A 61,555-nucleotide genomic window follows, 5' to 3' on the forward strand; every position below is an offset into this window, starting at 1 on the left:
AAGATCTTCTCATGAATCTGCTTATCTAGCTTATCCCACGTGATCCACTTAACCAATCCGATTATTTATTTCCAGATAAGATCTGTTTGCTTATGTAGTCTAACATCCCTCCCCTCCCCCCCCCCACTCCCAATTCAAATTAAAGATATGTATTTTCGTTGTTTAATAGTAATGTAAAATCAAGCCGACATTAATTTAACAAAACAATATCTAAAGTCTTTCCTTATTCTTCTTTGTTCTTAAATGTATAAATGGAGGGGATAAACTCCTACATACCATATTTTATGTATGTGTTTATCTCGAGATAACCAACATAGTTCCTTCTATTTCTCTCTCTCACTCTCTCTCACACACACACACTCTCTCTCTCTCACTTTGCGTATTTTTCTGTGTGCATGTTTCTGTTTGCGCTTTTCTCTGATTCCGCATGCTTCTGTTTGCGCTTTCTTCTGATTGTGCATTTTTCTGTTTAAACATTGTTCTGTGTGCGCATTTTCTGTGTGCGTATTTTTCTGTTTTTTGCATTTTTCTCCTTGCACATTTTTGTTTCTGATCTAGATTGTGTGTAGCTTGTGGCCAAGATTATGAAATGTATGTGGTTAAGATTGTGTGATGTAATCGTCCAGATCTTCTAAAGTTCGTTCAGAGCCAGATTTTCACTTGCTAAGGCACTAACCAGATACAAGTCCAGATATTATACGTCAGTGCCAAATATTTGCTGTTTTTTAAAAAGAAGTTTGTTAACCAAAAACATGTTTATAACTGCCGTGGAATTTGGTCTCCACCGCGGTTTGAAAAAATAAAATAAAATTTTAATTTTTTTTTTTTTTTTAAATTTGGCGACAAAAAGGCCACCAGGGTCTAAAGAAAATACTTTTTGGGTGACCCCATGAAAGCGGAGACCCTAAGTTCGAGCTTATCCGTAAACCCGCGCTGTGTTTATTGAGGTGGGATCACACACTTCCCATCGGCAAGATATTTATATCCCAGGTTGCGAATGCGTGACGCGCAGTCTACGTCCGCTTGAATTTTTAATCTTCCCGTTTGTGTCCAACTTCGGATGTCTGTTTGCTGTTTGCCTTCCTGGTAGACTAAATAAATCGAATAATTCTACATGTAGATGTTTGTGTTTCAACGAAATAAAGGCGTTAGAATGGTTTGTTTTTTTTTTTTGGGGGGGGGGTGTCTAAAACCATGTGAACGGCTTCATATGGCGCATGAATATTTGACAGATATTCGTGCTTCGGTCCAAGCATACACGCATAATAGAAAAAAAATAACACCCAACCAATTTTACCTTTAAAAAACGAGGGTTTAAAATAAATCAGAAGTTTCGTTCTTTGCACTGCGCTATGCATACACGTAGTTTTATTTGCTGGGCGGTTCAGTGTAAATCCACTTCCTGTATCAGACGAAGGGTGCTAAAGTACCGGTTCAATAACTTTGATCATGTGATTCATCAAAATACATCACGTGATCTAAGGGGCGCTGTTTGATTGTGCTACGAAAATATTATTGACATACACTGCCATATTTTCCATTTCCTTTGAAAATAGGCTTTTGACACCTCTTTGTGTGTTTAGACAAACACAGAACCCCACAGTTACACCAACATTAAACCAGTTATTTTTTCTTGCAGGCACACGGATATCAATCGCTTTATATATAAAACAGGAGGAAAAATTGAATGTATGCGTATCTGCTTTGAATTCTGAGAGCTCAATATGCACATATCAGTTGTCACCATGCGCTTGTTTTTTTTTTTTTTTTTTTTTTTTTTTTTTTGTGATGACAAAGGGAACTTCGTGCACTGGTTTAAAGAGAGTTGTTCCACGATCTGTTTGAGACAATCGCATTTCGTTCAATAATTTAAGGACCAATAATTTATCGTAAATCCGTCAGTCTTCTATCTATCCATCCTTCCATCCTTCCATCCTTCCATCCATCCATCCATCCATCCATCCATCCATCCATCCATCCATCCATCCATCCATCCATCCATCCATCCATCCATCCATCCATCCATCCATCCATCCATCCATCCATCCATCCATCCATCCATCCATCCATCCATCCATCCATCCATCCATCCATCCATCCATCCATCCATCCATCCATCCATCCATCCATCCATCCATCCATCCATCCATCCATCCATCCATCCATCCATCCATCCATCCATCCATCCATCCATCCATCCATCCATCCATCCATCCATCCATCCATCCATCCATCCATCCATCCATCCATCCATCCATCCATGCATCCGTCCATCCATCCTCCCGTAAATACATCATTCCTTCCATCATCCTGTCCTTACATCCATGTCCTTGCATGGGTCCTCACTCCCGTTAGGACATCGGTCCTTCCGTTAGGATAATCCCCCCCCCCCCCCCCCCCTATTTGATCCACCCTTCCTTGTTGTTCCACGCTTGCCCTACTTTTATATTCTTGTGATATCGAGCCAACCGACTGGGTATCCATGGATCGCACTCAAGTCTTACGTTCATGCAGTCAAAAACCACTTGAAAAACTTAGGGCAGGAATGTCAAAGCTTGGTAAAAAGTTTAATTAATTTTAAGGTGGGTTAGGTGCGCAAGTGTGAATATATCACAGCAACGACAGGGATCACATATCGCGGTCGATGGTTGCAATGACACGGTCGTCTTAAGCCCTAAGTCAATAATAGCTAGACTAGTTCACTTGAGGACTGTTCTTTTTTTTACGTATATATATATATATATATATATATATATATATATATATATATATATATATATATATATATATATATATATATATATATATATATTACAATAAAAATGCAACAGAACATGGTGACCCCATTATAAAATTAAATAATTTCTTTAATTAATAAGGTTGATGTCTAGTTTTGGACAGGAAGCTAGAGATCATAACGAAAGACATGTGGTCGGGTTGGTAGCGTGCAGTGTGTCATAAGATAGCATGATTCTGTGTTCCTAACCTGGTTTTGATCTAGTTAGTGACAGGTATATCAGGCAGCAAATTATCAGTTTGTCGTTGCCTTAGATTTCAAGAGCGCCAACGTGTGTTACCTAAGCTATCAATAACACAAGACAAAATATCTAAAAGTAAACGAAAAAAAAATTATAGAACTCAGGACAGGCTTTTTTAAGAATAAAATATGTCAATCATTTTTTTTTAATTTAAAAATATACCCTTTACTTTTTTTTTCATACCTGTAGTTTTAACTTCCGAACTGTACACATTCAATGTTTGTTCTTCTTGTTCTTCTTATCTATCCAATCTTTGGGTGACCTACTGCCATAGTACTTACGTTCAAGGGTTCGTTTCATTCCCTCTGTACACCTGTCTTATCATGTCCTCACGAACTCCCCCCCCCCCCACCTCACAATGTTTCCCCTCCCACCTCACCATGACTCCATCCCCACCTCAACATGACTCTCTACTTCCCCTCTTCACTTTAAATTTAGAAACGAAATTCTGTCACCATTTTAAACACTGTTTAAATGTGTTTTAATTCATGTTCTATTTTAGAATTTAATTCGTTGTATCTGACTTCTTAAAATAAAACCTTATTCGATGTGTTTTAATTGAGGAGTTTTATTTTAGAACTTAATTCCTTGTTTCTTGTATCTTACTACTAATCTCTACCCAGTTAGTAAAATGCACTGTATATTATTATTATTTACATTCTTTGGATCCCGCCAGGGTAAAGCTGCTACTTTAAAAGACGAGTGTATTCGCACAAGAAGGGGTCAAAGGACCCGAAACATAGATCTACACAAGTTGTGTTCATTCGACTGAAACTTCAGGATCGACATTAAAAGCCGGCAACGACTTTCAAAGCGGACCGAATACAAAAGACACAGCAACCTATACAAAAGACACAGCAACCAATACAAAAGACACAGCAACCTATACATACGACTGGCCGATTGTGATAAGTAGCTCGATGAGGGTCATACTTCACATCTATACAGTTCACACTTCTTGTTTCGGTAAAAAAGTTAAACCTTAAATTTGAATCATGTTTTTTTTTTCTATACTTTGTCTACAAGATTATTTTCCCTATTTTCCCACGTTTTCTTTAACTTGCTTTCGCGTCTGTTTGTTTGGTTCTCCAATCAAATCTTGCGATCGATATTTCGGGCACTTCCCGGTTAGCTAGCGCGCTGACATTTTCAGGGAAGCTTTGTTTCCGATGACCATAGAATATTCAATTGTTATTATTACTAAATTGATCCATGGAAACATTTTATTGAGCATTTTAGACCGCTATATAATTGTAATTAAAAACGTGGGGGAAAAGGGGACATAACCCAGTAACTGTAATTTGATGAAAACAAGGTTCGGTACTTTCCCTCTTTTTACTGAGTAGTGTTCACGCTGTGGTAACAACTGGTGGCCAGTATGGGGGAGACGATATGGTCGAGTGGTTGGGCACACGATTGCGAGTTGTCTTCGTTTACCCAAAAAAAAAGTGAATGCGAAAAGATAAAATCGATAGCAAGATTTTAATGCAAACAAACAGACAAAGACTAAAAAGTAGAAAATAATTATCATTAATAAAATACTTAAAAAAAACTTTTTAAAAAACCACGTTTTTCTTGTGGACTAAAAGGTAGAAAATAAAATTTTCTTTTGTGCTTCCTCGAGCTGTGCAGGTTCTTGTGATGACTGACAAAAAACGTGGGTACGTTCACCATCAAATTTCCCGACCCATCTGCCCGACCCACGTTTTTTGTCAGTCATCACAAGAACCTGCACAGCTCGAGGAAGCACAAAAGAAAATTTTATTTTCTACCTTTTAGTCCACAAGAAAAACGTGGTTTTTTAAAAAGTTTTTTTTAAGTATTTTATTTTCTCCTTTTTAGTCCGTTGCTACACATGAAAAACGTGGTTTTTAAAAAAGTGTTTATAAATACACGGACTAAAAACTTGAGCGACCAGGATTCGAACCTGGGTTGTCGCGGCCACAACGCGAAGTACTAACCACTATACGATCACGGCCAGCGCGCTCACATCGATTGGGGCCGAAGTAACTGTGTGAATAAGCCTCCAGTCTTGTCGGTATCTTTAGAAATCATGTCCTCAATTTTATGGTCCTTGGGGCGTAATTAAATTAAGCTAATTACGGTCACTAATTGCTAGTTTTTATGATTGCATCTGAAATTGTTAGGCGAAAGTAGAATGCATGCCAAATTTCAGGTCTCTAGAGCAATCAGAAGTGGGCTAATTTTCGATGTCAATTTTAACAACAAACATCCAAACAAACAAACAAACGCGAAGCTGAGTTAAGAATAAAATACTTAAAAAAAACTTTTTAAAAAACCACGTTTTTCTTGTGGACTAAAAAGTAGAAAATAAATTTTTCTTTTGTGCTTCCTCGAGCTGTGCAGATTCTTGTGATGACTGACAAAAAACGTGGGTACGTTCACCATCAAATTTCCCGACCCATCTGCCCGACCCACGTTTTTTGTCAGTCATCACAAGAATCTGCACAGCTCGAGGAAGCACAAAAGAAAAATTTATTTTCTACTTTTTAGTCCACAAGAAAAACGTGGTTTTTTAAAAAGTTTTTTTTAAGTATTTTATTTTCTCCTTTTTAGTCCGTTGCTTCACATGAAAAACGTGGTTTTTAAAAAAGTTTTTTATATAGTTTATTTTCTACTTTATCTAATGACTTGATTAAGTATGACTTGACTAAGTGTTTATAAATACACGGACTAAAAATCTTGAGCGACCAGGATTCGAACCTGGGTTGTCGCGGCCACAACGCGAAGTACTAACCACTATACGATCACGGCCAGCGCGCTCACATCGATTGGGGCCGAAGTAACTGCGTCAATAGGCCTCCAGTCTTGTCGGTATCTTTAGAAATCATGTCCTCAATTTTATGGTCCTTGGGGCGTAATTAAATTAAGCTAATTACGGTCTCTAATTGCTAGTTTTTATGATTGCATCTGAAATTGTTAGGCGAAAGTAGCCTGCATGCCAAATTTCAGATCTATAGAGCAATCAGAAGTGGGCTAATTTTCGATGTCAATTTTAACAACAAACATCCAAACAAACAAACAAACGCGAAGCTGAGTTAAGAAAAACGTGTTAAAAACGTTTTAAAAACGTGTTAAAAAAGTTTTAAAAAACCCACGTTTTCTGATTGAACTAAAAAGTAGAAAATAAATACTATACATCACAATAATGCAAGCGATCACTCTACTATAAGCGATGAAAAACGTGGGGCGCCGTGATTTTCTTACAGTTTCTAATACTGTTGACTCTCTACAAGCTCCCTAATAAAAGTCAATAGTATTATCTAATCAATAGTAATATAACTTTTACATCTTATATTAACAATGACTGATAAAAAACTTTTACTTCGGCGCCCCACGCTTTTCATCGCTTATAGTAGAGTGATCGCTTGCATTATTGTGATGTATAGTATTTATTTTCTACTTTTTAGTTCAATCAGAAAACGTGGGTTTTTTAAAACTTTTTTAATGATAATTATTTCATATTTGTGTTTAATTTTCCAAGCGTGATCCAAGCTTTTCCCTAACAATCTAGATACCATATCCCAACATTATTTCTACAATTTTCCTAGGGTATGATTATACCGATGATACATTATCCGAGACTATTAACTTAAATATTTTCGTAAATTATTGCAATATTGCAACTACATTAATTGTACATTATTACTATTCCAATTATACAATACATTATCCCAAAACAAAAAATGCCTACATTTTCAATAGCCTATCCCTATATTATCAATAGTCTATCCCTACATTATAAATAGCTTGCCCTACTTCAACCAACTAAAAAATGTTTGGGGTTCGGGAGATTTAACCCTTAGAATAAAAATCCGGATCTTCAACACACTAGTAAAACCTGTTTTACTCTATGGAGCTGAGACATGGAGAATAACTGCTATAAATAAGAAGAAAATACAATCATTTATAAACGCATGTCTCAGAAAGATCCTGCGAATTCGCTGGCCTAAAACCATCAGAAATGATGTTCTATGGCAACGGACAAATCAACTGCCAGTGGAAGTAGAGATCCTCCAGAGAAAATGGAAATGGATTGGCCACACACTCAGGAAGCCTGTATCCAGCATAACAAGACAGGCCCTCACCTGGAATCCACAAGGCAGGAGGAAGAGAGGCAGACCAAGAAAGACCTGGAGACGTGACCTGGAAGAAGACACCAAGAAGATTGGATACACCTGGGGACAGTTGGAGAGACTAGCCCTGGACAGAGACGTCTGGAAAGCTCTTGTCAGCGGCCTATGTCCCAGTAGGGACGACAGGCAAACATGACATGACATGACATTATCCCAAATGAAAGTGACACACAATAATATATAACCGTTCTACTTTAAATTATAAACTTTTTTTAAAACAATTTTTACCTGACTCCACCGGATCAGGTTATCTTATTTGCTGCGAGGTGCCAGTATTTATTTAATCAGGCGACAATGCCACACTCAAACATAACAGACACACGAAAGGCTTTAAAAAAAGAATGCAAGGCCTGTCATGTTAGAATCAGAAATCTCGGATAGCGGTGTCGGAGTGCTGACCTTTGCTTCCCTTCTCCAGAGAAAGAGGGGGGGGGGGTGAGAGAGAGGGGGGGGGGTTGAGAGAGAGGGGGTAGAGTGAGAGAGGGAGAGAGAGAGGGGGTAGAGAGAGAGGGGGTATAGAGAGAGAGGTAGAGAGAGAGGGGGTAGAGAGAGAGAGGGGTAGAGAGAGAGGGGTAGAGAGAGAGATTGACAGTGAAGGTGTAGTGAGTTGATTTAACTCATATTCATTCCTTGATCAGTGGGTCTTAACTTGCTTTAGATCGAATCCCAAGGGTTAGTGAGACCGTCTAAGGGGTTCGGTGGAGGTCAAGACACACAAAAACCGACTAATATGATTCACGATCGGATTTTGTCAGTGAAAAAGATAGAACTATTAAGTGGGGTTCCGTGAAAGCAAAAATGAACTCGAAGGGTGGTGTACATTCTAAAATGTTAATAACCACTGATCTAGATGTTTGTTTTGTAAGGGGTGTGCTGTTAGGATTGAAGGGGAGTTAAGGGGAGGGTCGGGGGAGGGTTGAACTCAGATGCTATCTTGCCAGAACAATTGCAGCACGGGGTTAGGTGTCAATGTCGGTGATTGATGTCCCCGAATTCAAACAAATGTTTGGGGTTGTTTTTTGGTGCGTCGATGCAGCGCTGTATACGAGAACTATACTGCGATAAACATCGACGTTAGCGGTATCGTATTACAATGAAAGCAGTTTTAAAGACGTAATTTTAAACACACCTAAATTTAGAGAAATAAAACCTTCTTTCTTTAGATTATGATGATAACAAATTTGGTCGCTAAATGTGTTGGAGACATTTTTACTATCTAAAGGGTGAAACAAATTTTTTTTTAAATATTTTGGTACAGTAAAAAGTTTGTTACATTAGAGTGATAAAATGTGTTGTATGTATTACTTTATAAGTAAAGTACCCTTTTAAACCTTCCGATCCACGAGGCAGGTAAAGTCGAGCTCAACTGTTTCAGCGACCTCGGCATTTGAAGGAATGGTGTGGTCAGCATTATGCTAATCCGCCTACTAGTATCTAGAAATAATTTTTTAAAGTCTATAATTAAGATTTAAAAACTGAATTTGCTACCATCTCGATCGTTATTAACTAAATCAACAAATTTCACGATTAAAGATATTCGTACAAGATCGAGTATAGGCTTTTTAAAAGCTTGCAGTAATATATAAAGAGCAGACAATCAGCGTATGCATACGTATGTATTTTGTGTTTAACACAAATTTAATGAATAAATCAGATAATTGAGAATAATATTTATAAAGTATCACAACATGGTCAACAATTCACCCCTAGTATATTTCAGATCGTGAGTATTCAACAAAGTGTGGCCCCCTATTCAGAATATATATATATATATATATATATATATATATATATATATATATATATATATATATATATATATATATATATATATATATATATATATATATATATATATATAAGTGACCCAATGGTTGGTGTTTATTTTAACCAGTAGATCACCTATGATCTCCAACACTCCAATCCATACTAGATTCAGCTTTTAGCTGGAAGCTCGTTGAGTTCCTATGTAAGAAATTTCTTCGGGTCAAAAAGATCCGGGTATTATCCCCTTCCTCAATATAGCTGAACACAATATTAGCCTAGACACAAATGCTGAAAATATCAACGTTTAAACAAAAAACTGAAAAGATTAACCATTTGTTTTTACGAACACTAAAAATTCAACCTCTACACATAAGCTCAGAACATCCGCATTTTACACAAAGGGTGAAAATATCAACCTTATTACTTTATGAAAGCTTTCAAATTCAATAAAGCTGATACATTCTTCTTGCTTTTTGCAGTAAAGCTCAATATTATCCGCCCCCTCCCGGTGGGTGTGGGGGGGGGGGGGGGGTCTAGAAGACAGCCGACAAGTTGGCAAAAGCTGATTTGAGTCTGGGATAGACCTGGTGTGTGAACCTCAACGCCGACGTCTCATAGAGACCAGATTTAGCGATCTTGTTGTAGTGATGCACAAGGGCAAGGTCACTCTTGACCAGCGTGTACTCGGCCCCCGGCTTGTGGTAGAAAGTGCCGTGAATTCCGGCCTGGACGATCAGTTCCGGCCGGACGATGGTCTTCGTCCTTGACCTTAGTGTGAACGTTTTGTTCAGGCGTTGAACGTGAAGAAACGGAATCACGGAGTATTTCTTCAGAAAACCCTCCACTTCGTTTGTTATGCTGAAATTTTTCTTCACTTCCGCCCAAAAAGATGGCGGAGTAATATTATAGAAAAAAGTGCACTCGAATATAAACGAACCAATTTCTTTCTTCTCCGCTGCGGTTAAATTACCGTTGGAATTTTGACTTCGGCTGTGATTCGCTTCGATGGAACGTATGACGTCATTCCAGCTGTTGTGACGTTTGGGGATAATGAACTCGTCCGTGTCCTGAATAGCGACGTACCGCGACACGTTTCTGTTCCGGTACACGCAGTCGTTGACGGCCGCCATTTGAGCGTAGTACCAAATCTCCGTCGTCGGAAGCGGCCACTGTAGTACCGTCAACAACCCCAGATCCTGGTAGTGCCTCAACACGGCGTCCGTCGCCTTGGAGATGGTGTAATTGTAGACAAAAAAATGCTCGGCGCCCAGGATTCGGTTGAATTCGATGGCTTGGATAATCTGGCCGGGGTTTTTGAAGTTAAATAAAGCCGGGTGACACACGGTGAAGTTGCGCAGTATTGAGCCAGGGTAGACAACCCGGAGTCTGTTGTTTGGTTGCTGTGTTGTGTTGAACGTCACGGCGACGTAGTCGGGTTTTTTGTGTGGTTGTAGGTTACACTCGAAGTTCCCGGAATAAAATCTGGTAGAAAAGTAAAGAAAACATTGATTACATACTAGTAACAACAAGAAATAAAGGGGGAAAAATTAAAACCCAACACAAGTATTTTCATCTGAAAAAAAAATCACTTGTTTCGTTTTCCCCTAAATCATCTAGTCTAGTTGTGTTTGGTATTTTTTTGGATGTTTACATTTGGTCTTATCGACGGAATAACTTTACAAAGTATAATAAAGGATAGCATGGTATACAATCTGATGCGAGTACTTCCGAAAGGGAGTGAAAGGCTACTATTGCTCAAGTTCGGAGTTAGAAGCATACTCGGACTACTTTAAGTGTTGCTCGAATTCGGAGTCTGAAGCATACTCAGACTACTTTAAGTGTTGCTCGAATTCAGAGTCTGAAGCATACTCAGACTACTTTAAGTGTTGCTCGAATTCGGAGTCTGAAGCATACTCAGACTACTTTAAGTGTTGCTCGAATTCGGAGTCTGAAGCATACTCAGACTACTTTAAGTGTTGCTCGAATTCGGAGTCTGAAGCATACTCAGACTACTTTAAGTGTTGCTCGAATTCGGAGTCTGAAGCATACTCAGACTACTTTAAGTGTTGCTCGAATTCAGAGTCTGAAGCATACTCAGACTACTTTAAGTGTTGCTCAAATTCGGAGTCTGAAGCATACTCAGACTACTTTAAGTGCTGCTCGAATTCGGAGTCTGAAGCATACTCAGACTACTTTAAGTGCTGCTCGAATTCGGAGTCTGAAGCATACTCAGACTACTTTAAGTGCTGCTCGAATTCGGAGTCTGAAGCATACTCAGACTACTTTAAGTGTTGCTCGAATTCGGAGTCTGAAGCATACTCAGACTACTTTAAGTGTTGCTCGAATTCGGAGTCTGAAGCATACTCAGACTACTTTAAGTGTTGCTCGAATTCGGAGTCTGAAGCATACTCAGACTACTTCAGGTGTTATGTGAGTCTGCCAGGTATTTTAGGGAGTTAAGAGATTTTGTATGTGGTACGAACTGGATTCTATGTGCATGAACAAAAATTTTAATGTTTGTAAAAGAGTTTGCTCGCTGCTTTATTAATAGAACAAAACGCCACTTTTCTTTGTAGACTCAAACATTGTCTACTCTCTATAATCTACGTTGTTTATTGATATTTACCGAAACTACTCTCGCCCTTATACACAAGCCTAACCGGCTCTAGCAGTGCAAACACCAGCAACAAAATGACAAAACAAATAGATCTATTACCAATGCTGCCGGTGCTAGACCCAAAACATTTACTTCCTGCCCCCCCCCCCTCCACAGGGGTCGAGCCACTTTTTTTTTTACATATGGGAGGAACTCGATCTGGGGGACTAGACCAAGTGTTGTTTATTCTATCCTGCCTCCACCAAACTCTGCCACCAAACTCTGCCACCAAAATATGCCACCAAACTCTTCCACCAAACATACACATTTTTCTCTCTGACTTCCTTATATATATATATATATATATATATATATATATATATATATATATATATATATATATATATATATATATATATATGTAACGAGTCCCCGAGTCTATCCTGCCGACAACGCCAAATGTAACGAGTCTCTGGCTACCCTGCCGACAACGCCAAATGTGACCTTCCCGAGTCTAACCACTCATTCCACACAACATTGACCACAGCATAGATACTCGAAGATGCAGGTTCATTATTGATCCTTTTATTACATGAATCAAAGAATGCTTCACAATAATATAATGAATCAAGAGAGATGTTTCACAATAATAGTCTGAATCAACGGACCCCCAACAGTCCTCACTAGGCTTCATATAACTGAATACACATGTCTATATCCTTCTTAACACAATACGGCTAACCCGTTCAATAACCAACTTGATACTGCCACACAGACTGACTGATCGAGAGCGAGCGAGAGAGAGAGAGAGCTCAGCCGTCGCCTTCCTTATATCCCCTTCATAATCGTACTCATATTCGGTCCTATCATAATCGTAATCGTAATCGTTGTATCAGAATGTTAATTACGCCGCTTCTGTTGTACAGTCCGATTTAATAAGCCATCTGCATCCTGTCACATCAAAGTTGACAGACCGCCTTTCGTATCGCTTCCCGAGATACTACGCCTTGGCTTTCTGATCGTTATCAGCCACCACCTGTGTTATTACATCAGTCGTGTCAAAGTTGACAGCGCTGTACCGCGTTCTTATGTCTGGTAACTTCCCCTAGTTACATATATATATATATATATATATATATATATATATATATAGGTAGGTAGGTAGGTAGGTAGGTAGGTAGGTAGGTAGGTAGGTAGGTAGGTAGGTAGGTAGGTAGGTAGGTAGGTAGGTATGGATATAGATATAGATATGGTAAATAACAGGGTTTCAAAAGTTGTATTAGAACCTCACATCGTTATCTATGACCCCCATGGCCACATCAAACCCCTCTGTTCTACCAATACACGGCTGTAACAGGACAATGTCCTCTAATGTCCTCTAGACTTACCTCATAGAACGATGATCAAAAAGGGGGCGATACACGCCCTTGATGACGGTCACTCTCCCCCCTTCCTCCACCAGACAGTACGCCTGTTGTGTGAGGCTCAAGCTAATGATGGCGAATATCCGAATCAGGGAGATTTTAGCGTTGACCACGTCGATGTAGGCGGAATAAACCCAGGCTTGCTGTTGGTTGATTTGTTGGAAAGTCTCACCGGATGTTACGTCATCAGCGTGAGAACTAACAAGGGAAAAAAAGGAATATGAAAACTGACTTTGTTCTGCATTGAACGTAGCCAATTATTAAAAGAAAATATACTTTTATAATAAGTTTTTTTTGTGTGGGTTTTACTATTTTGATTTACAAATGTGTTTGTAAAGTTGATGTAAATAAATAAAATACACGCACTACATAAAATACCATATACGATACACCAGAGGCGTAGCGACCCTTCCCGGCGCCCGGGGACAAACTTTCAATTTGGCGCCGCCTCGGGAGCAAATGTTCAAATTGCACCCCCCCCCCTTGCTCAAACTGTTTATAATGCAAAAATGCAGCTAAAATTACATTTTAATTTGTTTTTACAACCCATTTTGGCGCCCCCTAAGGTCGGCGCCCGGGGACATATGTACCCCCCCCCCCCAATCGCTACGCCTCTGCGATACACCCACTACATAAATACCACATACAATACACTCAATAAATAAAATACCGTACACAACACTATCTCAATATAAATTACCATATACAATACACACAATACATAAAATATACAATACACAAACTACATAATATATCACATACAATACACCGACTACATTATATATAATATACAATACATCCACTACATAATATACCATATACAATACACTCAATACATAAAATATACAATACACAAACTACATAATATATCACATACAATACACCGACTACATAATATATCATATACAATACACCCACTACATAATATACCATATACAACACTTCTACAGCATCAAACACCATATACACCACACACTCCCATTACATAAAATACCATCACATCTGATTTCGTAGACAGCCCGCTAAGTCCTTGTTAGCATAACAAACTTGATATCCCTGTGTGGAACTCTTCTCACAAAATCAACATTTCCACATGTTTGAGAGTACACACTTTAGGGCTACAACTGCAGTTGGCATTTGTTTTTTAACTGTTTACTTAACATGGAGATTTGATTACACGATTAGGTTTTCATTTGGAGTGGGGGGGGGGATTTTTTAATTGGAGCAGTAGGATCCGGTGTTTGATTAGATTTTGACAAATATTTGACTTGAGAAAATAACGGGCTTTCTTAACCGATGACACTCAAGTTGAGACGATTTGTACCCTCTACCCATGTCGTCATAGTTCGTTGAAAAACAATACAAAAAAAAAAAAAAAAAAAAAAAAACAGACCAATCCTGTTCATCATATTACAACGCTATTCAGACTTTTTGTGTGGCTATGGAGAGTGGATGAGGTAAAAATATTGAACAAAAACATGATTTCGATTACTGATGACCCCTTAGCACTAAGATTTATTTTTAAAATGTCTCTTGTGGAGAGAAAAACCAACAGGGAGAGGGGAGGGGGAGGGTGGAACGGTTAGAGTAAGAGACATTTTTTAAAGGTAAAACATGTTAAAAAAACATGATGTTACGTTAAAGGTATGGTTGTTTTCATATTGGGGGAGACGGTCATTTTATATCGGGCGGGAGTGACTATCTTGTGTGACGATATTGTAGTGGAATAGAGGGGAGGGAGGAAATCGGTTAAAACGACATGGCGTCAATTACGGACGAACAACGCCTCTCTGCCTAGTTAAAAAAAATGTTCATTTTGAAAAAGTCCAATCACCAGGTTGATAAAAAAAAACAGGGTCTTGTTTGTTTACGTTTTTCTTTCTTTCATTAAACAGATTTTGTTTACTTTAAAATAAATGGCGAGGTAGCTCACTCTAAAATCAAACATGTCATGCTTAATTAGGTCTAATTAGAAAATCACGATATACTCAATGATTAAAGCATACGTCAAAAAAAAATAATAATAAAATAGTTATTTTAAGATTAATTAAGCAGTAACTTACCTCTTGGGCGACACATCATTATCCGCCTTGTTTTGTGACCTTTCCCGAATAAAGGGGCTGCGTTTGTGCAGTGTCGAATGGTCACCATCGCTCACTATTTTCCCTTGATTATCAGCAAAGTAAACACCACGCAGTTTATTACTAAGCGTGCCTGAGTAACTACTGATAAAAACGCAGAGAACTATAAACCCTAACCCGAATAAGAGTCGAAACAGAATTCGCAAATTTCGCGATCTGTTTCGACAAATTAACGTCCATTTTTGGCAATTAGAACCGGCCATCTTTATTATCGCATACTTTTAGAGAGTGTGTTTAACATAAACAGCTTTTAATCGATTGTATTGATTTTGAAAAAAACTAGTTAATCCACAGAATATAGTCCTTATATATTTTTTTAAATACAATAAAGGTAGATTATTAATTTGCACACAAAGAAAAATAAATGGTAATGAACATATTTTTTCAACAAATCGAAAAGCTGTGTAGACAATGTTGAAAAGTTTAGAGAGTATAATCTTTGCGTGGAAAGAAAAAAAACAAACCCGCAGTGTTTTAGTTTTGTTGGAATTCAGCACACAGATTTTCAGGCGACCAATGGCGCCTCAGATGTCACGTGATCAGGAAGTGGAGCTGAGGAGGCGGGGCTTGCGATTAAATTTGTTTTCATACAGATTTCAGATCTACTGGGAGTGCGGTGTTTGCGGGAGGGAGGACGGGGGGGGGGGGGCTTATAGAAGAGTTGGGGGGTAGCTTTATATTTTACATCTGATAGGGGCTGGAGGGACAAGTTTGGAGTGTGGAGAAACGTTCTTTTACTGATTTTGTAGCTTGTTTTTTTAAAGTGTCTAGCTTTGTAAAGCATGACGACTCTATAAAGCTACACTGTCTTTATACAACCGAGAAACCTGTGATTACAATACTGCTACTGAGTCTACCTGACACACCTGTTTTCTGAAGAGTTCTAGACCACCTCCATGATCGTGTAATAACTGCATGTTATTCACGCTAGGTGTAGTCTAACTGTACCGTGTCAGGCAGAGGCGTAGCGACCCTTCCCGGCGCCCGGGGACATACTTTCAATTTGGCGCCCCCTTGGGAGCAAACTTTCGATTTGCACCCCCCCCTCGAACTTTTCATTTGCACCCCCCCCCCCCCTCCCTCAAACTTTCGATTTGCACCCCCCCCCTCGAACTTTTCATTTGCACCCCCCCTCAAACTTTCAATTTGGCACACCCCTAAGGTCGGCGCCCGGGGACATATGTCCCCCCCCGCCGTCCCCCCCCCCCCCTCGCTACGCTACTGGTGTCAGGTGGGCAATCAACTTGCAGGTAGACGTCTTCACGCTCCGTCAATGAAAGAAAAACAAAAAAATGCGCGACAGCAACACAAATAGAATTTAACGCTGTTAACTTCTCGAATTCGTCTGTCTCGGGATAGAAGCGTAGTCGGTCGTAGGGAGAGGTGCTGAGGAGGGGGTACTGCTGGGGTGAAAGATTGATGGTTATTCCGTTTAATGCTGTTTTAAGCTTGAGGTTCTCGTAAAGTGGTGTGCACGCTAAGAGATGGTTATCAGTGGTGTGACAGACGACACCACAAGTCTGTGCGTGTGGTTGTTTAATGGTGCAGGCCAGGGTTAATGGATGGTTGCGCACACCTTCAGCGCAGAGGCGTAGCGACCCTTCCCGGCGCCCGGGGACAAACTTTTCGATTTATGCACCCCCCCCCTCAAGGTTTCGATTTGCACCCCTTCCTCAAACTTTCGATTTGCACCCCCCCCCCCCCCTCATGGTTTCGATTTGCACCTCTTCCTCAAACTTTCGATTTGCACCCCCCTCAACCTTTCAAATTATTTTTCCAACCCATTTTGGCGCCCCCTAAGGTCGGCGCCCGGGGACATATGCCCCCCCCCCCCCTCGCTACGCTACTGCTTCAGCGCATCATGCGACGAAGGAAAAAAATTTAATATAGCAATTATAAACATTTCAGTTGAGCGGAAAGGTGTTTTATGGTTTGAAACGAATAATATGGTAAAACGTGTAAAAATGATTAGACGGTTTGCTTTATTCAAATTTTATGGTAAATGTGTAAAATGATTAAATGGAGCCCCGTGTAAACATTCGATTCGAGTTAAAATAAAAATTTAACAAAGGGATATTTTTATTTAATATTAAAGGTGCATGATTTTCCACAAACAGATTATTTTCTAACAGAAGATTTGCAAAATATACGAAAATAGGTCAAGTGTGACCCGCCACTTTACATAACATACGTTACATACTATAACGTTTAATAACGTTTTGATAGACCCCTACCATGCATAATATATAATAATATATAATAGCTGGGGGGGGGGGGGTGATACATGGCATCAAGTTTAGTGTGGGGCGGGATTGATGGGGTAAGTTTGACGAAATGGATGGGTGTGGATTTAAATGATATAAAACGACGTGTTGATTTAAATGGACGTACAATGAATTTTTAAAAAACACCACCTTCTCTGTGCTATAGCTAACTCTAATCAATCACCTTATAATAGTAAAAATCATTTTGATGGGTTGTAAAAGGGAAGTAACCAAACATTGATTTTTTTCCCAAAATATTAGTTGGATTGTTTCCCTTTATACAGAAAATAGTGAAACAATATATAAAAAGTGTAAACTGTAAAGTGAAACTAACTTAGCAGCTTATGCTAAACATTTTGCAAATCAGTGTAAAATACAATAAATTTCTGATGGCCGGGATAAAAATGCTGCACTTATCCATTTTATTTACAATTCACAAAAAAAACCTTAACATATTTAAAGGTTACTCCAGAGTTTCCTTTAATCTTTTCCATTTAATTGTCACATGACACGATTTTATTTAATTGTTATCTCCCTTACATCTAACGCATTCAAAATAGTTATCAATGATTTATTTTTATTTCACAATTTTTACAAGTTGTTACTTAGATCTTGGGTGTGGTTGCGTTTGCTGAGATTGTGGTAGAATATTGCAAATTAATGTAAATACATTTCTAACGCGTTGTTTTTATTTTCAAAGAAGAAGAGACGTATACAAACATGTATGACCTCCACACACAAAAAAAAAAAAAAAAAAATAGTGTTACTAAACTGTCGAATTATTTTTCTTTTTTTTTTTTTAGATCAAAACGTTCATAACAAAATATTCAAAAATTTAGAGAGCTAAAACCTATACAACTCTTCTTTTATCTCCAATGTCCAAAATCATGTTTCACTGTGCCCAGTGTTTTCTTAATTCTACCCCCACTCCTTAAACTGTCTCCACTAGTCTCCCTTGCTTCCCTTTCTTCTAGGTCAAGTCTGCTTCTCTCCCCTGACGACGAGCCCATTTTTACCCTCGGGTAATTAATTTAATTACACACCACGAGTCATTTTAATTAAGATCTCGTGCTTATTAAATCTCAATTAATATTCCTACAATGTTCAATACACTTGTATGTTTGGTTTAAACAAAATTTAACCCGTTTATGTCCAGCTGGTAAAGTTTCACAATAAGCCCTCGAAGATACGTCTGTGAGAGGGTTTGTGCTAGTATGCTACACGTTAGGATCAGTACTCAGGTTTGTTAAATATTTTAGAATGAGCAATCTCGTTACTTACTTTAAAGTAAACAAAATCTGTTTCATGAAAGAAAGAAAAACGTAAACAAACTAGAACCATTTTTTTAAAATTATTAACCCCTACCCCCACCATCCTCTCCTGCACTAAATATTTCTGTCTTACTGTGATAGATAGAGTGTTTAGTATAATAGAGTGTATTAGAGCTGTTGTCATGACGTATAAACAAAGCCATGGGTTACGACACAACAGTTATAATGCCAGAAATGAAATATTGGTGACACCGTAATCGTGGCGACACTATCAGAGATATGACGTCACAATTGGTTTGACGACCACGCCATGTTTATGTTGACGTCACTCCTGGCAAAAAAATGTTCTAAAATAAAAGCAAAGCTCAACCAAGCTACAAAACTGACGCTGCAACTTTTGGAGACTACAGGCGGTGTAATCAAGGTATTTTCAGATAACCAAACCAATAATTTCTTAAGTTAATCCCGTGACTGTACTTCTTTGTTAAAATCAGTAAAGTTTCTGACAGCTATTAAAATGTTTTTCTGTTCTTTCGTCAGGTTTGTTTGAATAGTTGTGTGTGGGCAGAGTTTCTTTCAGGCATCTCTTACCTCCCATCCCCCCCTTCCCCCCCCCCCCCCCCGAGCGAAATAGAATTTATACAGAAAATATATACTTTTACCAGTGTCGCCCCCCCCCCCCACCGTAAATTTAGTCCACCCCACCCCTCTCCGTAAATTTCAAGTGCCCTCCCCCCCCCCCCCCCCGAAAAAAAGAAAGACTGAGAGTGAGAGTGTGAGTAGTGCATATTCTCTGGGTTGCTATCAGCACTTTTATTGTCCTGATGTATGTTGATATCACATTTTTAAATAAGGTGTACTATGGGTCATTTATAGATATCCAAATTATATAACTAAAGGTGTTCTATATGTTATCAACACATGGTGATTACATTTTCATATTAGCTTTTCTTTTTGTCATCTACACATGTCAAAATAAGATATCTGAAGATGTTGTTCTGTTTGTTTTCTACACATGTCTAAAATAGATGTCTAAAGGTGATGTTCTGTTGTTGTTTTTTTACTACACATGTCTAAATAGATATCTAAAGGTGATGTTCTTTTTGTCAACTAGTTTAAACTAAATCTTTAAATATGGTCTTGTATATTTCATCTACAGGTTTCTAAACTAGATATTTTAATGTAGTCTTCCAAACAGATCTTTAAATACATACAACTTATTGTATGTTCTCGGCGGATCTGAAAACTAGATCTTTAGATGTGATGTTTTATACGTCCACCCCAGATGTTGAAACTAGATCTTTACAGAGCGTGTTCTACATGTCATTCACAGATGCCAACATCGAACTGTAAACAAGGAGTTCTATATGCCACCTACAGATGTTGAAATTAGATCTTTAAATACCTTGTTCTAAATCTCAACTTGAAATGGATGCCAGATTTAAAATGAAAAAAAAAATGGCCCAGCCTGGGACCAAAGTGTGAGCGAACGACTTGATCACTTCTCCATCTCCCGCTTCAACAATACCGGGATCCGTGCTCACGCACAATGCCGCCCCGAGCCGTCGCGTGCCGTCGTGTACCCGCGCATACCTGCACGTGACTGCGACCCGGATTGAAAGCCGGCACAACCGTGCGCTAGTGGGGCGCGCCATTGTTGATGGGATCCGCGCCCCGAAGCCCCCTAGGCTACGACTGCTCACTTGGAGATTCGTTAGCGGCTTCTTGGCTTTCGGGATCTCCAGTCTACGCCTGCTGCCCGGGTGTGGTTCCCCCCCCCCCTCCCTCTAGTACCCACAGCCCTCATCGTATCTGTCAGTGTAGTTAACACCGTCAGAGTGACGTGTGAAAAACAAGGACACTCCATGCATCAACTTCACCCATATCGCGCCAGACGTGTATTTAAAATGGTTATAAATGCGACCATAATGTAAGTGGGACGATGAATTACTTTTTTTTTAAGTGCGTTCAATGGTACTAAATTACTGTGATTTATGTTAGTCTTGGGCGTGTTTCGGCGATATGTTTTGTTCGGGTACTTAGACAGGCGTTGAAGTTGATCAGATCTTGCAGTGAACTGACGCCAAACGTTTAGTAACATGACGTTAAGAGCGTCACATTGTTGAAGTGACTCTTGGCTTTGTTCTAGACATAAATAAACCGGTAGTGATCTCCCCTAAACTTTCTCGAATATTCTTATATAAAACAACAGGGGATGGTAACTGGGGATATAGTTATGATTTTTAATCCATTTTAAATACTGAAATTTTTAAAAATAGAATAGAATCTCAGTAAAAAACAATTGCGCACCAAGCGAACGCCTAATAAAGGTGTGTATAATAGTGCGCAATAGTATTAGTACTTAATAAATTTACATTAGTTTTTTGAGAAATCGGAAGTAGCGTAAATTACTACTTCCGGTCAACGGAAATTACTCAAAATTTAACAGAAGGTAGAGAATTAGATCTTTTACTTACATGTGAAATTTCATTTATCTATCTGAAATAGTACTCAAGTTATAGGCTTTTAAAAAATTCAAAGTAGAAAAAGTACCACTTCCGGTTGTCGGAAATCGCTCAAAAGTTGATACGGATCTACGATTTTGATATAATACTTATATATGAAATTTCATCAACCTAGCTGTAACGGTACTCAAGTTATCGTGTTTACACACGGACACACAGACACACACACAGACACACACACACACAGACATACGGACAAGATTGCAAAATTATGTTTTTCCGTATCAGTGAGGTGTAAAACGTCGAGATTTGTAAAAATCTCGATTTTTTTTTTGCACGATTACAATACTTTCTCTATACTACGTATATACGAGAAAGTAAAAAGGACCAAAAAAAACTGAGTATACCTGTGTGTGGTTTTAGTCAGCTTTAGGTTCTACTAATACATAGTTTGTCCAATAAACAAAACTCAATCTAAAAAAAAACTTTTTTAAAAACAAATAAAACTTAATCATAAGAGCCGGGATGGTAAGTTGAGATCAGAGACGGTGATCGGTGCATTATTCGAACGTCTAAAAGAATAGACATTAGTGTGTTCCATCTCTCTAAAGAGAGAAACAATACATTTTTAAAATGGCTGATTCGAGTCGAAACCCAGTCTCAGTAACGTTCCTTCTAAGCTGTTGCGCGTCCGCGCAGTAGTTTTGAACCTGCCGCGCAGTCATATTGTAAAATACATATATCGTTGTATACGACTTTTATAACACCACGCACACATTATAACGTTGAACACTAGTTGTTTTTCTCCTTAGAGAGAACTTTGCGTCCCAACCCCACTACGAATATACTAGAAGTAAAAAGAAAGAAACGCGTGCTAATGTGTGTGGGTTGAAGTGTATGTGTGGGATGCATATTGGAGATGGTGTATGCACGTGTATACTCGCGACCATTGTGTAAAGAGTGCGAGTGAGTAAAAGCATATGCTTCATATTTCATATATATATATATATATATATATATATATATATATATATATATATATATATATATATATATATATATATATATAATGTATAAGTATCCTTTACTATGCCTTAAACAACCTTCTGTTGCTGAAGCATACACACTGTTTATTCAAAACAAAAGGTAATGTCATCTCGGGGGTTAAAACGCGTTTTGGTTTTTGGGCTAATTTCATAATCCGCGGGTACAAATTGTGGAAACGCTCCGGGCTAGCGACAGAAGTCTGGTCGCGTCAGCCTAGCGTCTCTGACTCCAATCAGTGGGGTCAGGATTATAAATAAAAAGAAACTGATCCTCGAGAATAAGGGCCGACTCGACGCCACTCACCCCGGTCGGGATGCCAGGCCAAATCTCGTCCAATGGCAAGTCTCGTTATAGCACGTGAGTACCCACTGCACGCGACATTGATACTCACGGGGTGGGGGTGGGATAGGGGTCATGTGACCCGCAACTCACTCGCAGCGTCTAAAGGCACGTGGCTTTCCCCCGCGCACAAGCGCCGCGCACATGTTCCAACCGAGGCGGCTATCTGTTTCTTCTTTCAAAACCCCGGATGAAGATCCCACCCCTGTCCGTCGTGTGATTCACAACGAGGCTCCCCAAACATTGTTAGAAATATTTCGCCAAGACGGGGGTCGTTAGACCGTCTTTGATGAACCGACGCAGTTGTCTTGCCGGTTGTAAGACGCCCGTTTTATGTGTGAGCGATGGAGCGCGCAGTCTTTAAAAACCTGGCCAAATTTGCCGAGCGCCGGTGATGACAGCTATAAAGATTGACAAGGGATTATCTGGCAGGTCCCCAAACACATGCCAGGGCCATTTCAGGCTTTGGTCACATGACAATTAAACCGAATTAATCGCTTTCTAGAACTACTACTAGTGACTATATAGTCGAGTTAACTTCTGAGTGTGGTTCCAGTAAAAAAAATAACTGGTTGATAGAATGGTCATTTAATGCCAAGTATTTCTTAAGGCTGGGTTGGCTCACACACGGAAAATATCCTTTCATGGTCAATATTTTATTTAAGATTGTCTTTGCTATTGTTCAACTGTACCATGGCAGTAAAACGTTTATATATATATGTATATATATATATATATATATATATATATATATATATATATATATATATATATATATATATATAAAATTATATATATTTGACGAGTAGATTGCCCTTAGTATCTGAGTGCGGCTAACCCCCACTTGAGACTCACAAGATATAGATCTAGGGGGCGTTGTCCAAAGACGTAGTTACACATCTAGGTGGAACCAGTCGCGCGGTTTAAATTTTAATCAGTGGTGGCGTAAATAAATGCTGACCTATGAATCGGACACTAGCTTGTTACTTTCTTTTTCTCGTATACGATTATAACCGGCTCAGGTGTTTGCTAATCAACCAGACAGACTGGAGCTTCTTCTTCTTAGTTTTTAGTGTTGGAAGGGATCCCCTCCAACACAATTAAGTATACGTATCAACTGGTTATGCGCCATTGAGGCCTTTGATTCAGATTTCAGCCTGGTCTTCATTTTGGATTTCCTTCCATAGCCTTTGTCCAACCAATAACAAACTACAAGGCAGCAGTTGTTTGATTTCGGAGTTGTCTCTCCTGTCCCCAGCTAACGAGCCTCATCTGCCCGAGAGTTCGACCTCGAGCTTTACCAACTCGACCACACCGAGACTGGAACAAGGGTTAGAATTTAGCATTTCTCTAGCCCATATTACCAGCCGCTAGACACGTGAGTTTTTTGGCATGCTTTCGCTTCCTCCCCCATCGCATCGCCACCACCTGGTTCGGACATGAGGGTCAGTTCGTGTAGTGGACGCCTTACAGCTTCGAGCTCTTGTTCCCAAATTATGACTTGCGGACCCCCCAGACCACGCTGTATGTGATTGCTGACATAGTGAGGCAGGTAGACCACTATACAATAGGGCTGGTAAGTAGGTCACCAACCAGTTCTTCGTCTCATGCAGGTTTTATTGAGCCGTAGAACTGGTTGGTGACCTACTTACCAGCCCTATTGTATAGGGATTGGTTAAAGTCCAATTATTCCTCTTTGTGTTTTCGCTTTGAGTCTGTGTACACAGTAAAATCAGTGCTGCCTCTCTGCCACTAAAACCTGGGTTGTCAGTCTAGAGTTCATAACCGTATCCAGAAAGTCCAGCTCAAATTAAGATAAATTTAGCAAATAAATTATCTCTGTCATAATTGTCTTTAACCGACGCAGTGGCCTAGCGGTGCAGCACTAGACTGCTAACCCGAAAGTCTCGAATTTGAATCCGGGTTCAAGTCAGTAGAACGTCCCAGAGTCCACCCACCTATGCTTGGTACCTACTTCAGTTTCGGGAAAGTAAAGGCGGCTGGGCATATCGCTGACCACACTATTTCATCCGAGGTCATAGAAACAGGTGAACTCTGCTTCACTTACTCCATAGGGGAACTACGTTTTTTTAATAATTGCCTTTCCTTTTATTTTATTTTTTTCTCTTTGTCGTAAATTTTTTTTCATTTATTTTTTTACAAGCAGTATTATCTGATGGCCAGAGGTCGACAAAAGGGGCACAACAAAGTCTATATGACGTAAAGGGAAATAACAACGCTAAGACCGACGTAAAAGGGAGATAACAACCTCGAGATTACCTTTCACGCAATTAACAGGTATCGAACGCCGGCAGACGAAGAGAGTTTGAACCTGGCAATTAAGCAGGTGTGGCGCGTGATTAGAACAGACCCCGACTCGTGCCGTTAAATAACCGTTTCCCGTTCGTGAGTTTCTTGTTTATGTGTTCGGGTGTTTGTGTGACAATGGGGAGGGAATCGATTTTATCAGCCTAAGTAAGGTTAAAAAGTACCAAAAAAAAAAATCCTCTTATATAAAAGTGAAGAAATCCTCTTATAGACCTAGCAAACCATTGGACCAGGTGAAGTTCCTATTTTTCTTGACCTCCGCATATGAAGTGAAGGTGTGGTCAGCACTTTTCCCAGCCGCCTTTACTCTCCCTAACATGAGTTAGGTACCCATCACATTTGAGTGAGCTCGGACTCGAACTGGAGACTTTCGGGTTAGTAGTCTTGCGCTCTACCGCTTAGGCCACACCGTTCCATCCTCTTTTGTATATAAGACATCAAAACATAACCAAAGAGCACGCCTCAGTGAATATAATTTTAAAGTGAACTTAAACTTAAATGACTCTAAGATTGAGTAAAGTTGGCTTGACAATATTCTCTCCAAAATGCGCAATCGCGCGGCCGCGCAGTTATTTTAAACCTAACGCGCAGTCTTTTTTTAAAAGTACATAGATCTATATCCTCGCGTATTTCTTTGAGTGAACTGCGTGCCTAATAGTACACAAAGTATACCTTATACAATGTTTGCTACTCAGAGGGAATAAAACTCTCTGATACTACTGACGTTATGGCCTGCGCGACTGATAACACGAATGTCTCGAGTTCGGATCCCGGTGTCGAACCGGCTGGACGTCCCTGAGTTTACTCAGCTCAGATAAGTGCCTGGCTCGAGTTGGTAAAAGTAAAGCCGTCCGGAAATAGTGCAGACATCATAACTTAAAACAGATCAACTCTACTTTTTCTATTACTGGGAACGTCAGGTGTAATGGGTTTTTTTTTAAATAATACACCAACAAAGTAGTTTTGGTCTAATATAATACGAACTTTCATTAATTTTATTTTTGTGTGCATCATATACCTAATAATATACTAATTCATCCCTATTGATAAGCCCTATAATTAAAGTTGACGTGTACTAAAACGAACAACAGACGATTTATTTTTGTTCTGTACCTTCCCTCGGCTAAAACTAAACATATCAACTCACCTTTCAAACATCTAAAAAAAAAACCTATAATATATTCCCTCTCTGATTGACACTTAAATTATTGTGTCATCTCTATCTGTGTCTCAATCTACAACCTCAGCACAAAGGTAAGCCACAAAAAGCCTGAAATTTGTTACCCTGCTTCTCTCCCCTCACAAAAAAAAACATAATCACTTAGTAATTTCGTTCTTGTAGCGAGTCGCTATTTTTATGGTGAATTATCCCCCTTCTTCCCTCTCTGATCCCACCCTTTTAGATTTCCTAGCCTTCTAGATCATAAGATTGGCTCTAATCCCATGTATTATCTTCTTCACATTCGTTTATTTTTTTTATTTTTTTTTGTTGCAGAAAAAATTCTGTAATATATTTTTAAAAAATTTAAAAAAATAAATAAATAAAAAAAATAAAAACTCTAGATGCTGAGGTGGATATCGCTAAAAAAAATTATTTTTGAATTTTTGTTGTTCTTTTAAAATAAATTGGAGGGTATTAAATGTCAGGCGACTTAAGACAAGAACAAAGCCGTGTGTCGTTGGCTGGCTGGTCCAAAACATACATCCACCGTGACGTAGATAAAGATGGCTGCGCCTCCTGTGTAATTTGTGTCACCTGCGCGTGGTAGGGAGCTCACTGCTACGTCATCGAATCATGCTGGTCACGTGCGTGGCATTGACATAACCCGATGCGGTGCGCGCATGCGGGTCATTTCCCGAGATTCCCCGCGCGACCCGGTTATCCAAGGGAAGACAACTTGACAGAGACATCAAGGGGAGTGTATTTATCTCAATTATTTCATTAGATAACATTATCTCCGTTATTATCATTTTTTTTAAATATGTGGCTTACAATGAAAACATTTTTTTTATGTGGGATGTTACTTGGGGAAGATTGGATACAAAAATTGGGAAAATTAGTAAATTAGATAATTTTTTAAACTGTACTTAAAAATTTGAAAATTTGACGTGTAATTGCTTTTCAGTAGTTTGGTCATTAGCCTAGTTCTGAATGCTACTATTGGATAACCAAAACAATGACTTCAATAACAAGACCTTTAGCTGTGATTTTAAGGTATTTAGCTCTGAATAATAGGTAGTTTAAACAAGTATTTTTATATTTAAAACGTAGAGCTGTTATCAGCTAAGAAAATGATGAAAACAAACATTCATTTAACCACAAGTCATTTTAAAAAGAAATAATTCTATGCACTAATTACTTATGCCTCAAGTCAATTGTAACAAACAATGTACAATGAAGAAGTTTTTTTTCTTCTGGTTTATAAAGGAAGTAAATGCAAAACTTGTAAAGTTCGTCTATCTTTTTTCGCTTTAGCCTCTTACATTTTAACTCTTTGGCTAATAATTGAATACCATGGACTCACTGGGATTTGAACTCACGCCGCGAGCAATACTCATGTTGATAACTAGCTGAATAATATCCAGGAAATTAATAGCTCAAATGTCTTATGTTGAGCTCGTGTGTTTTCTTTTTTATTGAGCTTATGTTATTCATCAAAAGTTGACATCATATTAGTTTAAGCTCAGCTCAACCAAGTTTATTTTACACTAGACACACATATGTCCACTCCACGCTAGCTCCACTCCCAAAAATCCCAACCCCCCACATCTACTACTCACACAAACCACCCCACATTCGTGAAAATCTCACACGAAATGTGGCCAAGTGTATCAATTCTGAGTTAGGCTGGGAAATCTTCTAATTTAATTGCTAGTTAACGCTAATGTTTATCTATTGACCGACTACCAATCTGTGCTGTGTGCTCAGATATTATCTGCGGGCTTTATCTTGACCCCCCCCCCCTCGCTCTCCCACTTATGGTGTGGACCGGGCTCTTTGTCCTTGACCTCGTGACGTCATCAGATCCATTATCATTATCTCCACGAGTTGGTACTATCCACTTCCAATGGATAAGACCCCCACTAATACATGATAAGAATTACTCACACCAGTGTGTAAGAACTATCCACTTCCAATGGATAAGAACTACTACTATTAGGTAAGAACTATCCGCTAACAATAGATTAGAACAGTGGTTCTTAACCTGGATTCGAACAAACCCCAGGTGTCAGTCTCAGCGGTTCAATGGAGGTCAAGACACAAACGACTCATATGATTCACGATCAGATTTTGTTAATGCGGACTTCAGAAGGGTTCGATGAATGCGCATTGGAAACTGTTGGGTTTCGGTATTTCCACAAAGGTTAAGAACCCCCTCAATTAGAACTATCCACCACTATTCGATAAGAACAATTCATTACCCATAGATATGAACTTTCCACTACCAAATACGATTAAGAACTATTCATTAGCGGTGAATAAAACTATCCGCTGCCAAATGCCGGTAGAAAAGGTTTAGTATATATTTTGTATTTATTTTCAAATCACTACTGGTAATTGTAATTTGTCAAAGGTTTCATTTCTCTTGACTCATAAAATAATCACCAAAATGAATTAACTCTGTACGTAATGCATTGTATTTTTTGTGTATTATGTGTTATCCTAGACAAGCGAATCGGTGAAATGAGACACAAGCAATTTTCACAAAGACATCTTTAACAAACTAAGACCAACAACTAAGACAAAATGTTGATTTACAAATAAACAAACAAACAATGAGAAAAAATATGAGCAAAAACAAAACAAGAAAGGCTGGGGTTCGAATCCAGATTATCTTTCTGCACGCCGACATTGGGACATTAGGCCATCCGACTCCACTGTGTAACCAATGTTGTAGAGCAGGGCCCATCAGGTTCTTAAAAAAACGTAGGTAGGACAATAAAGGTACATATAAAGGAGTTTCTCCACCATTTTTTGGTTTAACGATGAGGGCTTGGATTAGGATTAGGATCAAATTTATAGAGTACGGGTTTACGTGTAATTTTATACGTGTAATTTCGAGAAGTTAGGATTACGCTTAGGCTTGTGCTTAGGATTAGCAATTCAGTAATTGAGCTCGGTTTTAAGACTATATCACATGTTTCGTAAGTTACTTGAAAAGTGTCGCTTCATGAAACCTAAAGACCATTTCACGCACATTCCTCCATTTCTTTCAGCAGTAAAAGATCATGTTTTAGAGCAGAGTGAAACAGTGATTATATGAGGTGGTCGGATTGGTGAAGCTCATGGCTATTAAATCGATGTCCCGAGTTCGAACCTTCGGGCAGATGGGGCTCGATGGCAAGGGGAAACTTCACATCTAGAAGAAGAAACTCACAAAAAAGCAATCGTGAAGAAAGACAATGATAAAAACGCTGCCTTGCAGTTTGTTCTTCGATGGATTTCGCAGTCAACGACCTATATGGTCCATATAAGTGGATGGCTATGGTCCGATGTCCCATCTAGCAGTATAGTCTTATTTCCACACCAACTGTTCTTGTACGATAGTCTTGTTAGAACGAAAAAAAATATACGGCGTCCAGAATGCGTTATATGGCTAAACCACGCCTAGGCGAATTTAGTCGTTTTAGTCACTGCGTCAATTAGCCATCAGGTTTTAGGTGAACCAAGAGATAGGCCTACTTTATGAACTTGATCCAGATCTCAAAACTTTCGGTTAAGCAATCGCACGCTCTGGTGCGCATCCACACCTCCCCTGTCGGGGAGCTGACATTTTCATCAGAGGTCTCCATTTTGTGTTTTAAAAACTAAAAGCTCAGTTCTACTTCATCTTGTCTCTATAGGTTGTCTCCCCCTTCTTTGATCTGTAGCGGAAGTTGATTCAGAATGCATTAACTGTGCCATCTAATCAATCCAGTGACTCGCCTTTCAAAGACAGAGGCGTAGCTAGGGGAGGGCGGGGAGGGCGGCCGCCCCGGGCGCCGACCCTAAGGGGGCGCCAAAAGGGGTAGAAAAAAATTATTAAAGTTCATTTTAAGCTGCAGTTTTGATATATAAACAGTCAAAGTAAAGAAATGTAACGGCTGAGAGCATACTGATTTAACTGTTTTCTACCTTGTTTGTGTAAATGTAAAACATATATCCTTAAGAAATATAGTCCGGAAAAACCGCTTTCCAGTTTCCTAGATGGGGGGGGGGGGGGCTTTTTCGAAGACTAAAATCGGAAAAACTCACAACGGATTAAGGAATAAATAACCGATATCACTCAGAAAAGAAACACATTGAACTAAAGCGTATTTTACGATTGTGTAACATAAAACAAGTTAATAAAAAGTCTAGTGACAATTTAAGCGCAATTTCCTTATGTTATCCATAACAATTTTTAATTTTTTGTGACCGAACGAAAGGATATTTTTTTTGCCCTAAAAAAAGACAACTATATTAACCTATATCAACGAAAATAGTTTTATTTTAACGAGTAGGCCTACACGATGCTCAGTTTTAAAAAAAGTAGTAAATATCATCCTAGGCCTACACGATGCTCAGTTTAAAAAAGTAGTAAATATTTTGTTGTGACCGAACGAAAGGATATTTTTGAAAACTTTCTTCGGCAATATTGTTCTAAATTATGACAGGAATCGATTGGCAAATGTTTCAAGTCGCTAAGTGGTCTGGTTGCCGAGATATGGGCCAAAAACTGCATATTTTCGAGGTTTTTTGGCTTTTCCGGGAAATCCAGTAAGGAATTCCGGAAATTTTTTTGGCCCACAATCATCCTCGGAACTTGCTTAACATATTTGCTTTTGAAACTAGTCCTCGATATTGTTCGTTGAGGAGGAGATACCACTTAAAGCTGCGGACACACATCCATCCATTGCGGGGACACATCCATCCATCCATCCAGAAATGACGAGTAATAATCGCAATTCCTGTAAGGAAATTGCGCTAAAAAGAGTTAGTGACGTTTAAAATCCACTCTACAATTTTTGGGCAAGATGGTGGGGCACTTTTTCACCAACAAAAACCGAAGGATTTGTACTGGATCGCTTACTAGATAACTCTTTTAACACTTAATGTACGATTTCACTACCCAGTTTTGATAAGTAATAACGCGACTAGTTCTTTGTACAATTCTTACGATTCTCTCAGCTTGATCGTGATAGATCAGATACTTTTATTTGATTGCATTACATCTTCCCTGGATCACTGCATTAAAGAGAAATAAATATCACGGATTCTTGTATCGCTATCCGATCAGTAAAATAGCAGACTGTCGGAGCGAGTGGGTGGGAAGCGACACTCTCTCTGCCAAAACGAATTGGCTCCGCTACAATTTTATTTTTTTTCTGACATAACTAATCATTATTTTTAAAGGATAATACATCTTAACGGGAATTTTATTGGCGTCGAGTGAAGTTTACTACAATCAGCGTAATTGTTATTTTTTTCCAGACTGTCGCACACACATACACACACACGTATATATATATATATATATATATATATATATATATATATATATATATATATATATATATATATATATATATATATATATATATATATATATATATATGGAGGGGCGCCAAACTGAAAGTTCGCCCCGGGCGCCGGGAGGGGTCGCTACGCCTCTGTTCAAAGAATCAAATCCCAATTAACCTGGCCAGGTAACAATGCCCTGTTTCATCTGGCCCGTTTGTCTCTCTCTGTCCCCTGTCTACGTCCCGCCTTGCTACCCCCCACCCTGCCCCGCCCCAACAATGGCCCCCGGCAGCTAATCTAAACGATAAGACGGACATTTTGACGTAGCGAAGTAGGTTAAAACAGCCGGACCGAAATGGGGGGAAAATACATTTGCGGGAATTACCGCGGCGCAGTCGCACAAAAATCTCCGGCATTGGGGGGGGGGGGGGGGGGATAATTGCTTTCTGTTTTTATTCGCGGTCGGCTCCCAAATTTAAACAATCAACACAGGGCAATATTGCGAGGCTCCCTCCCACCTCCCTCCTCCCCCAGCCTTGCCTTGACTAACCGTCCAATTACTTTTAATTGGAATATCGCCGGGACGAAATATTAGGTGAGTCATGATGCCCGTTGATTGATTCATCAATAAGACTGGATGACGATGGGAGGGTGAGGGAGGAGGAATAAGGGGGGGGGGGGAGAGAGAAAGAGAAGAAAGACGATGGAAAATGCGAAATTTTAATAAAACGGGGGTTTCGGAAACGGAAGCGGGGAGGAGGGGGTGAGGACGGAAAAGCGCCATCTAGGTTGAAGTAGTCGACCAATGGACGGATTTTAAAAAACCATGTCTTCGGCCGGAAACGGGCGAAGCAGAGCATCCTGGGTAAATGAGCCCCCGCGCGCTTTAGTGTAATTATTCCTACGCCGCTCCAAGATTCGAGCCAAGTCCAGTCCGCACGTGGCGTCCATTGTGGCTGCGCGCACGTGTTCTAGCGGCCGGAAGAATGGAAAATACACACGCATGCGCGCGCGCGTGGCACTAAAATAGGGGACGGTATTTTTTTACTAGCCAGATACGCGAACACAGCGAATCATTTTAAGTGCTTTTCTTTATTAAAGGAAAAAAAAAGAGTTCCACATTTCATTGTTCCTTGGGATGGTTTGAGTAAATGACGACGGTGAAGAATAGTGAAGATGTTGGGGAAATAAAAACAATCAGGCACTATGGGTAGAGAATGATCTCACCATTATTCCAATCAAGCTTCGTTGATGTTTTCTGTCAAGCTGGAAGAAAAATGTCTTGACTTTTGACGTGTACTTTCTGACATATGACGTGGTGATTTATAACCGATTATAAAAGAAATAAATTCTAACGGTATAGGTCTATATATAACCAATATTTGTCTATCCGTAGCTTATATTTAATTATCTCTGTATACTAAAATTAACTACAATATGTTTATAGTTTATGCTCATTTGGAATTTTTTTCAAAAATTGGTGAAGGCGGGGGGGGGGTGGGTTTAATGTTTTATAAGCGGAATTTTTTCCCGATATTTTTAACACGAAATGAATTGAATCGTATAGTCTGTTTATCGCGAGAAAATTTAATTTTAATTTTTTAATTTTATTAACGAGACTCGAGTTACGATGGCATCTTTTCTGAAGACGAGTTAATTTTAGTCGAGTGTGCTAGGTAATCAGGTAGCAGAGCGCTCAATTGCTAGCTAACCCAAGGTCCTGAAACATATGGACTCTACTTCATCTGCCTTAAGGATCATTACGTTTGAAAGGGGAACCTTACTTATATAAGTTAGCTCATTACTAGACTGCCCTTTCATACTTAACAGTCGGGCTTTGTAGATGAAGTAGAGTACATAATCATATAACCTCGGCTTATGACGGAAGTTTCAGCACGATGCCCTGTCACTTTTAGTTAACCCAACATCAGCCAGGTACACATCAAAGCTGAGCGGACTCAGGTAGGCAATTTAACCGAAAGAGACTTGATTTTCTCTACCCATTGATCAAGCATTTTATGAATTAAAATTACTTTAATTTTACTTTGAAAATAAATTGAGTAGACTATCAACCGAAACATCAATTTACAAATTTTAATACGAATCTCATAGTAATTAAGCGACGCAGTCTGAAATGTTAATTTCACCAGCAACAAAAAAGTTGTTAACTTTCCATACACTGTTTTCGACTCTTAGTGTCTCTTTTACTGGAAATGTACGAATAATTACGGGGGCAAAATATTTGCAATGGAAATAAATTATTTAAAATATTATTAAATTTAATTACTAAATTAGTTTAATATTAATCCCATCCTCCTACTTTTCCATTATCGGTTCCTTCAATTCCCCCCCCCCCCCCCCATCCCATCGTTTCCATTACCCAGCGTTATCTTTCAACGCTACTCATCATTTATTTATCCACAAACTCGGGTAACAGCTTTTATCTCCCTTCGCAAACAAGGACAGGTGTTGCCTCCCTTCTTTATACCACTATCTTTCTACTCAATAACTTCACCCGCCAACTTCAACAAACCTTTACTAAATAAAAAAGGATAAAAATAGATTTCACTATTCTGTTTACCTCCCCTCGGCATACTTTCCTCCCTTTACTATATTCCCCCCCAGTGGGCGTAGCCAGGATCGTCTCAAGGGGGGGGGGTTCCAATTTTTACCCGGGGACAAACTTTCGATTTGCACCCCCCCCCCTCAAACTTTCGATTTGCACCCCCCCCCTCAAACTTTCGATTTGCAACCCCCCCTCAAACTTTCGATTTGCACCCCCCCCCTCAAACTTTCGATTTGCACCCCCCCTCATACTTTTTATATATACCGAGGGGTCTATGGGGGGGGTTATGACCCCCCCTAACCCCCCCTGCCTACGCCACTGTTCCCCCCCCCCCCCCTTACAAGGACTTACAAACATCTTCCCTCTATTCACTGACTCCCCATGGGTGCAGTATAAAATGTCAGCATTCAGTACTCCACGCTGTACGCTCGTGTGGCACCCGGGTCTCGTAAAGTCTCGCCGTGTCTCGCGTTACGCCTATTTAGTTGCTATCTGTGACAGTATCGCATTACCCGGGGTACCTAGCAGATTGCGGGGTCGGGACAAGGGCTGACGTAGGCTAGGGGACACAACTCCTACTGCATTAGTACCTCGACCTGGCCGCTGAGAGTTATTGTTCCTCGACTAAGGGGGAAATTTTTTATTAGACTAAATAGGAATAATTAGAATTTTTTTTCTTCTAAAGCTGATGTATGTGTCCTATATCTTCGCCCCTCCACAAAGCCAGTTGTTAAAAAAAGAAAATTGAAAAAGAAAAAACAATTACGGGTTTAATCAAAGGTTTCTGTGGAGTACAAATTGAATTAATCAAACTAATTACTCATTAGTAAAATAATAATAGAATTCTACAGAAATACATTTTCAACTTTAAAATAATAAAATTGAAACTGTAATCAATAAAGGTGTATATGATTTTTTTAAAGCTAATGAGTAATTAATTATTATTGCTAACTTTAAATTAAGGCAGTTTCTAATGATTAATCTATATATATAATTCTCCTCTTCGAGCCGTTAGAAAACAAGCTGCAAACGCTCTCCCTATCTCCCCACCCCTACATGGTTTTAGTGAGCTGTGTTCACTCTAAACGTTTACAAGCAGAGCCAACGATTTTAAACGTAGGGGGTGGGGGGGGGGGGGGGGGAGGGGGGGGGGGGGTAAAGGAAGGAAGGGGGGGGGGTTATGGTCCTTAACGAGCTACTTATAGTGTTTTAAAGAAATATTTTCAGTGTCAGCGTTGGTACTGTCGAATTCACAAATTATGAATCTATATATATAATTCTCCTCTTCGAGCCGTAGAAAACAAGCTGCAAACGCTGTCCCCTCCTCCCCACCCCTACAATGGTTTTAGTGAGCTGTGTTCACTCTAAATGTTTACAAGCAGAGCCAACGATTTTAAAACGTAGGGGTGGAGGGGTGGGGGGGGGGAGGGGGGAGGGGAGGGGGGAAGGAAGGGGGGGGGGGGTTATGGTCCTTAAGGAGCTACTTATAGTGTTTTAAAGAAATATTTTCAGTGTCAGCGTTGGTACTGTCGAATTCACAAATTATGAATTATTGAAAATTAGAAACAACTAAATAGCGGCGTATGTTATGCCGCGGGCCGGCTCGTTAATTATAATTGCTAACTTTAAATTAAGGCAGATATTTCTATTGTGTTAATGACTACATTCATAACTATATAACTATACGGTTCTATAACGGAAACGTAGGCCTGTTTTCTTAAGGTTACCGACGTGTATTTCACAAATTAAAACAGCTTATGTTTATATCGATATATCTTGTAGTTTGAACAATGCCACAGCCTGTATATTTAAATGTCTAAATCAGGGGTCTCCAAACTACGGCCCGCGGGTCGGATGCGGCCCGCGATGTCCTCTCACCCGGCCCGCGGAGATCTTTTTGTCCACGGAAAAAAAAAAATTGGTTGGTGATGGCCGAGGAACTTTGCCAAGAAAAATCAAAGACATACCTGGAAGAAACTGGCCCCCGAATTGAAATTTAATGGTTAATGTGGCCCTCGGACTGAAAAGTTTGGAGACCCCTGGTCTAAATCAATGTTGAGTGCATGATTGGGTAATTAGAGTTAACGTTTTCTGTGACACGGCATTTGAAGGGTCAGTGTGGTCAGTACTAGGCTACACCCCCATGTTTTCCCTAACCTGAATCATGTCTACACTCCGACTTGCCATCCCCCGTAGTGTTATGTAAGTGTTTTCGTGATAGTTTACGGGAGATAACTCCCGCTTTATTACATAAGCGGGAGTTCCATCTGCCGACCGACCACACCACAAATAGTAAGAGTATAATTGACATTATTTTTAAACATACGGTATTTATGTTAATCTTTGCAAATACCTAACTCTTTACTCCGAAAAAAAAAATAAATATAAAAGTAAATTTGTGCAGCTACTAATTGTCTTCCGTTGCTTCTTTTTTAATTGAATTCATAGCAGTTTTTTTTTTTTAAATACATTCCTGGTGTTAAGCGAGGGTTAGGCCGCCGATTCCCCCCCCCCCCCCACCCCCACCCCCACCTTCTCATCCGAAACCTTAAACATTTTTAACAGACTCATTTTGTTTGATAAGGGAGTTATTAATTCCCCCTACTCCCCCCCCCCCCCCCCCCCCACAAACCACTCACCTTAGCCTGCCCTCTTGACCAGGTACACGAACATTTTACAACAGCTTTTAATAATTTCAACGTGCTTGACCAATAGTTCCCCCCCCCCCATTTTTCAAACCTCCCCTCTTCCCTCCCCCCCCCCCCCGCCCCACCCCCTCTTGTCCAGGTACACGGCAAAAACAGACAAGCCGAACTTGGTGACAGACGGTAACCGGCGAGTGAATGAAAGAGAAAACATCTTAGCCGCCAATGGCTTCTTTATGGGGTCGAGATGGGGGCTTCATCTCCTTCAATGGCCGGCCTTGTGGGCCCAGACTGCGTGGATGACGGTGTCGCGACCTACGGCCGTCGGTGGAGTTGGGAGTCGGCTTGTTCGTTTGACCTCTTATTTCGACGGAGAGGTTATGTCGTTATAGGGACAAGGGTCTGGAATACAATACGTCGTGTTTAAGAGCTTGAAAAACTAATGTTAAAAAAAAAAATTAAAAAAAATAAAATCAGGAAGAGAAGGGAGAGAAGTGGTGTGGTTTAAATGATGGGAGGTAATAATCCACTGAATACTGGAAAATGAATTCGGTGGTATCGAAATTACACAAGCCTTTTAAGAAAATGATATTATAACTACATTTAAAACATAATTTAATGCATGAAAGAAAATAAACATTAATTGTTTTTTTTTAACTAATAGCACTAGCTATAGAATAAAAACATATTCCCTGAAACCAAGCAAATTAACAACAAAAGGTCATATAAAAAATACAAAACTTCTATTAATTGTCGCTCAGAGATAACAACGTTGAGGATTAATCACCAATATTTTAAACGTCATTATAAAATTGTTTGGAAAACAAAACTAATTGAGGACTGTATAGATATAGATGTTTGAAAGGGAAGAGTGTTTGCTTTTACGTATCTCATTGTAATAACATAACTTTTCCGATTGCTTAAAATTTGTATCATTTTAATTCTCTGTAATCCCAAATTCATTTCAGCTCTACTTTAAAAAAAAAACAAATTCCCCCCTCTCCCCCCCCCCCTCGTCCCCTCAGCCCACCGGGCCGAGAAAAAAAAATCCCTTGAATCATCATTTAATTTTAATTATACATTTGCATTTTCAGTTTCAGGTTGGTTTTTAATTTTTAATTTTTCTTTATATTTAGACGTTTTGTATTACATCTATGTAAATGTAAACCATCTTAAATGAATGAAAGCAGGCTACAAGTAAGAAAGAAATATTACTATTGTAATATATTGTAATATATTGTATTACTATTTCGTTTTCATTTGATGTTCGAAATTATGTAAGAATTTGATGTTGATGTACTTGTTTTAAATTGCAAATAAAAGTATTTAAAAAAAAAATTAAAAAAAAAAAAAATAAAATAAAAATAAAATAAAATAAAATTGTTTGTACATACTTATTATTAGTACGTTCATCTGTTTCATTAGATAAAATTTATTTAAAAGTATGATGATGTTAAAAAAATTTAATAAAAAGAAATTTGATGTTAAAAAAAATATATATAAAATTGTTTAATGTGATTGTTTAAATACCAGACACCTCCCCTTATTTAAATATATATATACTTACGAACATCTAGTACAACATGTTCGTCTTTTTATATATCTCGTACATCACAGCATATTGATTGGTCCCCATAGCAAATTCTTTTGCTCGGATTCCACGGATCTTCACTACCGTTCAATTATTTTAATTTAACCCCTTATAATTGTTCCCCTTTTCATTTTTGTACATATTAAATTTAGCTCCATCACGTATTTGCCATTATGTATATAATTATTACCTTATCACTAGTATGTAAATTTTGTTGCTGTAAAATTCCTGATTGCTTCTACATTCTAAGACATTCACAAACACGTTGTAATTTGTTTTATTGAAAATAAAAAATGTTTAAAAAAATACATACAGAGCTACAGGAAAAAAAAATTTAAACGTCAAGATAATATTTTATTTAATCATTAAAACATTTCTCTCTTATTCGCTCAAGTGACTTATTAAACCGGTAGGATAGCGTGGTCTAAAGAGAGAGGTGTGGTGGTTAGGGCGAACGCCTGCTGTCCCAAAGGTCTACAGTTTAGATCCAAGTCTGTAGGGTGTCCCTGAGTCCACCCAACCCATGGTGACAGACCCTATCACACTCTACCCCAATATGCCAAGGTGAAGGTTACAGAAACAGATAAACTAAACTTCACCTGCTCGTTAATTTAAATATCTCATTACTGATTAAAATTGATTAATTAAATGATACATTATTGCAAACTTATAAAATAACCTCGAATGAAATTTCTACATTGCCTAATCAAAGGAGGCGTAGCGACGGGGGGGGGGGGATACATATGTCCCCGGGCGCCGACCATAGGGGTGCCAAAAAAGCTCAGTTTAGCTGTAGTTTTGAATTATAAATATAAAAAAATATATGGGGGGGGGGGGGGCAAATTGAAAGTTTGTCCCCGTGCGCCGGGAGGGGTCGCTGCGACTCTGCTACTCAATCTTTGCCCATATGATTAAGCATGGTCATTTTGATTGATTATATTGTATTTTTATTTTTTATTTTATTTAGTTAATTTTTCTAAAAATGCATCAGACATGTAATCTACATCGTCAGTTGCCTGCTTACTAGCTCTAACATTACAGTCTTCGCCATCGGCATGTGAAGACTGATACAGATTTAATTTAGTTAAGTTAAACCTGAGATTTTCAATGATTAATATTATAAATTGGTGATAAAATACTGTGTGGGTTACTTAAGTTTATTGAGTTTATTGAAGCAAATTATTACTTATTAAACGCAATGCAATTTGAACTACAGAGGCTCCCTTAATAGTTTAACTCAAATAATTGTATTACATTAAATTTTGAAGTTAATTACATTTTTAAAAAATATTTGAATGCGCACTTTAATGTATAATAAAATTTTTACTCAAACGAAAAAAAAAAAAAGAAATAGAAAGAAACTTTCTCGTGGAAAAAGCTATGAGAAAATGTAGTTCACAATTAAGACATAAAGATACTAGACGAATTCCAGGTTATCATACGATGAGGAAAAAGATAGTTCTTTCTATTATTTAATACAGATATTTTCTACATTTTTTCCCAGAACTTTAAAAACACCAAATGTGAAGTAAAAAAAAAAACAGAAAATTTTCATTTTTTTAATATAAAGAAACATTTTACTAGTGGTTGTGGAGGGGGCGGATTAGTAGACCGTCTGAGTGGGACATAATAGTTGACCAGATGAGTGGGACAGAATATTTGACCAGATGAGTGGGACAGAATAGTTGACCAGATGAGTGGGACAGAATATTTGACCAGATGAGTGGGACAGAATATTTGACCAGATGAGTGGGATAGTTGACCAGATGAGTGGGACAGAATAGTTGACCAGATGAGTGGGACAGAATAGTTGACCAGATGAGTGGGACAGAATAGTTGACCAGATGAGTGGGACAGAATATTTGACCAGATGAGTGGGACAGAATAGTTGACCAGATGAGTGGGACAGAATAGTTGACCAGATGAGTGGGACAGAATAGTTGACCAGATGAGTGGGACAGAATAGTTGACCAGATGAGTGGGACAGAATAGTTGACCAGATGAGTGGGACAGATTAGTTGACCAGATGAGTGGGACAGAATATTTGACCAGATGAGTGGGACAGAATAGTTGACCAGATGAGTGGGATAGAATAGTTGACCAGATGAGTGGGACAGAATAGTTGACCAGATGAGTGGGACAGAATAGTTGACCAGATGAGTGGGACAGAATAGTTAACCAGATGAGTGGGACAGATTAGTTGACCAGATGAGTGGGACAGATTAGTTGACCAGATGAGTGGGACAGAATATTTGACCAGATGAGTGGGACAGAATAGTTGACCAGATGAGTGGGACAGAATAGTTGACCAGATGAGTGGGACAGAATAGTTGACCAGATGAGTGGGACAGAATAATTGACCAGATGAGTGGGACAGAATAGTTAACCAGATGAGTGGGACAGATTAGTTGACCAGATGAGTGGGACAGAATAGTTGACCAGATGAGTGGGACAGATTAGTTGACCAGATGAGTGGGACCGAATAGTTGACCAGATGAGTGGGACAGAATAGTTGACCAGATGAGTGGGACAGAATAGTTGACCAGATGAGTGGGACAGATTAGTTGACCGGCTGAGTGAATAGTTGACCGGCTGAGTGGGACAGATTAGTTGACCAGATGAGTGGGACAGAATAGTTGACCAGATGAGTGGGGCAGATTAATTGACCGGCTGAGTGATTAGTTGACCGGCTGAGTGGGACAGAATAGTTGACCAGATGAGTGGGACAGATTAGTTGACCGGCTGAGTGATTAGTTGACCGGCTGAGTGGGACAGAATAGTTGACCAGATGAGTGGGACAGAATAGTTGACCAGATGAGTGGGACAGAATATTTGACCAGATGAGTGGGACAGAATAGTTGACCAGATGAGTGGGACAGAATAGTTGACCAGATGAGTGGGACAGAATAGTTGACCAGATGAGTGGGACAGAATAGTTGACCAGATGAGTGGGACAGAATAGTTGACCAGATGAGTGGGACAGAATAGTTGACCAGATGAGTGGGACAGAATATTTGACCAGATGAGTGGGACAGAATATTTGACCAGATGAGTGGGACAGATTAGTTGACCAGATGAGTGGGACAGAATAGTTGACCAGATGAGTGGGACAGATTAGTTGACCAGATGAGTGGGACAGAATAGTTGACCAGATGAGTGGGACAGAATAGTTGACCAGATGAGTGGGACAGAATAGTTGACCAGATGAGTGGGACAGAATAGTTGACCAGATGAGTGGGACAGAATAGTAGACCAGATGAGTGGGACAGAATAGTTGACCAGATGAGTGGGACAGATTAGTTGACCAGATGAGTGGGACAGAATATTTGACCAGATGAGTGAGACAGAATAGTTGACCAGATGAGTGGGATAGAATAGTTGACCAGATGAGTGGGACAGAATAGTTGACCAGATGAGTGGGACAGAATAGTTAACCAGATGAGTGGGACAGATTAGTTGACCAGATGAATGGGACAGATTATTTGACCAGATGAGTGGGACAGAATAGTTGACCACATGAGTGGGATAGAATAGTTGACCAGATGAGTGGGACAGAATAGTTGACCAGATGAGTGGGACAGAATAGTTGACCAGATGAGTGGGACAGAATAGTTGACCAGATGAGTGGGACAGAATAGTTGACCAGATGAGTGGGACAGAATAGTTGACCAGATGAGTGGGACAGAATAATTGACCAGATGAGTGGGACAGAATAGTTGACCAGATGAGTGGGACAGAATAGTTGACCAGATGAGTGGGACAGAATAGTTGACCAGATGAGTGGGACAGATTAGTTGACCGGCTGAGTGAATAGTTGACCGGCTGAGTGGGACAGATTAGTTGACCAGATGAGTGGGACAGAATAGTTGACCAGATGAGTGGGGCAGATTAATTGACCGGCTGAGTGATTAGTTGACCGGCTGAGTGGGACAGAATAGTTGACCAGATGAGTGGGACAGATTAGTTGACCGGCTGAGTGATTAGTTGACCGGCTGAGTGGGACAGAATAGTTGACCAGATGAGTGGGACAGAATAGTTGACCAGATGAGTGGGACAGAATATTTGACCAGATGAGTGGGACAGAATAGTTGACCAGATGAGTGGGACAGAATAGTTGACCAGATGAGTGGGACAGAATAGTTGACCAGATGAGTGGGACAGAATAGTTGACCAGATGAGTGGGACAGAATAGTTGACCAGATGAGTGGGACAGAATAGTTGACCAGATGAGTGGGACAGAATATTTGACCAGATGAGTGGGACAGAATATTTGACCAGATGAGTGGGACAGAATAGTTGACCAGATGAGTGGGACAGAATAGTTGACCAGATGAGTGGGACAGATTAGTTGACCAGATGAGTGGGACAGAATAGTTGACCAGATGAGTGGGACAGAATAGTTGACCAGATGAGTGGGACAGAATAGTTGACCAGATGAGTGGGACAGAATAGTTGACCAGATGAGTGGGACAGAATAGTTGACCAGATGAGTGGGACAGAATAGTTGACCAGATGAGTGGGACAGATTAGTTGACCAGATGAGTGGGACAGAATATTTGACCAGATGAGTGGGACAGAATAGTTGACCAGATGAGTGGGATAGAATAGTTGACCAGATGAGTGGGACAGAATAGTTGACCAGATGAGTGGGACAGAATAGTTAACCAGATGAGTGGGACAGATTAGTTGACCAGATGAGTGGGACAGATTATTTGACCAGATGAGTGGGACAGAATAGTTGACCAGATGAGTGGGATAGAATAGTTGACCAGATGAGTGGGACAGAATAGTTGACCAGATGAGTGGGACAGAATAGTTAACCAGATGAGTGGGACAGATTAGTTGACCAGATGAGTGGGACAGATTAGTTGACCAGATGAGTGGGACAGAATATTTGACCAGATGAGTGGGAAAGAATAGTTGACCAGATGAGTGGGACAGAATAGTTGACCAGATGAGTGGGACAGAATAGTTGACCAGATGAGTGGGACAGAATAGTTGACCAGATGAGTGGGACAGAATAGTTGACCAGATGAGTGGGACAGATTAGTTGACCGGCTGAGTGATTAGTTGACCGGCTGAGTGCGACAGATTAGTTGACCAGATGAGTGGGACAGAATAGTTGACCAGATGAGTGGGGCAGATTAATTGACCGGCTGAGTGATTAGTTGACCGGCTGAGTGGGACAGAATAGTTGACCAGATGAGTGGGACAGATTAGTTGACCGGCTGAGTGATTAGTTGACCGGCTGAGTGGGACAGAATAGGTGACCAGATGAGTGGGACAGAATAGTTGACCAGATGAGTGGGACAGAATAGTTGACCAGATGAGTGGGACAGAATAGTTGACCAGATGAGTGGGATAGAATAGTTGACCGGCTGAGTGGGACAGATTAGTTGACCGGCTGAGTGATTAGTTGACCGGCTGAGTGGGACAGAATAGTTGACCAGATGAGTGGGACAGAATAGTTGACCAGATGAGTGGGACAGATTAGTTGACCGGCTGAGTGATTAGTTGACCGGCTGAGTGGGACAGAATAGTTGACCAGATGAGTGGGACAGAATAGTTGACCAGATGAAGTCGGGTGATTTAAATTTCGCCATACCGTCAATAGACCTCTATAAGCATTAGATGTGTTCCTTAGTTCATCATGGATGGTACGACACCTCAGATTAGATTTTAGAATGGTTTTGTCAAGCCTCTTCTCCACAACCAGTGTATCATGGTCCCCGTCCTCTTCCCAATACGGTAATCACGTTGTATAGCTGTCACTGAGTGGAATACTGGCTACTGCCAATGTGGTTGTCGCACAACGATTATCGCTGTGATTGAAAAGTTTAGCCTTAAGTTAAGAGGTACAACACTTCATAAGTTAAGCATCGGGTTTAACAATTATTTCTTGATTAAAGGGCTTAACATTCACCTATTTAACGTCAGCCGCTGTAACTTTCTCTAACTTGATTCAGGTACCCATAAAAGCTTTGTTGACTCAGGGACTCAATACCAGGATTCGAACACGAGATTTGCGGGTTAAAAGACGTGATGTCTATCACCCGGCCCCGTTGTTCCAAAGTAAAGCAGGCCACGTTATCCCTACGCTACGCAGCTGTTCCAAGAGTCTAGGGTTCGAATCCGGGTCTAAGTCAGTAGAACGTCCCTGAGTCGAACAAGCTCTGATGGGTAGCTAACTAAGCAAAGTCATGTTAGGGAAAGTAAAAGCGGTTGAGCAAAATGCTGACCACACCATCCCTTATTATACCGAGGTCAAAAGCATGTAAACTCTACTTCATCTACCCAATGGATCTCTAGGTCTAAAGAGGTTAATTTACTACGTTATCCTTTCGTGTGTCTAGTCATGGAAGTAGGTGAACTCTATATCCTCTGCCCTATTATATCTCAACTTTGGGCTGTTAAACGTCGAGTCTAACAATCGTTTTGGTTTAGCAATCATCGTATATCAGCAGCACATTTAACATTCGTTACGCGTTTAACCGCGAGAGTTAGAACATAAGGTGCGTGTCACTGCGATCAAAAGCTCGCCTTTGATGAGGTCTGGCCACGCTTAGAATTTCAACCAACACGACCCGTCCGCTTTTGGGTAAATAGAATGACATTTGGACTAACAACCGAATAACAAGGGAAGTTACACGGCCCGAGCCATTGTGTCCGACATGATCGCTTCATTCAGAGCAGCGAATCTTCGGTTGAAAGGAATGCTGGGATTGTATCCAGCCGTCTGCGGCGAAGGGCGATCCTCTTCCGGTCAGACTACCGCCATATGACGTCAGTTTTAAACGAGAAAGTCTTAGCCTTAGTTTAAAGTGTCGTGAGGCATTGCGACAAGCGACAGATGAAGCGCTATAGACAACAGTCATTCAAACAATTTAATAGGCTTGAAAAGTCTATGTAATCATACTAAGTTTAAAAAAAAAAAAGAATAATATCTAGAAAAAAAAAGTTAAGCGATTAAATTATAGGTACATTTTTAAAACTTAAAGCCGTTTGGGAACCATCGATTACACTCATTTTCATATTTTTGTATTGAATGTAAGCCTATGAAAATAATGTAGTAGTAGTAGTTCATTTATATTAAATAATATAACACCCCCTAACACCACAATACATTGACTCTACCAGTGGCGTAGGCAGGGGGGGAGGTTAGGGGGGTCATAACCCCCCCCCCATAGACCCCTCGGTATATATATATAAAGTATAAGGGGGGTGCAAATCGAAAGTTTGAGGGGGGGGTGTGCAAATCGAAAGTTTGTCCCCGGGTAAAAATTGGAACCCCTCCCTTGAGACAATCCTGGCTACGCCACTGAACTCTTCTAATCCAAATTAAAATTTAAAGTGTTAGCTTAATTACTTTTATATTTCTAGTAATTATTTGTTTAACTGTTTCTAGACTTAATGAAACCGGAAGTAATTTTGTACTTATTTCACAAATGCTATGAAATATTAAAGTTTGGTTTCAAAAATTTGTTTTCTGGAAAAAACCATTTGGAACCATTAGGAACCAACTTTTCAAGCCTATTGTATTGTTTGAAGGGATTTCCTCCAATACAATTAAGTAATAGTGTCAACTTGTCATGCGCCATTTAGGCCGTTGACTCCGATTTCAGACAGCTTTTCTTTTGGATTAGCTTCCATAGCTTGACCCAACCACAGAGGCGTAGCGAGGGGGGGGGGTACATATGTCCCCGGGCGCCGACCTTAGGGGGGGGCGCCAAATTGAAAGTTTGAGGGGGGGGGTGCAAATGAAAAGTTCGAGGGGGGGTGCAAATCGAAAGTTTGATGGGGGGGTGCAAATCGAAAGTTTGAGGGGGGGGGGGTGCAAATGAAACAGTTCGAGTGGGGGTGCAAATCGAAAGTTTGAGGGGGGGTGCAAATGAAAAGTTCGAGGGGGGGGTGCAAATCGAAAACTTGCTCCCGAGGGGGGCGCCAAATTGAAAGTATGTCCCCGGGCGCCGGGAAGGGTCGCTACGCCTCTGCCCAACCAAGAACAAACTTCAAGGCGGCAATTGTTTTATTTTTTTAGTTTTGATGGGTTGCTGTCCCCGGCTATGGAGCTCCATCTACCCAGGGTTCGAACTCGGAACTTTTCGGTTTAGCAACCATGATTTGCACCAACCCTACCACGCCGACCCAAATTGCCCAGTAAATTTTGTCCAGTTTAAATTTAAAAATCAAACAACAGCACTTAAACGCCTTTTCTGTATTGAAAATCCTACGAAAGATCTTCGTAATATATCATTTTAACTGGACATTTATAGCTTCTATACGCATTTTGATCGGTCGGTCAAGCGCAGGCCACTCCCAGGTCAAAAATTACAATGTCCACTAGGGTCCGGTTTAACTGAATCCAAACGACTTTCATTTGCCTGCGCCAGTCGTAACCTTCCCAAATGTTTGCGCAGGCGCGACCAAACGCCGGGTAATGAAACGATTGAATTCTGTCCCCCTGTCGAAGGAGATGTCCTGGTCCTTTACACCAGGACCCGATGATGGGAGGACTCGAGGAGAAGACAAACACGATAAAAAGAAACTCAGGTTGAGGGGGAAAACGAACGAGGGTCGGCTTGCAATACTTCGCTCTTTAAAAGTCTCTAAAAAAAAAAATAATTCCCGGACAAGGGAGGCAAATACCAATAAAACGATGACCAAGGGAGGCAAATAGGGATAAAAGGATGTAAAGATTGCTCCTTGGTTGTTAGCCGGACAAAAACCTGAGCTGTGATGAAAGGTTTCCGGGAAAAGCTGAACACAGGGACCAAATGGTCACCTGGACCGACATCCTGTTGGTCGGTACGGGACAAACCGCTGGACATATGGCAGCCATGTTCCTGGCCAAAAGTCGGCTTCTGTCCATAATGACCGATGCCCAGATTGTCACATGACCAGGCGCATATTGTTACTCCGGTCCCCCCGGTCTCATTGTGGGGGGGAAGAATGGAACCCGGCTAGTGGGAGCTGATCAGTTTTGATGGCTGACAATCGGCCACTGACTCGGCAAATTCCATCTTCGTTCTAAATCTTCCCCCTCGTGCATTCCATCTTTTTAAACCTGACCGCGGCACAATCTCAAGATCAAATCCCAAAGTCAAACAGCGTGCAGGTGTCAAACAGCTGAAATTTAAAAAAAAAAAAAAATTTGAAAATACTAAGATCTTTTATCGCGACTGCTAACCCGAAAGTCTCGGGTTCGGATCTCAGGCTCGCTGTATGACGTCACTGGGTCCAGTTGTTTGTTATAAATACTGGAAAGTAAAGGAGGATGAGAACGGCACTGGTCACACTGTTACTGCATTAGCTGCGGTCATAGAAATAGATAAACTCTTCTTCATTTGTCTTATTGACCGTCAAAATCGAAAGTTAAGCTTAAATTTTTACTTTACTTATAAATTTTTTTTTGGTGATTTTTATTTATTTATTTTTTTGTTCTGCCAATAGGTTTATTGATATTTTCATTTAAATACAATAAATGTGAAATAAACAACATTAAACATAATAACTTGAGAATAACTGTAAGCAAAACGTAATAGGTACATTGCTACCAAGAAAACATAACTTGCAAAACGTCGTTGTTTTTTTTTCCGTTTGTACCCAAGACACAAGGGCAGATAAAGTAGAATTGATCTGTTTCAATGACCTCGGAATTCTAATAGATAGTTTTGTCAACCGCCACTGTTTTCCTAACTTCATATATGGGTGGCCTCGGGTAATTACTTAAAGACCCCTGCCTGGGATCTGAACTTGAGACTTTCGAGTTAGCAGTCGCATGCTCTACCACCCGGCCGCGACGGTCTATGGGGCAAGTGAAGTAGAGTTCACTTGTTTCTGTGACCTCGGCATATGCAGAGATTGTGTGGTCCTTTACTTTGGGTGGACTCAGGGACGGTCTACTGACTTGAACCCGGATTCGAACTCGAGACTTGCGGGTTAGCAGTTCAACTCTCTACCGCTAGACCACGCCGTCCCTTTACTTTACATTTGTAACTAAGTGGCATTGAAACATTATTTTAAACTAACAAAACCTATATTGTAATAAGTAGCATGTGTGTAAAATATACCCGGATATAAATAAACGTTCTGTGTAAATCAAAGTATTATTCAATATATAAAACACAATAATTATTAAATCAATGAGAATTATACAAAGAATAACAGACCAAAGTTAAATAAATCTTTTGATTTCTTTATCAGCAATATATAAAAAGTTATATCTTTACCATGATTCGAACTCAGACACTTACGTGTTTTACTACAACATAACCCGTCCTTCGTACCTGCAGGCTAGTCGTGACATAATTGTGTGCTATTTGTTTTTATGTATAAAAACATCTTTTCAATTCCACTATTTATATAAAGTCAAATACCTAAGCAAAATAATTAATCTTTATCCCCTATGCTGGGCTCATTAGAAAGACAATGGACGTTTTATTCAAATGAAGTCGATAACTGTTTAATCAGAATGCTGTGGATTTTAAATTAATTAATTAGGGCCCTACACATCACCAAGATTTCAAAACAAAAAAAAGGGAAGACACTCCACGCATGTAATAATTATCTCCCTTTCTCTTCACTACGAGACAGACCGGTCACCTGACCGTCACAAAGAAATTAATTCCACTCCACGTGAAACCGAACAGATTGATATTTCATCTGGAACACCCAATAACCGATGGTTTAAACCCCGACAAGATGGCGACTTCAAAAGAAATCCGCGCCGCGCCCCTTTATTCCAACGACTCGCGCATGTGCATATGTGCCTTGATTAATTCTCAAGTGTCGCGTTTCCAATGTTTCGTCATCTGCACTAACCGCTCATCAGGAGTTTCTAATGACCAACACATGGGTGAGACTCGTCTGCCGCGGTTAATTGAGCTGGTTACGGAGATGATGACGGCCTAAAGCCAAGGGCTGGAGATTACAACTGCTACGGTGGTCGGCGTAATGTTGTCTTGAATAGAGCTGACTCCCATTCTGTGTCTGTCTGTTTGTCTGTCTGTTTTCTGTGGCAACAGGAAAACTTCCCTTGTAGGTTTATATATAAATAAATAAATATATATATATATATATATATATATATATATATATATACTAGCCGTCCCGGCCAGGCCCTGCTCTGGCTTCTGTGAAAAACCTTTCTGTTAAAGACCATTACCTGTGTGTTTAGTAATCATCATAAACCCGGCAATTCCCACCCAAACCACAACCAACCAAAACCAAAACAACAAAACGCAAACATAACGCTAACACAATTACAAATACAAACGAAAACAAAAACCTAACAACAAACCCAACCACAACCACAAACACCAATACAAACACAAAGAAAAAACAAACAAAAAAGCAAACGAAAACAAAAACCTAACAACAAACCCAACCACAAACACCAATACCAACAAAAAAAAACAACGAAAAAGCAAACGAAAACAAACCAAATCCAAACGCAAAACCAACCAAAAACACAAATACAAACCCAAACAAAAAAACACAAACAAAAACGAAAAAAGAAAGAACAAAAACGAACCAAATCAAAACGCAACCACTAACGCAAACCCACCTAAACACAAAGAAAACACTAACGCGAACATAAACGCCCGGGGTGGAATCACCTGTTTTAGCTTAATGAACGACTATAGTACCCCAACTTATTCAAAGTCTTTTGCGCTCACTTAAACGAACGCGCCTGTTTCAATTTGATGAACAATTTTAATACTCCAAGCTTATCCGTAAAATACCTACAACATTTGCACTTGATCAATCCCCGCTAATTATGTAATTATTTTTTTTTCCCAACACCAAAACAAAGTAATTAAAAAGTAAATTATTTTCGACTAATGCAATAGTTTTATAAAGGGAAGTAATTTTGTTTTCCTAATTTATCAAAGGGAAGTAAGTGCTATAGGACTAAATAAAGACATAATTAGAATTTTTGTAAAAGATGATATTTTTTTAAAACTTGTGTTTAATGAACATGCCGACAATTATTACTGTAATTCGAAAAATGAAAATGATTTCCCAACACTTTCAATGGTAATTTTTTAGCTCATAAATTTAGACAAATGCGCACGATAATTTTCTAACACTTAAATTCGTACAATTCCAACGACATACAAATGCATTACATACAGAACTGAGCTTTATATATTAGATATATATATATATATATATATATATATATATATATATATATATATATATATATATATATAATATATAAAGCTCAATTCTGTATGTAAAAATAAATATGTTTGTCGTGGATACTTCTTTGGATTTAAGTGTTAGATTATTATCGTGCTCATAGTCTACATTTATTAGTTTAAAAATTACTATTGAAAGTCTTTAAAAACAATTTTCATTTTATGTACTTAGAAAAATAATTTTCAATTATGAACATTACATAAATTTTTTAAAAAGTGTATCAACGTTTATAAAATTTCTTAAATTGTGTCTGAAATGTATTGACTGCACAGTAACTTCCCTTTAAAAAAATTATTAAATCGGGGGGAAGAAAGAATTTACTTTTTATTACTTTGTTTTGGCGTTAAGAAAAAAAATATTTACATAATTAGCGGGGATTGGGTTAAGTGCAATGTCGTTGGTATTTTTATTACTGCCTTTTATTTATTCTATACACTGAACATCATCATCATCACTCCTTTGTGGCCCCTGGGGAGCAAAGAGCTGCAACCTGAACATACTGTTCAATAATTATTTTTTTTTAAATCAATAACATTTAATAAGCCAGGTCCTGCAAGTCCCATATGTTTATTTCTTTCCATTTACCGATAAGCTTGGAGTATTATCATTTTGTTCACTAAATTGAAATAGGCGCGTCCGCCGGCGCCCCTGCACGGTTCGATTTGGCACCCTGGGCTATCATGTGAGCGTTATGCTGCATAATTTTGTTTTACTTTTTTTGTTTTGTTTTACAGTGCGATAGACTATGGATAGGAAAGGTTACGTGAATCAAATCCGGGCGTCCTCCGGCACCCCTACAGGGTGCTATTTTGGCGCCCCGGGCCTTCCCGTGTACGCTATGGTACCTACGTTCGCGTGAGTTCAAAAGACTATGAATAAGTTATGTACTAAAGTCGTTCACTAAGTTGAATCAGGCGGTTACGTCATGGTGCGTCCTCTGGCGCCCAGACAGGGTGCTATTTGGGGCCCCGGGCCTCCCGTGTTCGGTTTGGCGCCTACGTTCGTTAAAGTGAGTGCAAAAGACTATGAATAAGTTGGGGTACTATAGTCGTTTATTAAGCTGAAACATGCGATTCCGCCCCTGGCTAGATTTTATTGCTCACATTTTTTTCTCCTGTAGTACACCTGTATGCATGTGCGTTTATGTTGCATATATGTTTTCGTATCATTATCCCAGTGTGTGTGTGTGTATGTGTGTGTGTGTGTGTGTGTATTTTGGTGTTTGAATATATAATGAATATAATGTATATATGCATGCATGTCTATCGTTGTAACCAAATTAACTAAATTAGGTTCCATAGATGTCTGACTAATTAAGCTCCAAAAGGAATCAGATACATTAAGTTCCAACAGATATTAGACAAATTAAGTTGAACAAATATAAGACAAATTAAGCTGCAATATTTTTAGATATATTAAGCTTCAACAGATATCAGAAAAAGTATTCTCCTAAAGATAAATCAGAATTTTAGAAAACGTCTGTCATAATCTGCAGATACCGTACACACAATACCCCAGATACATTTAAAAAACTAAACCCTTACTCCCTAAACATTTTAGTTCGCATTTTTTTTTTTCAAAAAAACATAAACACATCATGAACCTATTTCTAACAATCATCAAAAATTAAATTGAAACGGAATGACAAGAAACATTTGTGTGACAAAAAAAAAAGTCTAACAAAGCACTGCTATTGTGACAAAGTTAAAAATTTAAGACCATAATTGACGTCGGGTCCTGGTTCTATTGTTGCGGAAACCCCAGAGGATACCCAGATAGATTAGATTTCCCTGTGTGTCCTGTCCCCCCACCCCACCCCACCCCTGTTCACTGATGGTCTCACACGGGGTCTCACACAGAGTCTCACATGGGTCTCCGTGATAAAAAAAAATTCCCAAGGTAAAGGTTCGGTTTTTGTTACCCTGGTCTGCTTGATGCGCTGTGCGTCTTCTTGACCGTTCGCGTTTTTTTTTTTTTTTTCACAGGGACTTGTGTTTTCCGTCACGACGCAGCGGGGAGCGAATGAAACGGACGGTTGGCTTCTTTCTGCTTGGATTAAATTTCTTGGCTAAGGGAACCGACGGACGGCACGATGGGCCGGCTAATTGCCATATTTGGCGTTGATAGAGTGCCGGTCAGTACCGGTGGTCAAGCCTGGTCACTCATAGTGGACATCACCTGCCGACTGTTTGAATAACGAGGGAGGGGGGTGTTGCTGTAACGCGGGCCGGATTAAGTATCGCGGGGATGTGGGCCGTTGTAGGGGGGCGCTGTTTGCAAAGTCGCCGTTTGATGTCTGAAGTACCAGGTAAAAGTGGTACTCGGGGTTCAGGGGTACGTTCTTAAAACAAAGTCGTTAATCAGACATTCGGGGTTACAACAAAGTTGTATGCAGACATTCGGGGTTACAACAAAGTTGTATGCAGACATTCGGGGTTACAACAAAGTTGTATGCAGACATTCGGGGTTACAACAAAGTTGTATAAAGACATTCGGGGTTAAGTTGTATGTTCTTAAAACAAAGTCGTATACAGACATTCGGGGTTACAACAAAGTTGTATGCAGACATTCGGGGTTACAACAAAGTTGTATGCAGACATTCGGGGTTAAGTTGTATGTTCTTAAAACAAAGTCGTATACAGACATTCGGGGTTACAACAAAGTCGTATACAGACATTCGGGGTGAACGTGTATGTTCTTAAAACAAAGTCGTATACTGACATTCTGGGTTAAGTTGTATGTTCTTAAAACAAAGTCGTATGTAGACATTCGGGGTTAAGTTGTATGTTCTTGAAACAAAGTCGTATGTAGACATTCGGGGTTAAGTCGTATGTTCTTGAAACAAAGTCGTATTAAGATTTTCTGCTACTTATTACACTTTAGGTTTCGTTAGTTTAAAATAATGTTTCAATGCCTCAGACATGTTATTTACAGCGTCAGTTCGCCTAGCATGTTCGCTTTAGTATTACAGTTTTCATCATCGGCTTGTAAGGACTGATACAGATTTACAATAGTAATATTTCTTTCTTACTTGTAGCCTGCTTTCATTCATTTAAGATGGTTTACTTATACATAGATCTAATACAAAACGTCTAATTACAATTTATTTATTTTTTAAAACCTGAAACTGCAAATGTGTAATTAAATGATGATTCAATGGATTTTTTTCCCCATCGGCTTTGTGCTGAGGGTGTTTGAGCTTTTAAGTAAAGCTGAAATAAATTTGGGATTTAAGAAAAACAAAATTATAAAAAATGTTAAGCAACCGGAATGTTGTCAAATCAAACATACGTCCCTTTCAACCATCTGTCTATAACAGTCCTCCCATAGGCTTTTTTTTTTAAATTCTATTATTTATTTTAAACATTTAAAATAGTAATAATAATGTATTTGATGGTTTTACATAGCTTCAAAGACATGAATATCAATTGTATAAATTGTAATTAAATGGAGAAAGTAAAACGTTCTCTACGTTAAAAGATTTTTTTTAACTTTTATTCTTAAATAAACCAAATACTTCTTCATCTGTAGTGTTTGTGTAGTCTTTTTATATTTTATGCAATTACAAAACTGTAGAAGTATAAGAAAAAGTTAATTTACTTCTTTTCTCTACATTAAATTTTTTTTTTTTTTTTTTTTTTTTTTCTACATTAAAAGATTATAATTGTAGCGACTACATACGGTAAATAAGACACCATTTATAGGGGCAATTCTTACTTATATTAATTAAATGTGTTTCTCTTTAACGGTTTTGTATATTAATTAGAGCCAAAAAATTATTCTATACCATCAGATGTTGAATAGATAGACTAATTTAAAAAATAATTTTAAATATTTCTTGTGTTATATAATGGAAAAAATCAAAATGTTCATTACTTTTATAGCTAGTGAATTTTTTATATATATTTCAATAAAATTTTGTAAACTAACCATTGGTGGTTTCCCTTAGGTAATTCAAATTTGGAAATGAGAAATAAACAGATTGTAGTATTCAAAGAAGAACTATTTTAATATTCATTTCTTTGTAAGATTTTAGTATGTTAATACATTAATATACATGGGTGTGTGCAGTCGATTTTCAATTGAAATATGACATAGGTGTAGTAAGTAACGGCAAATGTAATTAAAGCACATTTTACAATCATAACATTAAAATTTCTTTTTTTTAAAAGTCAGTTAACATTTTTATTTAATGGCAGAGGCGTAGCGAACCCTCCCGGTGCCCGGAGACAAACTTTCAATTTGCCCCCCCCCCCCCCCATATATTTTTATGTTTATAATTCAAAACTGCAGCTAAAATGAGCTATTAATTGTTTTTTTAACCCATTTTTGGCGACCCTAGAGTCGGCGCCTGGGAACATATTATGATATGTACCCCTCCCTTTTCTCAACGCTCTGTTTAGTGGTGCCATCGTCGTTTATGCTGTGTCGCTCATCTAGGTGTACGTCAAGGCCAAGCGTCTAGTTATGAGTTATGCGTGAATGTCTAGAGTCAATCCGCGTGCACGGTATAGATCTGCCAGTAAACTCTACAACTATGTTCGGTATATAATATTAACTACATTTAACAGAAATGGGGGGGGGGGGTTTAAGATGTCGGTTTTTAAGAGATCTTTTTTAGCTCACCCCTTGGTTAATGTTTCGTCCGTCAAGATTTGATACCGGACAAAATTTCACCCATTTATACGTTCTACTGAACCGATTTTTTTTTCACACTCGACAAGTAGGACACGACCCAATGTCGATGCAATGTGACATAAATTTTCAGATAATTAAATGTTTATTACTTTTAAAAAAATTACTTAACGATTGCTATATCAAATACTAATTTTGACGCACTTGTACATTCGAATCGGGTGCATTCAGTGGTTTCATGAGTTGTCCTGAGATTTTCTTAACAAACCTGCTTGAAAGTAAGAAAATAATATAAAGATATTTTAAAAGTTTACAGTAATAAGCAGGTGCGTGTGCGCACAATAAATAAAATAAGATGATTATTTTAAAACACAATAAAGAAAATAAGATGATTATTTTAAAACACAATAAATAAAATAAGATGATTATTTTAAAACACAATAAAGAAAATAAGATGTTTATCTAATTTCACACTAAATAAATTAAGATGATTATTTTAAAACACAATAAAGAAAATAAGATGATTATCTAATTTCACACTAAATAAATTAAGATGATTATTTTAAAACACAATAAAGAAAATAAGATGATTATCTAATTTCACACTAAATAAATTAAGATGATTATTTTAAAACACAATAAAGAAAATAAGATGATTATCTTAAAACATAATAAGCACCACAATTTATATAACTAAAAAGGCGTGAGTCACTATGTATGTATAGAAATGCTTGGAAATATATAGGCATATAATAATATAGTCTTCTGGTGTACATTCACCTGTATTTTAATATGCTAAATGTGAATAGTATTAATATTTATTTGCAACTGAATTTCCTTGTTGATATATTTTGAGTGACACACACTTAACGCCACTTTAAACCACATTGTTACACTTCAGTACACATGCTCACTCTTAGTAAATAGTAATGTCTTTGTAAATATATTTTGTAAATGCTCTTCTTCCTTAAAAAAATAAGTAAAGTTGAAAATAATTAATTTGAACGTAATAACAAAGTGTAAGCAAAAATTGTTTTATTCGAATTTCAAGTTAAATTTAAAATCAACTCCATTTGGATTTTTTTTTAAATTGAAGCACTTTTTCAAAAACAGCCTTTGCTGAAATACGATAGGTTTTTTATTTTTTTATTTTCCAGCATTTGACTCGAAAGAGGGACGAACTTTGGATAAATGACCAGGTTACGATTATAAAGCTCGCCGTGAGACAGGTTTACTGAGTTTTTATCGGCGTGTATTAACAGCTCTTCATCCACAGTAGTCGCCCTTGAGTTGAAGTCTTACGCTGGCGCCTACATTAAAAGATTAACGAAATCGCTTCCAGGATTATGAAGGTGTTTGAAAAATTCGCTGGGTTAGTTTGCTAACACTTGAGCAAGGAGGAACGGGTGGATGTGAGGGAGGGGGGGGGGCAGAGAAAAACAGGTTGGGGTGGAACAAGATACGCCCCTGGGGAGTCGAGCCCCCATCTTATTGTTGACACGGGGTCGGCTTACAGACTAAACAACGCGGTCAAGGTCGGCCCACCCCGCGGGTTTTTTAAGTCGTTTAACAGCAGTCGAGTTTTTATACCTGTGTGTTCCTCGACTGTTTCTGTGGGTGGGGGAAGGGGAGGGTGAAGGTTTGGGAGATAAAAATACAAGGTTTAAGCCAGATGTGTCCGTTTAGATTATCGTCTGCTCAGGTTTTTGTGTGGACGGGGAGCGCCAGGTTTAGTCCTTGGGGTGAGTGGGGGGGGGGGGGGGGGGGACAGCGCGGACGGTACGCTTGATTGGGTCTTTATGGGTCCCGGCCCTGGAGAGGGGAGACAATTATGTAATGACTGCTGACCAACTGTCACCGTGAGATGGAGTGGTCTGGGGAGTGGACTGGTGGGGTGGGTGGGGTGGGGTGATGGGGTGGGTGGGGTGGGGTTTATAGTGGTGGGGTGGGTGGGGTGGGGTGTATAGTGGTGGGGTGGGTGGGTGGACTGGTGGGGTGGACTGGTGGGGTGGGTGGGGTGGACTGGTGAGGTGGGTGGTGGTGGGGTGGACTGGTGGGGTGGAATGGTGGGGTGGACTGGTGGGGTGGGTGGACTGGTGGGGTGAGTGGACTGGTGGGGTGGGTGGTGGTGGGTGGGATGGACTGGTGGGGTGGGTGGACTGGTGGGGTGGGTGGACTGGTGGGGTGGGTGGACTGGTGGGGTGAGTGGACTGGTGGGTGGGGTGGTGGTGGGTGGGGTGGACTGGTGGGGTGGGTGGACTGGTGGGGTGGGTGGACTGGTGGGGTGGGTGGACTGGTGGGGTGAGTGGACTGGTGGGGTGGGTGGTGGTGGGTGGGGTGGACTGGTGGGGTGGGTGGACTGGTGGGGTGGGTGGGGCAGTGGACTGGTGGGGTGGGTGGTGGTGGGTGGGGTGGACTGGTGGGGTGGGTGGACTGGTGGGGTGGGTGGGGCAGTGGACTGGTGGGGTGGGTGGGGTGGACTGGTGGAGGGGCGGGGTGTATAGTGGTGGGGTGGGTGGGGTGGACTGGTGGGGTGTATAGTGGTGAGGTGGGTGGACTGGTGGGGTGGGTGGGGCAGTGGACTGGTGGGGTGGGTGGGGTGGACTGGTGGAGGGGCGGGGTGTATAGTGGTGGGGTGGGTGGGGTGGACTGGTGGGATCTATAGTGGTGAGGTGGGTGGTGTGGACTGGTGGGGTGTATAGTGGTGAGGTGGGTGGTCTGGACTGGTGGGGTGTATAGTGGTGGGGTGGGTGGTGTGGACTGGTGGGGTACATAATAATGTGATGGGTGGGGTGAGGGTGGCGGTGGGGTAAAAATCGATGTCTTGTGTGGGGTGTTGGGGTATATAGTGCTGTGATTGGTGAGTTGAGTGGGAATGGGGTACAGATTAATGTGATGAGTGAGCTATTGTGGGGTAAGGGTGAGTACATATTGATGTGATTGGTAGGGTGGGGTACACATTGATTTGATGAATGGGATGGGGTAAGCAGTGATCTAGTATGTGTGGTGACGTATTTCATCATGTGATGGGTGGGGTACTTATTAATGGGTGGGGTACTTATTGATGGGTGGGGTACTTATTGATGGGTGGGGTACTTATTGATGGGTGGGGTACTTATTGGTATCATGGGTGGTTTGAAGACTGAGGGTGAAGTACAAATTGATGAGATGGTTGGGATGGGAATGGGATACATATTGAAGTAAGGGATGGTTATACACTGATGTTATAAAGAGGTGGAGTACAAACTGATGTGACGTAAGGGCGTATATACAGAAACGGTAGGGTGGGTTTACAATGATGTTATGATAGGGTGTATCTAATGTGAGCAGTGTTTCTTCCAGACTTTTTTCTCCGGGGGGGGGCACTTGAAATTTTCGGGGGGGGGGGGGGGGCAGTAGACTTTCTTCTGGGCGGACACTGTTAAAAGTATATATTTTCTATACAAATTATATAAATTTCATTTCGTTGGGGGGGGGGGGGCGGTAAAAAAATGTGAGTAGGGTGTGTAGAAAAACCTAATAGTGGAATCAGGAGGGGGTATCTGGAACAAGCACATGCTGAAAGAATCAGAATGTTTTATAATGGATGGAGGGGTAAGGTGGGAGGGTACATACCACCATGATGTGCACATGCTAAATTGGAGAGAAGGAGGGGGAAAAAAAGGGGGGGGGGGGTTCCTCTTCTTGTCAACAACAAAAAAAAACCCAGTCTTGTCTTTGGAAACACAGAAGGTGTAACGACTAGAGTGGTCAGGTGAGGAGTGGAAGGGGGGGGGGCTGTTACGACGATGATGAATTTTGAACAGGTGTTCCTTGCTCCCCCGGGGATAAAGAGATTAGTCAACGAGGCGAGGGTATTAAAAATTATGTAACTGTTAAAAATAAAATAAAATTCATGAGTTAAAATATTTTTTTTAAGAAATTATATGACAATTATATATAGCTCTTATTTTTCAAATTCCGCTCTTTTCAAATGTTTTATGTAAATAAAAAAGGTATTTTGAAAAAAAAAAAACAATGTACAGATCAGTGGTAAAATTAAATATTTCGATCTAGATCTAGAACTTTTTTATATGCATGTGTTCATTGAACAAATTATTCTTCTCTTGATCGGTACACTACACTTAAACAAATAGGTTGCGCAAATGGCATGTCTGTCGAATGACACGTTAGTTGAGTAATGTATCAGACAAAAGATACATCAGTCAAATACCACATATATTGTCTAAATGACATGTAAAATACCACACGTTTAAAAAACCACACATAGTGTCTAAATGACATGTAAAAGACTACACGATTAAAATACCACACATAGTGTCTAACTGACATGTAAAAGACCCAAGTTTAAAATACCACATATATTGTCTAAATGACATGTAAAACACCACTAGTTTAAAACACCGCATGCTGTCTGAATGACATGCGAACAAAGATTACAACAGAATGAAAGACAAACATTCTACGAACAATGTGAATTTGAAACCACATTTCTTTAGTCCACGCACGTGTTTAACTCCTCTTTTAAAAGAATAAATAGAAAAGAATCAATCGATAACAAGTGATTAAACTCTTGCTGGCTTTCTGCTAATGACATCAGCGCGGAAGATTCTAAACTTAATATATGCCGATGCCACGATTAGCCCCTATGCAGCTCTTTCCGTTCTCAGGCCTGGTATTAATCCGCCTGAGGTACTTCAAAAGGTTTTAGTCTCGGTACCGTGATACACCTATTGACGGGGGGAGTCACGTGATACACATATTGACAAGGGAGGGTAGTCTCGTGATTAATCGAAGACTACGAGATTACAGTTCTATCTACAAAACCAAAAAAAAAAATGTTGCACTTTGACGCTACTGGAAGGCTTTGTGTGGGAGTCACAGTCTCCGCGTCATAATTAGCATTTGCGTTTTGTTCCGTAAAAAGCGGGTCTCAGTGTTTTTCCATGCGACATTTTTGACAAAACGTGGTTTTTACAAAACTCATTGAATGCGTGGAGCCCCTATGCTACAGTTGTTTGAAGGGGAAGTGGGTTGAGATTGTGGTAAATTAAATGAACCTGAGATAGTTGTGATATTTTTTTTTAAATTAAATCAATGGAGTTTTTTTTTTCATATGAGTTTATCGATTAGTTTCAGGTGTGCTTCAATGAATTTGTTGATAATGGTTATTTTAGTAGTAGATTACGTTACTGACTGCTTAATTTATAAAAAATAATTGTTTCGCACTTAATTTTTAGAGATAATTTTAATGGACGGTTTGCTGTATGAGGTACTAAGTCCCAGGTGTCATTAATCAAGGTATGGTCTGGTCAGGTGTGGGCTCAATAATAAAATTACCGAGTGCCCAGATCAAGGTACTGAGTGCACAAGTGTCAATTATACAGGTACTGAATTCCCAGGTGTGTAATCAATAATGAAATTACCGATTGTCCAGGTGTCAATAATTAATATACGGATTCAATAATTAATGTACGGAATGTCCAGGTGTCAATAATTAATTTACTAATTGTCCAGGTGTTAATATTTAATGTACTGAATGCCCATGTGTTAATGTTTAATGTACTGAATGTCCAGGTGTCAATAATTAATGTACTGAATGTCCAGGTGTCAATAATTAATGTACTGAATGTCCAGGTGTCAATAATTAATGTACTGAATGTCCAGGTGTCAATAATTAATGTACTGAATGTCCAGGTGTTAATGTTTAATGTACTGAATGTCCAGGTGTTAATGTTTAATGTACTGAATGTCCATGTGTTAATGTTTAATGTACTGAATGTCCAGGTGTCAATAATTAATGTACTGAATGTCCAGGTGTCAATAATTAATTTACTGAATGTCCAGGTGTTAATGTTTAATGTACTGAATGTCCAGGTGTCAATAATTAATGTACTGAATGTCCAGGTGTTAATGTTTAAGGTACTGAATGTCCAGGTGTCAATAATTAATGTACTGAATGTCCAGGTGTTAATGTTTAATGTACTGAATGTCCAGGTGTCAATAATTAATGTACTGAATGTCCAGGTGTTAATGTTTAATGTACTGAATGTCCAGGTGTCAATAATTAATGTACTGAATGTCCAGGTGTTAATGTTTAATGTACTGAATGTCCAGGTGTCAATAATTAATGTACTGAATGTCCAGGTGTCAATAATTAATGTACTGAATGTCCAGGTGTCAATAATTAATGTACTGAATGTCCAGGTGTCAATAATTAATGTACTGAATGTCCAGGTGTCAATAATTAATGTACTGAATGTCCAAGTGTGTGATCAATAATGAAGTTACCGAGTACGCAGGTGTCAATTATCAATATACTGAGTGTCCATGTATCAATTATGATGGTACTTAATGTCCAGGCGTGTGTTCAATAAGCAAGTTACCGAGATCCCAAGTGTGAATAATCATTGTACTGAGTGCTAAGACGTGTCTCAAGCTTAAGTTACTTCATATGCATCAGGCTAAGATTTTTATACCTGTAAATCCGATATTTGATTCTTGCTAATTCTTGTCAAAAAGCCATTCCTTAAGTTAATCCCACTGTTGGCTTCAGCTCACCATACCATAAACTAAGTGCATTTAATTTT

General features: G+C 39.4%; 1 protein-coding gene across 1 annotated transcript; it reads right to left on the bottom strand.

Moving 5' to 3' along the window:
* Window positions 1-9,490: 9,490 nt before the first annotated feature.
* Window positions 9,491-15,551, bottom strand: LOC131940719 (beta-1,4-galactosyltransferase galt-1-like). Its single transcript, XM_059299485.1, has 3 exons — window positions 15,046-15,551; window positions 12,947-13,180; window positions 9,491-10,444 (listed from the first exon to the last, which is right to left on the bottom strand). The coding sequence occupies exons 1-3, from the start codon at window positions 15,324-15,326 to the stop codon at window positions 9,496-9,498; spliced, it is 1,464 nt and encodes a 487-aa protein (XP_059155468.1). The 5' UTR covers window positions 15,327-15,551; the 3' UTR covers window positions 9,491-9,495.
* Window positions 15,552-61,555: the final 46,004 nt, after the last annotated feature.

The sequence above is a fragment of the Physella acuta genome, unplaced genomic scaffold, assembly GCF_028476545.2.
Source record: "Physella acuta isolate Inbredline_101_S28 unplaced genomic scaffold, ASM2847654v3 ptg000327l, whole genome shotgun sequence".
Classification (NCBI taxonomy): Eukaryota; Metazoa; Mollusca; class Gastropoda; family Physidae; genus Physella; species Physella acuta.

Excerpts from the sequence above, each read along its gene's own strand:
- LOC131940719 (XM_059299485.1), bottom strand. The coding sequence starts at position 15,326 with ATGGCCGGTTCTAATTGCCAAAAATGGACGTTAATTTGTCGAAACAGA. Across the intron at positions 13,181-15,045 it reads AATGATGTGTCGCCCAAGAG|TTCTCACGCTGATGACGTAA; the intron begins GTAAGTTACTGC and ends TTCCCTTGTTAG. Across the intron at positions 10,445-12,946 it reads TTTGATCATCGTTCTATGAG|ATTTTATTCCGGGAACTTCG; the intron begins GTAAGTCTAGAG and ends CTTTTCTACCAG.